The sequence below is a fragment of the Argopecten irradians genome, chromosome 16, assembly GCF_041381155.1.
Source record: "Argopecten irradians isolate NY chromosome 16, Ai_NY, whole genome shotgun sequence".
Taxonomy (NCBI): domain Eukaryota; kingdom Metazoa; phylum Mollusca; class Bivalvia; order Pectinida; family Pectinidae; genus Argopecten; species Argopecten irradians.
The window spans coordinates 21,622,247-21,694,335 of record NC_091149.1 but is presented as its reverse complement, the minus strand read 5'-3'; the positions used below and the strand labels follow the sequence as shown (position 1 = coordinate 21,694,335).

At 33.6% G+C, this 72,089-nt stretch overlaps 2 protein-coding genes across 3 annotated transcripts; one reads left to right on the top strand and one right to left on the bottom strand.

Annotated features, from left to right (window-relative positions):
- Positions 1 to 5,918: 5,918 nt before the first annotated feature.
- Positions 5,919 to 20,177, top strand: LOC138310270 (fatty acid desaturase 2-like). Its single transcript, XM_069251402.1, has 10 exons — positions 5,919 to 6,224; positions 7,661 to 7,750; positions 8,327 to 8,524; positions 9,321 to 9,422; positions 9,910 to 10,096; positions 12,650 to 12,726; positions 13,173 to 13,270; positions 14,072 to 14,248; positions 15,039 to 15,164; positions 15,423 to 20,177. Exons 1-10 carry the CDS (start codon positions 6,021 to 6,023, stop codon positions 15,472 to 15,474), a joined length of 1,311 nt encoding a protein of 436 aa, XP_069107503.1. The 5' UTR covers positions 5,919 to 6,020; the 3' UTR covers positions 15,475 to 20,177.
- Positions 20,178 to 34,215: 14,038 nt separating this feature from the next.
- On the bottom strand, positions 34,216 to 58,632 carry LOC138310317 (probable nuclear hormone receptor HR38). 2 transcript variants are annotated; one of them, XM_069251481.1, is made up of 9 exons: positions 58,415 to 58,632; positions 42,338 to 42,516; positions 40,143 to 40,963; positions 39,511 to 39,694; positions 38,244 to 38,373; positions 37,849 to 38,009; positions 37,221 to 37,423; positions 36,851 to 37,029; positions 34,216 to 36,358 (listed from the first exon to the last, which is right to left on the bottom strand). In XM_069251481.1, the coding sequence occupies exons 2-9, from the start codon at positions 42,356 to 42,358 to the stop codon at positions 36,099 to 36,101; spliced, it is 1,959 nt and encodes a 652-aa protein (XP_069107582.1). In that variant the 5' UTR covers positions 42,359 to 42,516; positions 58,415 to 58,632; the 3' UTR covers positions 34,216 to 36,098. The 2 variants fall into 2 exon arrangements, with proteins under 2 accessions (XP_069107582.1, XP_069107583.1); XM_069251482.1 differs by lacking the exon at positions 58,415 to 58,632 and adding an exon at positions 52,101 to 53,024.
- Between the last annotated feature and the right edge of the window lie 13,457 nt (positions 58,633 to 72,089).

The following is a 72,089-nucleotide window of genomic DNA, read 5'->3' as shown; positions in this document are numbered from 1 at the left end:
TTCACTTCTGTATTAAATAAACGTATTTTAGATGTATGTATCAAATATGACATTTTAACTGATGCGCAATTTGGTTTTCGACCAGAAGTTAGTACTATAGACGCAATTTTTGCTTTGCACTCAATTATATCTAAAACTTTGTCATCAAAGAAACGCCTATATTGTTGTTTTGTAGATTTTCGGAAAGCGTTTGACTTTGTTGATAGATTAAGCTTATGGCGTAAGCTGACTAAATTAGGCATTAGAGGGAAAATGTTATCTGTTATTAAGTCACTATATAAATCGGTTAAATCTTGTGTTTTGGTAAATGGTAAATGTTCTAATTATTTTGAGAACAATATTGGATTAATGCAAGGTGAAATATTATCACCGATTCTATTTTCACTTTTTGTTAATGATTTTGAAACTTCATTTATTGAAAATGGAAATTCTGGCTATGATTTCGGCGAATTGAGTCTATTTCTCCTAATGTACGCGGATGACCTGGTAATGTTCTCTGAAACTGTTGAAGGGCTGCAGTGCCTCTTAGATAGTCTTTATAGTTACTCAACTAAGTGGAAATTGTCTGTTAATACTGATAAAACGAAAATAGTCGTATTTAGAAATGGAGGACGTATACTTGAAAAGGAATCGTGGAGATATAATGGCAATGAAGTTGAAATAGTAAACGATTTTTGCTATCTTGGTGTAAAGCTGAAGTATAATAATAAATTTAATCAAATTCAAAAACATTTATCTGACCAAGGTCGTAAAGCCATGTTTGCACTTTTTTCTATGTGTTCTAATTTATATTTAAATTTTGAAACCTTGTTACGTTTATTTGACACGTATGTTTCTAGCATCTTGCATTATGCTTGCGAGGTGTGGGGATCATCGAAAGGGTGTGATATAGAAAAAATTCACTTGTCATTTTGTAAGAAGATCCTAAAAGTTAAGAGATCAACGTGTAACGCCATGGTATATTTTGAATTAGGCCGGTATCCATTAGAATGTTTAAGGAAGTACAGAATGATAAAGTATTGGCTTAAATTAATGGTCTCAAATAACTGTATTTTGAATTCCGCTCTTTTATATTTAAGTAATAGCAACACTGGTAATTGTTTCAATTGGATAAACCATGTTAAACATTGTCTTTTTTTTTCTATTGGTTTTGGTAATGTATGGAATCATCACTATCTGTATAACCATAAACATATATTATGTTTGATAAAGCAACGACTATTTGACCAAAGTCAGCAACATTTGAGAGGCTTATTGGATTCCTCATCAAAATGTATATTATATAAGCATATTGTGAATCATTTTACTATACAAATACTATTTGACCAAATATATACCTCCGAAATACCGAATTGTCTTATCTAAATTTCGTCTATCTGCTCATAATTTGGCCATCGAAACAGGCAGATATACCAATACTGCTAGAGAACAAAGATTGTGCCCTGGTTGCAATTTAGATGTGGAAGACGAATATCATTTTATTTTAATATGTATTAATTATCATGATTTAAGAAAGAAATATGTAAAACCTTTTTATTGGCGTAAACCATCTATGTACAAGTTGATACAATTATTATGTTGCGAAAATATAAGTGATATACGTAAATTAGCAAAATTTATATTTGAGGCCATGAAAATACGATCCCGCCTCCAATAATTTCAGTACAGTTATTTTAATGTTGTATACTTAACCTGTAATTTATGTAGCCTTTATATAATACACATTTTGATTTCAATGTATAGTACATTTGTAACTTGTCTATGATATTGTACTAATTACTATGTGATTGTATACATATATGTATATGTGCGTATTTTGCACAATTCCAATAAGTTGTAAACTTAAGGAAAAAAATAAAGAATGACGTAGCTATAGTCTACCTACAAGTACCCAAAAAAAAAAAAAATCAGCTGAAAATCCGATCGACAGCGCTTGCGGTCACCTTTTGTTTGTGTTCAGCGAAGCGTATCGCGCGATCGCTAATTATCGGGTGCTTCATGGTAGTGGAGCGGCTAAGGTCGATTTTTTGACAAAATCGTTCAAAATTTGAAGAAAACATGAAACTTTGCATATGACCTCTTTAGGACATGAGGATTCAGGAAAAAAATGGACCCCAAAAAATCACGGCCCCTGGTGGCCGCCATATTGGTTTTCAAAATGGCTGTCAAAAACCACCTTCTGCGACCCATATCTCGCGTTCTATACCAGCTAGGCCCAATTTTAAAAGTCTACACCCATATTATTGCTACCATCCAAGGATGGTAGTATTATAATCGGTCGCTTTGCCTGCCATGCTGTTTGGATTTCACATGGTTATAAATAGTTTGTTCACTTTGATTGGCTGGCCAAAACGATTTAGGCGTGTTGATTGATTGCTTGATGTTGAAGATTTCATGTGTGTAAGGGGTACCAGTGGGGAAATTATAGCAAACAAATTATCATTTGATAAACCCAGAGAAGTCCGAATGTTTTTTTCTGGTTGTCGGACATTATTCTCAGAAATCACACAAGGCGGCGCTACAAGTACTATATATATATATATATATATAATATATATATATATATATATATATATATAGAATATGAGTTCGCAATCGGATCCCCTCGGAGAAATTCGGTGATTTGCCGAGTTTTGTCTAAATTGTCGAGAGCGCGTGGAGCATATATATCCTAACTAGATGATCATGAACTACTTAACACTGTCCGTACATGCCTATGAGAGATGCTGAAACAAAGTTAGGTTTCACTTAAAGGATATTTGTGGAATTGTATGCGCTACAATAAATTACAGTTTTAACCGAAATGTTATGCTTGTTTCTATGCGTATGAGTTCTCAACTTCGCTAGCCAAGGGTATTAGTCCGATTCTCTTTCTATTACCCTTGGCATATCTCACTTCAGAACAGGTGTTTTTGCTTTCAAATTGTGATTGGATGCGGCTAGGTTCAGGCGACCAATGAAAACGCAGCTTTGATTTGTCAACAAAACTGAACTGAAGCGGTAGTATATATAGTGACCTACATTTGTATAATGAGTCGTGCCCCGAAACGTTATATTTAGCGTCACGGTACGTAAAACTCTTCATTCATTCGCTGTATAATGAGGCATCAGGCATGTCTGTCAACATCAACTCTTAGCGAAGTTATATTATTATCTATTTAATCAATTAGATGTTTTATACCAGCTAAATGAACGTCTTGAAGACGTTGCTCTCCAAACAGATTGGAAAGTACGTGCATGGTTTATGTTTCACAAATTAAACAATTAAAAGATATACTACGATCTCGTTACAAAATTGGACACTGCAGAACTTCTGCATGAAACGCAAAAACTGGTGTCCGAACTCACTAATAAACAAATGACTCACACACATGTTCATCTTTGGTATTTTGAATCTGTCGCAAACAACACGCGTGTTTCATAGGGCGCTGCCATTTTTTCAACCATACAACAATGATACAAGCTTTTTAATTGGTTGCTTATTACGTAAATGGAAGGGGTGCAACTGCGGTGATCCAGCAGGTGGCGCAGTGCGGGACCACCCGTTCTGAAGTCAGATAAGCCAAGTGTAATAGAAAGAGAATCGGACTAATACCCTTGGCTAGCGAAGTTGATGAGTTCTATGCGTATGAGTACATGTACAAAATGTACATATATCAGTACAGTAAAGACTATATTAGACGGAAAACTTGTAAGCATTATGTAAAGGCCCCTAGCTGCACCTTCTGAACAACAAAACGTTAATTTTCATAACGCAGGTCGTATTATGTTTCCCGACGTCTTCATAATATTACAACGCGTTAGTTAACTATTTCTGCGGCAGACGGCAAACCTTCAACTTGTTTGGTGTTGTAACCTCATCTTTGGCCATTATATTGTGTTATAGATTGTTTAAAAAAAACTTCGGAAAGGTAGCATAGTGGCCCTTTCATGAATATCATGAAGTTGATTATCTTTTACATTGAATGCGAAAGCATTTGAATTATCATTCTTCACAAATGAAATGTCATAAGAACTACAGTGTATGTCAGCTACATGTAACTGAAAAGAACAATGCGTCAAGATTTCCTATTATTGCTTCAGGAGATAATGTTGTATGGTAGCCTTCTTAGCTTTTTGGGAGGCTAATACTTGTTTGATACTTAGGAACATTCTGAGAGTATTAAACTTCATGAAGAAGTACCGCCATTTTGTATTTCAAGATGGCCGCCAACTTTGCGAGCTATATCTGTATGTAATACATCTAATGGCTAAGCTTACTTTAAGCAAATAAACACATGCGTGAGAGTATTTAGTTTCTGTAGTGTTTGATACATAAATAATTTTATTCTTATTTTAACTTCAAAATGACCGCCATCTTAATTAAATTCCAAGATGGCTGTTTGAATTAAAGTTGTCTCCGTATTTCACTCTGTAAGAGAAGTAAAAAGTTAAAATGTTGATACTTATGAGATGCCTTGAATGATCTTGGAAGAAATTCCTGAATTGAAACTCTACAGATGATCATCTTTCATGTGCTTCATCGAGTCCTCAATTGGAAGATCTTCAAAGTCGCAAGTCAACAGTGATTGGTCAAATCTCTCTCCATTTGTGGATAACACCCAGCTCTTACCTTGTCGCTTCTACTGCGATCAGTCGGACGCCTTCTCTCCAGTTTTGAGAGTACATCTACAGCTGATTTCTTCTCACTACCTGAAATATCTCACACTCTATCTGAAAGATAAATATTCTATATATCTTCCTTCCGGATGTGCTTCATATCAACTGTATGTCCAATCTGGTATCAGTAAATTGCTTAAATGACAGACCGTGGAATGGCACATACATCCAAGTTTATATTCGAGTAAAAAATCCATTTTCATAGCTTCAAATTTTTAGAATTTTTAAACGCAGAGTGAAAACACATTATAGAATAATGGTTTAGTATACAATTTCTTTATCCTAAATATTTTTTTCTTTCAAAGTTATATGCACATTTGTATGTATTCGTGTTCAATAAACTACATTGTATTTTGGTTAAAATGTCTAAACTTGGTCTCATATCCATTTATATTCTAAAATACAAAAAAGAATCAGCAAAAATACAAATCAATGAAATATATTTATAACATTCATGAATAACTAGGCAAAAGACATGCCGTGCAACTGCAGGTCTTTTTAAATTCTCATATATAATATACATGAGATCAATGCACCCGGGACATATGTACAATATCTGTGATGCACACAGTAATTACATGTACAGTTGAGTGTAAGCTAACCTTTGCACCTAGTGCACGTACATTATATGTACTACGTTTAAACTACAGGTACATGTAGAATCTTAATTACCAGCGTGCTAAATACCAATATATATATATAAGCTTACATGTATGATTCAGCGTAGATCTACATGATCTACAGTAAAATTAAGTGATACATTAATATTGTATCCTATATACAATGTATGCTCAAAAGTGAGAAAAATGTTATTGATGAAATATTTTTTTCTGTCACATTCCAATAAAATATGAAAATGAAAGTGTTTTTTGTTGGTTTTTTTTGAAAATCATGATGCAGGCCTAACATTTTTTAATGATCAATAATCGCTATTTTGTCGAACAATTTTAAGTGTTTTAGGGTTAACTGTTAGGGGCCTATCACCTTTAAGATACCTAATGTGTTGAGCTACATTTAAATAAAGCTAATTTTGTTTGTCGCAGTGTCAGTAATTCACTGGTTACTTAACAATTAAGGGGGTAGATAGGTCATGTTTTCCTACACATACAGACTCGTTTCATAACTTTACATTTGAATAGGACCGTAGACAACATATGTTGTGGTTACCAACAGACCACCCTCTATCAACAAAACTGCTTCAAAATCTGTGTGTGTAAAACGTTTGATTTGCGTATTGGCATGACTTAGATTAATTAAGCGTCTGATCAACATCGACTCTTCGTTGCGAAGTGTGTTGTGTAAGTCGGCACGTAGGAAAGTTTACTGTGCCGTTTCGTAACTTGTTCGTGCACTTCGCCAGGATGGGGAAAGGAGGAAAAGCTTCCGAAAATGGATCTGCATTTATGCCTCCTAAGTACGTCTCCATGGATGATGTACGAGAGCACAACCGGAAGGGGGATAGCTGGTTGATGATTGAAGGAAAAGTTTATGATACTAGCCGATGGGGAAGCAAACATCCCGGAGGGGCGAAAATCCTGGGTCATTATGCAGGGGAAGACGCTACGGTGAGATTGTCGTGCATACATGCATGACTTATGGGGATAACATATGATTGATCTATATTAATTGCCGTGTTCAATCACATTTGATTTGTGCAATTCAACCGTTTTACTGTACAGGGAGAGGAAACTAATAGGCTAGCCTAATTAATGGGGAAGATTTGTAGCCAGGACAGGAGAAAATGTAGCGGTCAGACCGGGATTCGAACGAGGGACCTCCGAACACTAGCCGAATGCTCTACCGCTGAACTACATTGTTTCCTATGATGGACTTGTTATAGAATATAACGCAAACTGTTCAATTTTAGTTCAACTATTCAGAAAAAATAGCTAGGCTACTGGTAGTTCGCTAAAACAGACCATAATCGCTGGCTCAAAATTCAGACTGATCGCCTGTAAGCAGAATTTTAAGCCTGCAAGGCTGCAATACATATAATTATGCATGAAGCCTATTGGCAGGCGACCAATTCTCACCATATCACATTCGTTGAATCATGTGTTTTTGAATGGTTACACACAAATTTTCACACTGCTGGTGACCAAAAAATCACTTTGTTATAAACATAGTTTGTTATACAGATAATACAAATATGGGAACCTTGACAGAGAATGCAAATTACTACTATTAATTCTATTATGGCCCTTTCCAGAGGGAAGTGTTCTGGCCAGGCTTAAAATATTGTTGGTTTGCACTTTTCCGACCCAGAATTTTAACAGTGGGTCGGTAGGTAGGTAAAATATTGTATTTTGTCCTGAATTTATTGTGTTCACCAGTGATGTTTCACATTCTAGATGTATGTACCAGAATTTACACATACAGTTTCATTGTGATAATTTTGAAGCCTGGACAAGCAATTGTTCAAAGATAATTATGAAAGTTTTTGTTTTTCTAGACGCTCAGATATCATTGTACAAAATTAAATAAATATTGTCAGAATTTCCCAATAAAAGTTTTTGAGTAGGGCCGTTTCATAGGGGTAGGTCGGGGGAGTGCAAACAATCTTAATTTTAATTTAGGCCTCTCCTATAGTGTTGTCTGGCGAGGTATAGTCCCAGAGTCAAACACGAGGGGACTATACCTAGCCAGACAACACTATAGGAGAACTGTTCACGAGGGAAAGGGCCATAATTAATAGATTTAGCACGTCACATGACATTCATTATGACGTCATATATTTGGTCGTGTGCTCATTCCAGGGGGACTATACTTTAGTATAGTTCCCGTAGTAGTCCGGTATAGTCTCCAGTAGTCAAGAAGGACAGGGAACTGTTGCAAAGTAGACCATGGCTGTTATCCAATAGCATTCCCAGTAATGATCATGTGATGTACTAAATTATAACATTTGTTGTTAGCATGCTCGTTATAAACATGTTTACTGTATATAGTTGCTTTACTTGTAATTATATTATATCATTAATTTATGATGTTATTTTTTCTCTAGGATGCGTGGAAGGCATTTCACAATGACAAAGATTTTGTTAAGAAGTTCATGAAGCCTCTATATGTTGGAGATGTGAAGGATAAAGAAGAGGTATTTAAATTATTCTGGTTCTCTGCATGTCTAACACATGCACAATACTCAATGTTATATAACCTCCAAAAATCCAATTTGAGACAAATGTTTCTGATAATTTCGTATACAATTGAAAGTGTACATACAATTGTTAATTTACAGAAAAAATCATTATTTTAAAAACGTATGTGCTAAAGAAGACATTTACAAAATGAATATCATTTTGATGCAGCTGGCATATATTTTTGGTAAAAGAACTGTTCATTGAATCCTTCTTTTATTGTAAGTAATTAGTGATAAGTGCACCCCGCCCCCCTACAAGTGCTATTTATCCCTTGTGAAGGAGTTGAAGTTATATAAATGATTAAATGCCCCCTCCTATCCTATTAATTAAACATTGGTTTACAACTGTGATATCGATGCTTACCATTTAAGATGTAAATCACGATGTAATAATGCATTTTAATTCTATAGATGAAACAGAAATTTACTTTTTATCCAAAGTATTTGTATCTTAAGTATCTGTACAATGCTCTACAATTATACACAACTGAAAAACACAAATATATACATATTCTCATTTTTTTTTTATAGTCTGACATTCAAGCTGACTTCCGTGCACTAAGAAAACATGTGGAGGAGAACGAGCTATTGAAGACCAAACCTTTGTTCTATGTTCTACATTTAGGACACATTATTCTCCTGGAGATCATGGCTTATTGTCTCATATCCTACATGGGAGGTTCTACAGCCTCGTTTGTTCTTGGTGCCATGATCCTGGCTGTTGGTCAGGTTCGTATGTATTTTCTCTCATACATTTATTTGTATCTACTGGTGTAATACTGGTTTATGCCATATATGCAATACACTTGTGTCGTCTGAGGCTGTATTGCATGCATGGCTAACCATGCACATGCAATACAACTTGACAATGTCACTGTATCAACACAATTACTATTTTCTCAATGAATGTGAACGCTTATATATTTTAATTTTTTTTTTCAAAAACTATTTCTATTATGAATGTAAACAACAGGATTTGCATTAAAAACATTTTCCTGTATCAGTATCAGGAAATTGACTTGTAGTTTTCTTTGAACATATTTCTCAAAATGACATGCTATCGTAATTTCAAAAAATTGTCACAAAGCATAGGGGACGAGAGAAAAATACTCTTTCATTTGCGAAAAAGAGCCTCATATTTAACAACATTTTGTGACCCTATGGTAGAATATCCCTATCCTTTATGTCCACAAATAAAAAAGTAATATTGAACGGCATGTAAACCGGTTTATTTTCATGGTTTCTAACTTTCATGTCTATATGATAATTTTAGAACAATGTAATTTCGTGATTTAGATTACGACGTTTCTATTGTACCTAACTGTACTTACTACTGTAACTTTTGTTAATTTCCCACAGTCTAATCTGACTACCCTGGAAAACACACATTAAAATTTAATTCTATGCAAAGTATGTGGTTTCTTTGTTGTTTGATTAAGATAAGTTATACAACATGTATGGTACATCGTATCTTGTCCTAAATTGTTGAATATTTTTAATTATCGTTTTTTGGCTTTCTTTTCAGGCTCAAGCTGGATGGTCCCAACACGATTATGGCCATATGTCTGTGTTCCCTAGTCACAAAATAAACCACATTTTTCATCATCTAGTAATAGGTCATCTGAAAGTAAGTTGTTGGTCAACATGTTAAACCAATGTGATAAATTCTGTTCAGGGGAAGGGAGATAACTCATTTTCAATATCAAGCTTAAGCTTTTATTTACTTTTGAAGAAAAAACTTGTATGAAGCTAGATTTTAATGATATATTTAAAACAAAACAACAGAACATGGACACTTGTTTTTGATATTTTTTTAAGGTTAAATATATTTGTGAATTTTGAAAATTTTAAAATTAAATTTTATGCTGGTAACAAAAACTTGTACCACTATTGAATTTTAAAATCCTGTTAGGTCACGTATGATGCCATATTTGTAATCTGAAAACCAAAGATTTATTTTTTGTATAACTGTGAAAATGCTGTATTAAACTAATATTAACTGCAAAATTTCTGAGAAGTAGCCTGCTACATGTCTCAGAGTGTCAGTGCTCATTGTTACACAAGTACAAAATTATACTATCTATTATATGACATCTGGATTGATTTTGTCACAGGCAGCGTCTTCCCATTGGTGGAATTTCCGACATTTCCAACATCATGCCAAGCCTAATGTACTGAAGAAGGACCCGGACGTAGATGTAGCCTATCTATTCCTATTGGGTGACTATGTACCTAAATCATGGGCCGAGAAAAAGAAGGGATTCATGCCATATCAGCTTCAGAGTAACTACTGGTTTCTAAGTAAGTGAAAAAGTGATGATTTTAATGTTAGGATGCGTGGACAATCGGTTTATCTTGTGTACATATATAAAATATACAATATTTGACGTGAATAAGCACCCACAGTGAAACTGAGATGTACTTATATCAAATTTTGTGTCTGTCTTTCACAAAAGTATTGCACAAAGAAAATTCTTTATCAATTTTCCAAAGAAATCAAATAGTGACATTTACACAATTCTCACAATAGTGAAATTGTTATCTTAAAAAACGGGGAGGGATACTAAGACCAAAAAAATAATTTGTCTGTTTAGGGTTACATTGGGGAAAAAAATACGGTCGGTAGGTGGGGAGGTTTTTTTTTTAAGTGTCTGTCACTCTAAAATAATGGCCGGAGATAAAAATCCCAACATTTTAATCTTTTTTTTTTTTCCCGTAAAATAGTGGGAACAAAAAGGTTGGGGGTAAAAAGATAGGGTCGGTCTTGTAACCCTAAACAGACATATATTTTTTGATGCTGTGAAACAGCATTCTTAGGTACATTCGGCGAGCCTGTGCTCATCAAAACAATGAAACCACTCAGCGATGAAAATTAAAAGTTGTTTTGTTCATTTCACTTAATACTTGATGGTATGAAAAATAAAACCCCAATATTCAAAACCACAGACATTGAATTTGTACATACATATACACCCTGGATGGAGTGTTTTAAGTGTTCAGTTGGGACTCTATGATATTGGTATTACTCCGAGATAGTAGTCTCCCGAAAATCACGAACAACGCCTTCTTCGCTGTCTTCCTCCGCGGCAGACTGTTTATGGATCTTCCTCCGCGGCAGACTGTTTATTCAAATTTTACGTAATTCATGCTACTGATCGATTATTGTAATCAAATGATAGGAAGGTTACTACAAAAGAAAGTTCTTATAACGCTTATGAAGTTTTTTGTGTTGGTTACATTGATGAACTATATATATATATATATCCGATGATATTATTGCGCAGTAAAAGTTCATAGTTTTGAGTACATTTATGTGTCTGTCACTGGGAGTCGTGTCTTCTTTTTATCGACAACTGCGTTATATTGAAAGGGGAAAGGTACAAAATTTATCAACATAAACATACAAAATATAATGATGATATATATCTATATATGTACGAGAATTTTAAAGCGACAAATAAACTTATATTGCCGTGTAATGTATGGTAGCCTTATGAAGACTTGCTTAAGTCTGATGTATTGCATGAAGTTTTCTTGATGTTAGTGTTCTTATGAATTCAAAATAAATTTGGGTGTTATAAATAACCAAATAATGTACCTTTTACTTGGCAAAAGTATATGGTCATGTTTAATTATGAGTCAAAAGTCGGCAAAGCACAACTCACGGTCTAATGTTCTGCACGATAATATCTCGCCAACCAGTTACTGTTAGGCTTACGAAGACTTGCTAAAGTCCGGTACATTACATGAAGTTTTCTTGATGTTAACGGCTAGCGTTCTTGTGAATTTAAAAGAAATCAGAGTGATATACGCAACGAAATAATGTACCTTTTATTTGGCAAAAGTATCTGGTCATGATTTATTAGTCAAAAGTCGTCAAAGCAACCCATGTAAGTTTTCTAAAAAGGAAACCAAAACATGTCCAGAAATGATAATATTTCTAATGTTATATTTTTCCGAAAATATTCTTCAATGTTAGGTGGATATTAAGATACGGATATGTTTACTTATTATTTTTTGTCTGTGAAGAGACATTGATGAAATTGCTAATTTAGTAATTAAAAAAGAATTATAAAAAATGATACTCAGATTCTGAACGGTTTCATTGGTGTCAAAATCGTTAGAAATAATTTAAATGTAAAATTGATTTCAGTTATTTCAGGAAAATGAGTTATTCAACTTATTATTCTTGAAAAACCTTAAAATATCATAAAATAAATAATACGGTATACTGTAAATATATTTTGTTAAGCTCCCAAATTCAACACTGCACACTTAAAGTATACTTAATTCAATATTTAAATGAAAAACCAATTTCTTTCTTATTTGGTTTGGATCCTTCAATCACAGCATCTATGAGTGGCCTTGGCACTTTGATTTTGGCCTTATTCTGTATTTGCATATTATAGAGTTGTCTGCCTTTGTGGGCAGTGACATCATTTGTTTCTGAGCGTAACATCATACTTTTCAGAGAAAACAATGTGAATTTTGCTATTCAAAAGGGAAACCTAACTGCAAGGGGAGATAACTCTGTAATAAGCAAGGGCGGAAAAGGGATGATAGCATTTATTAAGTTGAATACTAGTTATTTTTTTGTTTTTTTGTTTTTTGTTTTTCCCATTTACCCATTAGGATTCAAGTTTGTGAACATGTGAGTGACTTTTCAGGCATTAGCTACTTATTTTGGGAATTTGGTAAAAAAATAAAAAATATATATATAATTGATTTCTACCTTTATATATAATATGTTCTCTGATGCCGAATAGTTATTTTATATCATATGTACAATGTATTTCATTAGCAATTCTGACCAAACCTATAGTACATTATATAGCTTTTTTTTTTTTTTTTCAGTTGGACCACCATTGCTTCTGCCTATATATTTCCACATAGAGAACCTGATGTTTGTTTTCAAACGACGAGATTGGGTGGTAAGTTGTTTCTTTGACACGAAGTCTTTAACCACATAATTGGCCTGTTCAGTCATATCTTACTGCCATATTATAAATATCTTCTGAGTGAAAAATATGACAAATTATAAATGCCTGCAAAGACATGACGTCACAATCAAAAGGTCACAATGAGAACGTACCTGCAAGGGCAGATATCACTTTAGTATGTGATGATGGAATAATGTGTTTTTTTATGAATGGCTGGAAAAATATTATTTAAAACATATCTCGTTTTTCTTCTATATCCCATGCTTTGGATCAGATTTGTAACATTGATAATGATGAAGTAGAATATATAATATACAATGTGCAGTTAAATACTATGTCAACAGTCACAATATTTTTTTTCACAACTGATTAACTTATTATCTATTATCATAGAGTAACATATGTTGATATTTTCTTTTTTCTTATCACTGCCACAGGACTTGGGTATGACGATAACTTTCTTCTTCCGTTGGTTCTACCTTTACACCCCATTTTTCGGTGGATGGGGAGTGTTTTGGCTCTACATGTTTACAAGGTAAGTGTCATATTCTACAAACTGATTAAAATACAGAGTATGTCGTCATCTGGTCCAAAGAGCACAACTAAGAACATAAGTGGGCCAAAGTGGTGTTTTCAATTAATGTAGCAATGTATAGAAAATTATACATTTGATCTGGAGTAGAGTTGGTTCATTTTTTTTTTGTATAAAGGTCATCAAAAATGAGCCCATATGGGATGTTGTCAGATCCTCTATTGAACAGAGTCATGGTTTAAAATCCCATGTGGAGCAATGCCAGGTCTAGTTGCTGGTGGGTGGTTTTTCTTCGGATACTCTGACCTTTTTCCACCAACAAACTTTGCACATTCTTTAACGACACTGGCTGTAATAGGATGTTATACCAACCAAATGTTAACCCATTTACTTACCATTTGAAGCATCCTTGATACTCCAGGGGTTATTATCACTGTTGTTATATCCATCCCTGGAATATGTCATAAGATTGATGACAGTTCAAATTCAGGAGAAAATAATTGACCAATCACAGACCTGTAGAGTCTTTCTTTGAAGATAACAGAGATAGTGACATCTGACTTTAAAGTCACACAGTCATGATCAACTGATGTACATCAAAGAACCAATTTACCTGTCTCATTCATAGTCACACACAGATTCTTCAGTTTTGCTAGGACATAATATAGGAGTTGATGTAATTATACAGTGATAGATACATATGAAGGGATGACTGCGTAAGATCTTTATCCCATTCATATAGATATTATTCCTTTGATATTATAAAAAGTTGGTCACACTTGTTTTAACTTTGTGGTTGTATAGATTCCTGGAAAGTCACTGGTTTACTTGGGTCACCCAGATGAGCCACATCCCCATGAAGATTGAGCACGACAAACAGATGGACTGGTTCTCCATGCAGCTAGCCACGACATGTAATGTGGAGCCAGGATATTTTAATGACTGGTTTACGGGACACCTCAACTACCAAGTCGAGCACCAGTAAGTCATAATTCACAACATGTAGTTATCTGCCCTTGTTTCTCTTTATATAAGAAATTTTACAGAAATGTCTAAAATGGAATTATCTGCCCTTGTTTCTCTTTATTGATATGAGAAATTCAACAGAAATGTCTATAACAGGGAATTATCTGCCCTTGTTTCTCTTTATTTATATGAGAAATTCTACAGAAATGTCTATAACATGGAATAATCTGCCCTTGTTTCTCTTTATTTATATGAGAAATTTTACAGAAATGTCTATAACATGGAATTATCTGCCCTTGTTTCTCTTTATTTATATGAGAAATTCTACAGAAATGTCTACAACACAATCTAATTAAAATTAGAACTTCTATGTCGCTCTCCGTACCGAGCGGACGGTACGGAGAGCGACATAGAAGTTCTAATTTTATAATTAGATTGGTCTACAACATGGAATAATCTGCCCTTGTTTCTCTTTATATGATATGAGAAATTTTACAGAAATGTCTATAACATGGAATTATCTGTCCTTGTTTCTCTTTATTTATAAGATATTTTTTCACAGTTATTGGCTGTTGTAGGGAAAGGTGTGTCAGAAACGTTTTCTCTCTCCATGCAAAATGATATAAAAGATACTTGTACAATAAAATGATACATTGGAAAATAAAATCATCAGAGATCATGGTCAAATATGATAAATCATTGATCATGAAAATTAAATAAAGCATGTAGAACTGATTATTATATGATATCTCATTTCCAACTAAAAGTATCAAATTGTTTTAATTCATTACTGTTCTTTCTTCAGTCTGTTCCCAACTATGCCACGACACAACTTGCACAAGATCGTGCCTCAGGTGCGAGCTATCTGCAAGAAACACAACATACCATACCGATGCAAATCTCTTTACGGAGCATTCGCAGACATTGTGCAGTAAGTACCTTCATACCATCCAAAAGTTGTACTGTTTTGATAACTTAAACATTTTTTTGTTTTTGAAATATGGTAATTATATAACCACAACCAGGTAAAACACCATTTTAATAGTCAAAACTGTTCTTTTCTATTTACATAATAAATCTATGATTTTCAGTTTTATTTTTTTTTAATTATGAATTTTAAGAATGAAAGAAATGCTTGTAATATGTACATTAAAGATTTTATGTTTAACTTTGCATTCTTGTTTTTCAGCTCTCTAAAGAGGTCAGGTGATATCTGGTATGAAGCTCGCTACGAAGGGTAGACTTGTATGATTTCTTGTACACTGTGATAATATTCAAGCATTACAATCAGACTTTTAATGTGATTTAAAATCTATTTTCTATGGTGATAATTCTTACGTAAATATTTCTGTAACATTGAACAATTTGTAAATGTCTGAAGTGAATTGCTGCGATCATATGAATTTCCTTCAACTATTTTTAATTGTATTTGATCAATTCAAAATTCAAATCACTTTATAAATATTTATGTTTTTTTTTCTTTGTAACAACATTTTTGTTTTTTAAATAGATAAGTTTTCATATTTAATATGCTGAAGCTAACAGCTTATTATTTAGCAAAACTTGTAACAGTAAATAGTTTGGATCCCTTTGATCTCCTGCACACCTTGGCGACGATCAATTTGCAAAACATTTTTGATCGGCTGACCAATCAGGGACCAGTATCAGTGTGAATGTAACAGTGATATCGCTGTAAGTTTATTCCATAATTGATTAAATGCTGAAGAAATACTGAAAATAAAAATCAAATAGATTTTGTTATCAATAATTCAAGCCGTCCAATAATTTTTGAGTCTTTTTCTAATTTTGAAATTGAACAGCAAAATTTAGTATTTATGATGCTCTTCCCTTGAACATGAGGTTTGGTTAAATCAGGAAATAATAAAAGTTTGTTTTATCTGTTCCTGTTATTGTTAGATATTCTTTATAAAAGTATATGTCTCTATAACACACTGTATTATTTCCTTTACACAATACAATCTAATTCTATTTCATGGTATTTCTCAAAAATATGCAAGAAATCTGTATGGTATTTTTTGTTGGTTTTTTTTTGTTTTTTTTGGGTTTTTTTTTTTTTTGTGCAAATCAGTTTATTGATTTGTTATGAAGAAATAAATACTGTTGATATTTTTTATTTTAAAGGAATTAAAAGTTTGACTAATATCATGTTATTTTAAAATGTGGTCAACAGGTATTAATTAAAAATAATAACATGCAATTCCCTTCTTCCGTAGGTCACAAAATAATAGTGTCTTACCATATACATGCAATGGTCATGACTTCAAAGTTTTGAGATTTTGTTTATTGATTTTATAAAATGTTTTCAATCTTTGCACAAAGTTTTACCTGAAAATATGTCTTTTAAGTGTTTATTTTCAAGAACTTAAATTGTGAGATGAACAAATGTGTCAAAATGGTTCATATTGTAATTAAGGGTTCTATTCATATTTCAATTATATGTTTATGCTAGTAAAAATATATATAATTATTCAATATATTTTTTAGCGAAATAATCACACCAGAAGTTGCCTATTTCCTATTGTTTCTAGTCTTTGCTGAAATCTACAGTATTACTATACGTACGACCTAAACCTATTTTTCTATTATATTTTAACCTATATTACATCTTTGCACATAAAACATCATCTGTCCTTGTTGTAGGTACATGCATTGTATTGACTGATGTCCTGTGGTGTTTTTGCAAATGTAGCGTTATATTTTTAGAGAAAACAACAAGAATTACTGATTTCACAATTTATACCTTCCCTCAAGGGCAATAACTCTGTAACATGCAAAGACACAATATTGTTTACTATGCAAGTATGTAAGTATCTAGCTACAATGTAATAGAATTGTACATAGAAGTATATACTGGTATGAATATTAAATATCTAGAAAAGTATGAAATAGTGTCAAAAACATTGAATGAACTTACAGTTTTTTTAAAAAGAATCATCTTAATGGTTATCTTGTCAATTATATCTGTGACGATAGAGTTATGTCCCTTTACTAAATTATTTTTAATATTAAACAAGTCATGTCCCAAAAATTCTAATGGCATTCTCTATTCTATCATGAATTGTTGAAGATTGTGTTCATTAAGGTAGATTTTTGCCAAAAAGTGTTTATGGTTTTGTTTGTAAATATTTTTTTAAATTTATTGATAATTTTTTTTTATTGAAAATGTACATGAATACATGTGCCTCTTTATCAGACTAATATTTCCTGTAAGTTTTCTTTTGTCGAGACACAACATCCATGCATAATTGTTGTAAGTGTGAATCAGAAAGATCTTGACATTGATAGTATTAGTGTTACATTATATGAAAGACATGAAAGTGCCATTATGGAACAGTTATACAAGTACAATAAGGCTTTCTCTATGTATTTTGTTTGTGATTTGATGTTTTCTGTGTGAATATATTGTGCTATGACCAACATTTTTATAAAACCAAACTTTGCCTTATTATTCAATAAGAAAAATGAGAAGCAGTTTTGTTTACAACAAGATTTTAGAAGTATTTTCTATAAGTGCTTTAAAACTTAAGTTTAAACAAATAATATCTTTGATTGTTAGAGGATCTGATTTCAATAATGACATGTAACAGCTGATAAAAAGGTAATTGAATTGTATTATTTACTTATTTTATAAATAATGCTATGAATTATATAAACCTGTATGATACGACATTGTTGAAAAAAAAGATATGGATATAAAGTCTGTTTAATCATTGTATTTCTTTATTATTTTATTTATTTCACACATGCATTTAATGATACTGATGTGACATTTTGTTCACGTATGTAGTAATGTATCGTTTGTGTTTTGAGTTATTTTATAATTTATAATTCTTGAAATTAATTTCCTATCATATGAAAATTAGTTTGCACCATTGGTATCTGTATATAACAATTGATCATCCTCGAGATACAGGGTCTTACTTTTGTTTTTTTTAAGTTTGATGAATTATTCTCTTTTAAAAACAATATTATAAGAAGTAATATCACGAAAAAAGGATAAAGCCTTTATGAAATGTGAATTTCTGAATACCATTTTGTTATTAGAAATTTAGATTTAGTGAAAACTGATATTGTTTAGATTAGATAATATTGAACAAAACCAGCATTTTAGATTAGTAATAATTATTGGTTATAATGGTCTTAAAAGAGAAAAAGTGTTACCAAATTATAGACACGACGATATTTGGCTTCTGATTTGTGAGCAAATTAAGGTCTTATGACCATGATTTGTTGCCTATTTAGTAGAGTGTCCAATTCATTGATGTTTATTTCCTAAAATGATAATTTTGCTGCTGAAGAATTGTTTACCAGTAATTGTAGTTTGTTTATTTTTCATCATTATTCAGATTGTAAAGCCTTAAGTGTGCTTAAACATTAATTCAGCATTAGTACTGACCTTTAGCATTATTTAATTGTGCTACATATATCAAATATATTATTATATGTATGTTTAATTACTGAACAATAGAGACTATCTTATTTCTTGTAATGTCCACAATTATCAAAAATTGACGAACAGAAGAAGACTTGATTTTAGATTCTGATTAACATAAATGGTATAGAGTACACACTCTGCAAATAGTAGCAGTATAAACTGGCTTTAGATATTTCAACACTCACAAACAATTTTTTTTCCTTGGCAGCGAGCGGGAGGTGGGTGGAGGGGTATAATGAAAGATGAGAAAAGTGATTTATTCAAATACAATTTCTCTGCTTGATTAAGTCCGTTGGAAATATTTATGCAACAACCTTTTCAAGGAACTTCTTTCTGAGTCAATATCATATATGCATAAATTATTATTTATACATATTTGATCAATGTTATTAGGAGGGAACTCATTCTAAGGGAGGTAAGTCTAAGAAAGGGTGGGAGTGGGTTGTGGTTATAGGGGGTAGACAAACATAGTTAGAGGGCCACAATGGTTAATATTTCATCTGTGAAATATCAGCTATATATCATTTAAACCTTATACTTGTATCTGATATATGTTTTTAACTTCTTCTATGTAGTAGAATATTCTACAGATCATTTTTAATTTGGTCATTCCTAACAAATTGGTAGTCCTTCCTCAGTAAAGATGTTACTGGTTAGTAGGATAGGAAAGGCATTGAAAAGTTGAGAATTGTTTTAGAATTCCGATCAACATACTCATATACAGGTATTGATTTGAATATCACAACAGAAGCATAATATAAGTCAATCAAACAGCTGAAATAAATTCACTGGCGTACTGATTTAGCAGTCAATTAATCAAATTAAGTTCTATATCATAACTAACAGGTAATAATAAAAGCAGAAAATTTATTACTGCAAAAATATCTTTATTAAATCTAGATTGCAAAATCTTTTGGGAAAGTTGTTTAGGCATGAACATGTGAATTCAACATAAAAATTGGGTTAAATTATGTACTTCAATCAATACAGTACTTGTATTGTCATTGAATCTGTTATCATTGTGCCTGAATGATCTAATTTCTACAAGCTCAAGACAAAATACTGTTAACGTACATACTTTAGTGGTAGTCATGTTTTAGCCTTTTTTTTACACCAGAAAAAATGTACGAATCTTGGTATACTGATGTGCTAATTGTATGAGAAACACATATTTACTATGTATAGTATATTTGTTTCTGATTTTATCAATAACAACACCCACATCATTGACAGGTGGATCATTGCATAAACTTTTTTAAATCAATTACACATAGATGCTAAAATGTGATTTCCAGAGAATATGAACGTCTCCAGTATTTTATGATGAACAGTTTGATGTTGCATGCATCTATATATAATATATTATAATTTCTTATTAATTAAGTATAATATCTATTTTCTCATTTGAACTGACTTTGAAGAACATTTACAATATATGTGTTTTGTATTTTCAAGTTAACTATTTTGCAATACATTTTAACAATTGGACCATTCTTTGTTTGTTTTTATTTATTTTAATTATGCAGATTTCCACTTACATGTATAGAAGACCAGGAAAAAACACACGTTATTCCTGTCGAGTGCCCCGACCAGGAATATTGAACCGGGGTCTCCTTTGTAAAAAATTACGGCCCTACCGACTGAGACAAAGAAGTATGCTCCTTTAACACTATGTACATGTACGAAGTGACAATACCGACCCGCTCCTTTTACACTACCTACTCCCTTTGTTTCGTAGATTTCCTTAATCCCAACCCGAGACTAATTACTTAGCCTTACGTGGGTTATTTAGCTGTGCTTCAATGTAGAAAACCAGGTACAATACACACACGATTCCTGTCGAGTGCCCCGACCAGGAATCGAACCCGGGTCTCCGGCGTGGAAATCTACGGCTCTACCGACTGAGACAAAGAAGCGGGTCTCCGGCGTGGAAATCTACGGCTCTACCAACTGAGACAAAGAAGCATGTTCCGTCGGCTGAGTGACAGACAGCGTATTTAACATGTACGAATACAAACCACACCGACCCGCTCCTTTCACATAGATGTATGAATGTGTGTCATGAAGCTATTGTCACCCAAGACAAAATATTACTTCACATAATAGAGAAAAGAAACGTCTAGTGGTTTAAGATTTGTGAGGATACATAATTTTATTCTCGATTTGTTATATCGCATCCGATGGTGGCCAACTTTGAAGTATGGCGAGACTAAGCAAATGAGCCAATCAATAACACAACACAATAAGAAGTATTTTGCAATTGGCTTACCATCATCAGATGTAAGCTATTCATCGACTTTCTTCTGTGGTCCGTCGTCCGTCCATCTATTCTTCCATCTTTTCTCATTCCCCCCTTTGGAACTTTTTAATTGACACAAAGTCTACCTAGCAGCAACACACTTCAATGGCTAGAATTTAAACGGATGATTGCAATGTGTCTGGAATTTATCCCAAACGAACACACAACTTAAAGTCCATGGCCTATCAATTTATATTGAGAAAAAAACCCATGTCTTCTGCCAACCATAACTTCAAAATCCAAACTAAAGATTGTTAATGTGCTGTTTTCTTGCATTATGTATAGTTATAGAGATCAATATTTCAGCCTCAAACTAAAATGTCAGCGATATCCGGTCAGATACAACGGTTTAGTCTATTATACTTAAATAAATCAGAGATGGCCGTCTGTAGCGTAACATGCTTTCCGATTATGTCCAAAATGGAATTGGAACAAAATATGCAATTTGTATTAAGAGAAATGTAAAAACAGGAAATGTATATACGAGAAAAATATTCGGTTAGTAACCGGTACAGTGTACATTGTGAAGAAAAACCCAAAATCCAAAGCTAACCAAAACATCCAATTTACTAAAGATTCTTTCAGTGGTCTATGAGATATAAAATTTTAGTCATATTGATTTTTGATCGACACAATAATGCATTTTGCTTTAACGAGCAATGTAAATCAAGATGGGCCTACACATGGAATAAGAAATATTCATTTATTATCTACCAATTACCCACCCTCGATATTCTAGGGGATACTATCACTGACGTTATAGCCACTCCATCTCATATAGTGAACTGGAGGAAATGCCTCTCTTTACTTCTTTCCCTCAGATGTATTTTGTGTTTCATTGTCTCTCTTTACTCCTTTTCGCAGATGTGTTTTGTGTTTCAATGTCTCTCTTTACTCCTTTTCGCAGATGTGTTTTGTGTTTCAATGTCTCTCTTTACTCCTTTTCCTCAGATGTATTTTGTGTTTCAATGTCTCTCTTTACTTCCTTTCCTCAGATGTATTTTGTGTTTCAATGTCTCTCTTTACTCCTTTCCTCAGATATATTTTGTGTTCATTGTCTCTCTTTACTCTTTCGATTAGATTTTTGTGTTTCATTGTTCTCTTTACTCATTTCCTCAGATGTATTTTGTGTTTCATTGTCTCTCTTTACTCCTTTCCTAGATGTTTTTGTGTTCATTGTCTCTCTTTCCTTTCTCAGATGTATTTTGTGTTCATTGTCTCTCTTTACTCCTTTCCTAGATGTATTTTGTGTTTCATTGTCTCTCTTACTCTTTCACATGTTCTCTTACTTTCCTCAGATGTATTTTGTGTTTATTGTCTCTCTTTACTCCTTTCCTCAGATGTATTTTGTGTTTCATTGTCTCTCTTTACTCCTTTCCTCAGATGTATTTTGTGTTTCATTGTCTCTCTTTACTCCTTTTCCTCAGATGTATTTTGTGTTTCAATGTCTCTCTTTACTCCTTTCCTCAGATGTATTTTGTGTTTCAATGTCTCTCTTTACTCCTTTCCTCAGATGTATTTTGTGGTTCATTGTCTCTCTTTACTCCTTTCCTCAGATGTATTTTGTGTTTCAATGTCTCTCTTTACTCCTTTCCTGAGATGTTTTTGTGGTTTCATTGTCTCTCTTTACTCCTTTCCTCAGATGTATTTTGTGTTTCAATGTCTCTCTTTACTCCTTTCCTTAGATGTATTTTGTGTTTCAATGTCTCTCTTTACTCCTTTCCTCAGATGTATTTTGTGTTTCAATGTCTCTCTTTACTCCTTTCCTTAGATGTATTTTGTGTTTCAATGTCTCTCTTTACTCCTTTCCTTAGATGTATTTTGTGTTTCAATGTCTCTCTTTACTCCTTTCCTTAGATGTATTTTGTGTTTTCATTGTCTCTCTTTACTCCTTTCCGCAGATGTATTTTGTGTTTCAATGTCTCTCTTTACTCCTTTCCGCAGATGTATTTTGTGTTTCAATGTCTCTCTTTACTCCTTTCCTGAGATGTATTTTGTGGTTCATTGTCTCTCTTTACTTCTTTCCTCAGATGTATTTTGTGTTTCATTGTCTCTCTTTACTCCTTTCCGCAGATGTATTTTGTGTTTCAATGTCTCTCTTTACTCCTTTCCTCAGATGTATTTTGTGTTTCATTGTATCTCTTTACTTCTTTCCTCAGATGTATTTTGTGTTTCAATGTCTCTCTTTACTCCTTTCCTTAGATGTATTTTGTGTTTCAATGTCTCTCTTTACTATCCTTTCCTTAGATATATTTTGTGTTTCAATCAATGTCTCTCTTTACTCCTTTCCTCAGATGTATTTTGTGTTTCATTGTCTCTCTTTACTCCATTCCTCAGATGTATTTTGTGTTTCATTGCCTCTCTTAGCTCTTTTCCTCAGATGTATTTTACAGTGTCTCTCTTTACTTCTTTCCTCAGATGTATTTTGTGTGTATTCTTTACTCTCCTTTTCGCAGATGTATTTTGTGGGGTTCATTGTCTCTCTTTACTTCTTTCCTCAGATGTATTTTGTGTTCTTCATTGTCTCATATTACTCCTTTCCTCTGAGTTGTATTTTGTGTTTCAATGTCTCTCTTTACTCCTTTTCGCAGATGTGTTTGTGTTTCAATGTTTCTCTTTACTCATTTCCTCAGATGTATATTGTGTTTCAATGTTTCTCTATTATAACTCTTTTCGCGAGATGTATTTTGTGGTTCATGTGTCTTTCTGGTAAATTCCTTTCCTCAGATGTATTTTGTGTTCCATTGTCTTATTTACTCCTTTCCTCAGATGTATTTTGTGGTTCATTGTCTCTCTTTACTCCTTTTTTCCTCAGATGTATTTTGTGTTTCAATGTCTCTCTTTACTTCCTTTTAGTCGCATGTATTTAGGTGTTTCCAATTCAGTTATTCTTCATTCACTCCTTTTCATTTTCGCAGATGTAATTTTGTGTTCAATGTCCTCTCTTTTACTCCTTTTCTCAGATGTGTTTTGTGTTTCAATGTCCTCTATTTACTCCTTTTCGCAGATGTTTTTTGTGGTTCATTGTCCTCTCTTTTACTCCTTTTATCCGAGGATGTATTTTGTGTTTCATTGTCTCCTTTTAATCCTTTCCTTCTCCTCAGATGTATTTTGTGTTTCAATGTCTCTCTTTACTCTCTTTTCGCAGATGTGTTTTGTGTTTTCAATGTCTCATCTCTTTACTCCTTTTCGCAGATGTGTTTTGTGTTCTCAAATGTCTCTCTTTACTTCTTTTCCTTTTTCCTATTGTACTTATTTACTCCTAATCCTCATGTATTTTGTGTTTCATTGTCTCTCATTTACTTATTTCCTCAGATAGTATTTTGTGTTCCATTGTTAACTCTATTTACTCCTTTCCTCAGATGTATTTGTGTGTTCACAATGTCTCTCTTTACTCCAATTTCGCAGATGGTTTTGTTTGTTTCAATGTTCCTCTCTTTACTCCTTTTGCAGATGTATTTGTGGTTCATTGTCTCTCTTTACTTCTTTTCCTCAGATGTAGTTTACCGTTCCATTGTCTCTATTTACTCCATTTCCTCAGATGTATTTTGTGTTTCAATGTCTCTCTTTACTCCTTTTCGCAGATTGTGTTTTGTGTTTCTAATGTCTCTTCTTTACTCCTTTTTCGCAGATGTGTTTTGTGTTTCATTGTCTCTCTTTACTCTACTTTCGCAGATGTGTTTTGTGTTTCAATGTCCCTTTCCTCAGATTTTTTGTGTTTCTTTCCTAGATGTATTTTGTGTTCAATCTGTCTCTAATTTACTCCTTTTCCTCAGATGTTTTTGTGTTTCAATGTCTCTCTTTACTTCCTTTTTCGCAGATGTGTTTTTGTGTTTCAATGTCTCTCTTTACTCCTTTCCTCAGAGTATTTTGTTTTTGTCTCTAATTACTCCTCTTCCCTCTCAGATATATTTTTGTGGTCATTGTCCTCTTTACTCCCTTTTCGCATGATGTTGTTTTGTGTTTCAATGTCTCTCTCTTTTACTCCTTTCTCTCTTTACTCCTTTTCGCAGATGTGTTTTGTGTTTCAAATGTTTCTCTTACTTCATTTCGCTCAGATGTATTTTGTGTTTCAATTTTCTCTATTTATCCTTTCCTCAGATGTATTTTGTGGTTTCATTGTCTCTGTTAAATTCCTTTCCTCAGATGTATTTTGTGTTTTCAATTGTCTCTCTTTACTCCTTTTCTGCAGATGTATTTTGTGTTCATTGTCTCTCTTTTTTTGGTTGCTGCTTCTTTCCATCAGATGTATTTTGTGTTCAATGTCTCTCTTACTCTTCGTCATCTCTGTTACTTCTTTCCTCAGATGTATTTTGTGTTCCATCTATTTACTCCTTTCCTCAGATGTATTTTGTGTGTTTCAATGTCTCTCTTTACTCCTTTCGCAGATGTGTTTTGTGTTTCAATGTTTCTCTTTACTCATTTCCTCAGATGTATATTGTGTTTTCGTTTTCTCTATTTACTCCTTTCCTCAGATGTATTTTGTGGTTCATTGTCTCTGTTAAATCCTTTCCTCAGATGTATTTTGTGTTTCATTGTCTCTATTTACTCCTTTCCTCAGATATATTTTGTGGTTCATTGTCTCCTCTTTACTTCTTTCCTCAGATGTATTTTGTGTTTCAATGTCTCTCTTTACTCCTTTTCGCAGATGTGTTTTGTGTTTCAATGTCTCTCTCTTACTCCTTTTCGCAGATGTGTTTTGTGTTTCAATGTTTCTCTTTACTCCTTTTCGCAGATGTGTTTTGTGTTTCAATGTCTCTCTTTACTCCTTTTCGCTAGATGTATTTTGTGGTTCATTGTCTCTCTTTACTTCTTTCCTCAGATGTATTTTGTGTTCCATTGTCTCTATTTACTCCTTTCCTCAGATGTATTTTGTGTTTCAATGTCTCTCTTTACTCCTTTTCGCAGATGTGTTTTGTGTTTCAATGTTTCTCTTTACTCCTTTTCGCAGATGTATTTTGTGGTTCATTGTCTCTCTTTACTTCTTTCCTCAGATGTATTTTGTGTTCCATTGTCTCTATTTACTCCTTTTCCTCAGATGTATTTTGTGTTTCAATGTCTCTCTTTACTCCTTTTCGCAGATGTGTTTTGTGTTTCAATGTCTCTCTTTACTCCTTTTCGCAGATGTGTTTTGTGTTTCAATGTCTCTCTTTACTCCTTTTCGCAGATGTGTTTTGTGTTTCAATGTCTCTCTTTACTTCTTTCCTCAATGTATTTTGTGTTCCATTGTCTCTATTTACTCCTTTCCTCAGATATATTTTTGTGGTTCATTGTCTCTCTTTACTCCTTTTCGCAGATGTGTTTTGTGTTTCAATGTCTCTCTTTTTACTCCTTTCCTCAGATGTATTTTGTGTTTCAATGTCTCTCCTTTACTCCTTTTCGCAGATGTGTTTTGTGTTTCAATGTCTCTCTTTCCTCACCTTTTCGCAGATGTGTTTTGTGTTTCAATGTCTCTCTTTACTCCTTTTCGCAGATGTATTTTGTGGTTCATTGTCTCTCTTTACTTCTTTCCTCAGATGTATTTTGTGTTCCATTGTCTCTATTTACTCCTTTCCTCAGATGTATTTTGTGTTTCAATGTCTCTCTTTACTCCTTTCGCAGATGTGTTTTGTGTTTCAATGTTTCTCTTTACTCATTTCCTCAGATGTATATTGTGTTTCGTTTTCTCTATTTACTCCTTTCCTCAGATGTATTTTGTGGTTCATTGTCTCTGTTAAATCCTTTCCTCAGATGTATTTTGTGTTCCATTGTCTCTATTTACTCCTTTCCTCAGATATATTTTGTGGTTCATTGTCTCTCTTTACTTCTTTCCTCAGATGTATTTTGTGTTTCAATGTCTCTCTTTACTCCTTTTCGCAGATGTGTTTTGTGTTTCAATGTCTCTCTTTACTCCTTTTCGCAGATGTGTTTTGTGTTTCAATGTTTCTCTTTACTCCTTTTCGCAGATGTGTTTTGTGTTTCAATGTCTCTCTTTACTCCTTTCCTCAGATGTATTTTGTGGTTCATTGTCTCTCTTTACTTCTTTCCTCAGATGTATTTTGTGTTTCATTGTCTCTCTTTACTCCTTTCCTCAGATGTATTTTGTGTTTCAATGTCTCTCTTTACTCCTTTTCGCAGATGTGTTTTGTGTTTCAATGTTTCTCTTTACTCCTTTTCGCAGATGTATTTTGTGGTTCATTGTCTCTCTTTACTTCTTTCCTCAGATGTATTTTGTGTTCCATTGTCTCTATTTACTCCTTTCCTCAATGTATTTTGTGTTTCAAATGTCTCTCTTTACTCCTTTCGCAGATGTGTTTTGTGTTTCAATGTCTCTCTTTACTCCTTTTCGCAGATGTGTTTTGTGTTTCAATGGTCTCTCTTTACTCCTTTTCGCAGATGTGTTTTTGTGTTTCATGTCTCTCTTTACTTCTTTTCCTCAGATGTATTTTGTGTTCCATTGTCTCTATTTACTCCTTTCCTCAGATATATTTTGTGTGTTTCAATGTCTCTCTTTACTCCTTTCCTTAGATGTATTTTGTGTTTCAATGTCTCTCTTTACTCCTTTCCTTAGATGTATTTTGTGTTTCATTGTCTCTCTTTACTCCTTTCCTTAGATGTATTTTGTGTTACAGTGTCTCTCTTTACTCCTTTTAGCAGATGTGTTTTGTGTTTCAATGTTTCTCTTTACTCATTTCCTCAGATGGATATTGTGTTTCGTTTTCTCTATTTACTCCTTTCCTCAGATGTATTTTGTGGTTCATTGTCTCTCTTTACTTCTTTCCTCAGATGTATTTTGTGTTTCATTGGCTCTCTTTACTCCTTTCCTCAGATGTATTTTGTGGTTCATTGTCTCTCTTTACTTCTTTCCTCAGATGTATTTTGTGTTTCAATGTCTCTCTTTACTCCTTTTCGCAGATGTGTTTTGTGTTTCAATGTCTCTCTTTACTCCTTTTCGCAGATGTGTTTTGTGTTTCAATGTTTTCTCTTTACTCATTTCCTCAGATGTATATTGGTGTTTCGTTTTCTCTATTTACTCCTTTCCTCAGATGTATTTGTTTAGTGGTTCATTGTCTCTGTTAAATCCTTTCCTCAGATGTATTTGTGTTCCATTGTCTCTATTTTACTCCTTTCCTCAGATATATTTTGTGGTTCATTGTCTCTCTTTACTTCTTTCCTCAGATATATTTTGGTGGTTCATTGTCTCTCTTTACTTCTTTCCTCAGATGTATTTTGTGTTTCAATGTCTCTCTTTACTCCTTTCCTTAGATGTATTTTGTTGTTTCAATGTCTCTCTTTTACTCCTTTCCTCAGATGAATTTTGTGTTTCATTGTATCTCTTTACTCCTTTCCGCAGATGTATTTTGTGTTTCAATGTCTCTCTTTACTCCTTCCTGAGATGTTTTTTGTGGTTCATTGTCTCTCTTTACTTCTTTCCTCAGATGTATTTTGTGTTTCAATGTCTCTCTTTACTCCTTTCCCTGAGATGTTTTTTGTGGTTCATTGTCTCTCTTTACTCCTTTTCGCAGATGTGTTTTGTGTTTCAATGTCTCTCTTTACCTCCTTTCCTCAGATGTATTTTGTGTTTCAATGTCTCTCTTTACTCCTTTTCGCAGATGTGTTTTGTGTTTCAATGTCTCTCTTTACTCCTTTTCGCAGATGTGTTTTGTGTTTCAATGTTTCTCTTTACTCATTTCCTCAGATGTATATTGTGTTTCGTTTTCTCTATTTACTCCTTTCCTCAGATGTATTTTGTGGTTCATTGTCTCTGTTAAAATCCTTTCCTCAGATTTATTTTGTGTGGTCAATTGTCTCTATTTACTCCTTTCCTCAGATATATTTTGTGGTTCATTGTCTCTCTTTACTTCTTTCCTCAGATGTATTTTGTGTTTCAATGTCTCTCTTTACTCCTTTTCGCAGATGTGTTTTGTGTTTCAATGTCTCTCTTTACTCCTTTTCGCAGATGTGTTTTGTGTTTCAATGTTTCTCTTTACTCATTTCCTCAGATGGATATTGTGTTTCGTTTTCTCTATTTACTCCTTTCCTCAGATGTATTTTGTGGTTTCATTGTCTCTGTTAAATCCTTTCCTCAGATGTATTTTGTGTTCCATTGTCTCTATTTACTCCTTTCCTCAGATATATTTTGTGGTTCATTGTCTCTCTTTACTTCTTTCCTCAGATATATTTTGTGGTTCATTGTCTCTCTTTACTTCTTTCCTCAGATGTATTTTGTGTTTCAATGTCTCTCTTTACTCCTTTCCTTAGATGTATTTTGTGTTTCAATGTCTCTCTTTACTCCTTTCCTCAGATGTATTTTGTGTTTCATTGTCTCTCTTTACTCCTTTCCTCAGATGTATTTTGTGTTTCAATGTCTCTCTTTACTCCTTTCCTAAGATGTTTTTTGTGGTTCATTGTCTCTCTTTACTTCTTTCCTCATGATGTATTTTGTGTTTCAATGTCTCTCTTTACTCCTTTCCTTAGATGTATTTTGTGTTTCAATGTCTCTCTTTACTCCTTTCCTTAGATGTATTTTGTGTTTCAATGTCTCTCTTTACCTCTCTTTCCTTAGATGTATTTTGTGTTTTCAATGTCTTCTTTACTCCTCTCAGATTTAAGGTCTCTCTTTACTCCTTTCCTCAGATGTATTTTGTGTTCCATTGTCTCTCTTTACTCCTTTCCTCAGATGTGTATTTTGTGTTTCAATGTCTCTCTTTACTCCTTTCCTCAGATGTATTTTGTGTTCTTGTCTCTTTTACTCCTTTCCTAGATGTATCTTGTGTTTTATTGTCTTTCTTTACTCCTTTCCTCAGATGTATTTTGTGGTTCATTGTCTCTCTTTACTTCTTTCCTCAGATGTATTTTGTGTTTCATGTCTCTCTTTACTCCTTTCCTCAGATATATTTTGTGGTTCATTGTCTCTCTTTACTTCTTTCCTTAGATGTATTTTGTGTTTCATTGTCTCTCTTTACTCCTTTCCTCAGATGTATTTTGTGTTTCATTGTCTCTCTTTACTCCTTTCCTCAGATGTATTTTGTGTTTCATTGTCTCTCTTTACTCCTTTCCTCAGATGTATTTTGTGTTTCATTGTCTCTCTTTACTTCTTTCCTCAGATGTATTTTGTGTTTCATTGTCTCTCTTTACTCCTTTCCTCAGATGTATTTTGTGTTTCATTGTCTCTCTTTACTCCTTTCCTCAGATGTATTTTGTGTTTCATTGTCTCTCTTTACTCCTTTCCTCAGATGTATTTTGTGGTTCATTGTCTCTCTTTACTTCTTTCCTCAGATGTATTTTGTGTTTCAATGTCTCTCTTTACTCCTTTCCTCAGATGTATTTTGTGTTTCAATGTCTCTCTTTACTCCTTTCCTCAATGTATTTTGTGTTTCATTGTCTCTCTTTATTTTTCAATTTATCTTGTTTTTGTTTCATTGTCTCTCTTTACTCCTTTCCGCAAATGTATTTTGTGTTCCAATGTCTCTCTTTACTCCTTTCCTCAGATGTTTTTTGTGGTTCAATGTCTCTCTTTACTCCTTTCCTCAGATGTATTTTGTGGTTCATTGTCTCTCTTTACTCCTTTCCTCAGATGTATTTTGTGTTTCATTGTCTCTCTTTACTCCTTTCCTCAGATGTATTTTGTGTTTCAATGTCTCTCTTTACTCCTTTCCTCAGATGTATTTTGTGTTTCATTGTATCTCTTTACTCCTTTCCTTAGATGTATTTTGTGTTTCAATGTCTCTCTTTACTCCTTTCCTTAGATGTATTTTGTGTTTCAATGTCTCTCTTTACTCCTTTCCTCAGATGTATTTTGTGTTTCATTGTCTCTCTTTACTCCTTTCCTCAGATGTATTTTGTGTTTCATTGTCTCTCTTTACTTCTTTCCTCAGATGTATTTCACAGTGTCTCTCTTTACTTCTTTCCTCAGATGTATTTTGTGACCTAGTGTCTCTATGGAGTTACTTAATCAGATGAGATTCTGTCCAAGTGTTCCGTCAAAATGCTTTTACCTGTACTTTATCAGATGTGTTTCCGGCCAAGTGTCTCCATTTAGTTACTTAATCAGATGTGATTCTGTCCAGGTGTCTCCCTATTCTCCCTTCCCCAGCTCAACCTGGTGTCCCACTATTACTTCTTTCCATTGATGATGTAGTGTTATTCTTTGCTACACTTTTGCATTCCTGAAAAACTACACTTTCTAAGTGAATAGTTGTTGATGCTTTAATACGTTTGACTCCATTAATATCTATTACGCATGCATAGCATTTTTTTCTTATCTCTTTTCTTGTATATGTTTATCTACATGTAGAGACCTTGCTATTTTTATCTCAATATTTCGAGTTTGAAAGTTACGTGAGTAATTGCCAGGTTCTGATCATAGGTTGTCGTTTATTTCCTCTCTGGACGCCCGGCGCGTCCTTAAATGACCGTGATCGCCATGTAAAAATAGTTGCATAGATGACATGAGTATATAATGTGTTTGTACATATTTTAGCAGTAGTTGTTTTAGTGTCTTTTACATTGCCTTTGAGTCGCTAATTCATGTACACGTTAAATTTTGTAACAAGGTATACTGGTATCGAACCAATTAATTGCGCTAATTCATAACTGCATTAATACATGACATTTTACAGTTTATCATATCAAATTTGACTACACTAACAATAGATACGTTTATACTACTCAAGACATCACATTAGTTACCCCTGGTACAGTATATCGAGAATGTTTGGTAACACACTTCCGCGAAACCATTAAACAGATTTTGGAAATAAACATGTTGTCCTTAATGTCTTTAGAAACATTTTTTTTTGCATTTAGTTTGATATATATCTTTTTTTCTTTACTTCATTTCACATAGTGTGTTTTATTCTCTCCCTTTAGTCGATTCTGCAGATGTTCTTGTGTCCAAGTCTCATCCTTCACTCCTTTCGCAGATGTTATGTTTTGTGTGTGTTAGTGTCTCCCAGTATAACGTTCAGAAGAAAATAATTGATCAGTCAAAGTCCTGCAGAGAGTTCCTTTGAATATTTTATAGAGAGTGACGTCCATCGTCATATAATTCTTTGGTGTCTCCATTTCCTATAAGAATTCATAAAATATATAAAAAATAAAGGATATAACGTTTTGTACACTTTATTTCATATTCAAAACTGATGAGCAGACGACACAGGTGGTCACTTGACATTGTTTAAGCTTGGCTTAAACCGCTGGGAACATCTAACAAGATGGAAAACGAGTGAACTCTACTATCAAAAAGTGCGAAATAATATCTCCATCAATACGCGTACAATATGAACAATGTTTCTCCAACAAGTATTTACAGGATTTCGGAAATTGACCTCAGTTACAAAATACCGGACACGTAATGGCGCTACGTCATAACATGTTACATCATAGACTACTTCATAAACAATCAATAGATACAATACAACTATCACAGGTATCAAACGCGTTGGAACATTTGAAATAATAAAATACGTTCTAACGGAAAACATCCAAATAAGAGAGAATATTATTTACTAACGTATTGTAGAAATATTGAATGCCAATTCTCATATTTTGGTAACCTCATCGATTTTACCAAAAAATATATAAAATAGAAATCGATCGTTTATCAAATCGAATGGAATAAAAATATATATCATAATCTTCCACTTTAATGCATTATATTTCATTATCAATTTGCCAATTAAACGGAAAGTAATAAATTAATTAACATCAAGTATAGATTATTGTTGCTGTGATTGGAATGTTTCAGTTGTGTTATTTTGTGTTAACCAACTTATTTTCGTGCGCGGTAAAACATCGCGTACTTCGCATGTGACTGCAATTCACGAGAATTTGTTTCCAGAATGTTTTTTAAAAGTTACAAGCACAAAATAATGAATTTTACATACAATTTTTTAACCTAAATGTGACTTTCTGATTGGTCGATGTTTCATCTTTCAAAAAAGAAAGGAAATAGACCCGAGAATGTCGCGAACAATCGACGTTATCGTAATCTCGAAAATAGAGCACCGGTAAAATTTCAGACACGAAAACGCGAAATCAAGCATCATGAAAATAAGTCGGTTAACAGTAATTTAATATCTATGTTTATACGTATTGAAAATTTTTAAATTGTTGATAAAAATAGACAATCTGTGAAAGTCAAAGGCAGTCGTATTACTGTCATGTAATTTTTTTTCACTTTAACAAATAATTCCAGTGTCCATCGTCTAGGAAAGTAAATATCATTGGAAAATTAATATTAAAATATTTAATAAATATTAAAATGTTAAATCAATATTAAAATACTTGTAAGTATCAAACAAAAATCAGCAGCAAACGGAAGCTGATATTCTAATAAGATTTAAATTCATAAATAAATATACATGTATACTAGTTTTGTATTTCATCTGTCGACATCTTGGTAATATCAGCTTGCTACTAAATGAAATAATTTACTTAAACACTATTCAACATGCATTTGTAGTTGAATTAGTATTGGCGATTTTTTTCATGTCAGTTAGTTGAAAATCATATTTAAAAATAAGATTTGTTATCGAAACCCTGTGGTATATTAAATGATAATTGCTACATTTGGTCATACAAGACATATTACTGCGATCAATGAAAAGGAAAAAAACTTAATGCATTTACCGAAATATGATACCAATATCTTAGAACTTAGAAACTACATGTATAAAGAATTTGACGGTACTAGAAATCCTCAACAATAAAAACATTTGAAGCACTAAAGCACTAGAAGCAAAAAACGTGTCTTTATCAACGATAGGGGTTAGGTAGGCACAGTGTTCTTTTTTTTATCAAAACTTCAAAATAAATGTAATAAAAATACTTTGACAATAGCACTATTTGGGTCTATTTACGTATACTCCTCACTCACACAACATCAAAGTATTCACACATAAGATGACCTCCTTCTCTCACACATCCTTTTTCAACATTTTAAAAAATGTTTTGAAGTATTTTAGACACAATACTTTAAGGTCACCGGTAATATAACGCATTATAAAAACACCTGAACACTAGGGCATACACATTCTCATTCAGGTTTATGTATTGTACTGCAAATCAACTTGTTTTTGCGCGAGAATAATTTTCGCGGCTGATTGGAAACAGGGAAAATACGTCTCCACAAAAACGATTCAACTACATGCAAAACAACTCTGATTTCTCGAAACAAAAATACAGACTGAAGTCAAAACTTTTTTCTTCTTTTGTAATTATATGAAATATTTGATTCGGAACTCGGTAATTATATGAAATATTTGATTCGGAACTCGGGACCAGAGCGTATGAATTATACCCCCTGAAGTTAAGTCGTCGTGAAAAATGTTAACTGATATGAGAACGCGGAATTAACTCGCAACAAAAACAAGTTGGTTAACGGTATTATATATCATAATGCCCTGTCGAAAAGTAGGTAAGAAACAATCTTATATAGATATTTTGACTAGGGTTGTACATGCTGCAGGTCAGGTCATAGTTGTAATGCCCTTTTCATAATCTGAATAAATTAAATCATTTCTACTAGAAAATAAATATATCAGCCTCATATAACTAAATTTAGAACCTTTGTACATATGGTATTTTTGTATCATTTTGTAATCAATTTGGAAGATAATGAAAACATTTTTTTTTGCAATTCAAAATGTAAAAAAAGATATGGATACTATTAATTTCAAAGTATCATTATTTGTTTTAAACATACGCAGATACTAGTACTAATGAAAACATAAATGGTGTTTCATAATCTCTTCAGACATCAAAATAATAAGAAATACTAGACATTCAGAGGATATTCAAAATAAATGAATACATTGTATCTATGATAAGGCAGTGTTGGTCGAAGGGGAAGTGAAATATTAAATCAGCCCCAATAACAAAGGACAAATTCACAACATCTGTTTTGTAAAAATAGTCAACAAAATTAAATAAAATGGTCGCATTCAACGTGTTTAGCACTAATATAATGCATAATGTCTTTTAGCTTTGAAATCTTCAAAATTGATAAACATAGCCATTTTCCAAAACATTTCGATTTAATACAATGTAATCAATACATGTTTTGAACCAGGTTCGAATGCACTTCGAACTATGTATTTCTTTTTATGGTGTATACCATTATTCGGCGAACTTATCAACATGACTTTAATATACATGTACCTTTAAAGTATTTAGTAATCTTTTTGTGAAGCTATTGCATTTTACTTATTTAATGTAAACAATGTACATCTTATCATTATAATAATTATTAACATGCTTTGGCAATATCTGATTTGAATTGTACTTAAAATGTTTAAATACCAAAAAGGCAACTTATTGATTAACTATGTTCCTAATAAATCATGTTCTGTGATGTCCAAGAAGCATGGTATCCATAATTTACAAATGAATAAGAATAGTTTATTAAAAGTACATATAATATTCTGCGGTAAAACCTGCAGGTATTATTACATCAACGAACAGTTAATAGCACTGTAACTATTTGTTGATCCGAAGTATTTTACATTTCACAACAAGTAAAATTATTCAATACAGTCATTTATGCATTAAATAAATTATCTGCAAAGAAATAAATCAACAAAATTTGACTATTTGAAAACTTTCTGACGCTTACAACATGTAAAGGAATGATGTAACATCTGACCATATTCTAACACGAGGAACCGACAGCGATCATTTTTAACTTTTGCGGTCCTTTATTTTAGCCACAAAATCTCAGTGAATTATTTCAAATGCTATGTTTACGCGGATCAAAATTCTCGCGATTTTAGTAAAAAGCGAGACAATTTTATTTTTAACGCTGTTTATTTTGGCGATATGGTGTATTGTGATTCAATCACTTCTTAGAATTCCGTGGATGAAAAAAAAAATCAAAACTTATAAAGCAAATCTATGGTATAAAAGCTTAACAATAACAACTGGTTTCCATTTGAGATTCAGTCTTCGTACATGATACAACGTTCATACATCTACATACTAGGTAATATGTATACCTCTTGTGTCCTACATGGCAATGTGAAACGATGGCGGTGTGTTTACAACACATGGAGAGACTGGTAGTACAAAAATAATCTAATTCATATTCATGAAGGATGATCACGTGATGAGACAGGGCGATGTCAAAACGTCTAGAAAGGGAGAGAACCTGAAAGATATAGTGATTCGATCTGCGCCGGCGCTTGGAACACTTTGTCTAGTTTGAAATGAAACATCCGTTGCAGTCCTTCCCTACTGAGAGAACGAAGTTCGGCCACCTTGCCCAGGATGAGCGAGAAGAAGTGTGGTTTCCTTTGCGCTTCGCTATTATAGGTACAGTGATCTCTGAGACAGTCGATAATCTTCATTTGCAGTTCCTCCATCTTTTGTGGATCCTGCAGACCGTGCCGTACTGTATACCAAAAATAAAGAATAACAATACATATTAATGAACATTAGCATAGATGTGGATAGAGGAAAATATGATCCCATTTTTCCATTATTGAAGAAACAGAAAACGTTATTAACTGATAATATTATTTTTATTGTAATTTTTAGAATTTATTTTTATATTCTTTTACTGTAATCTTTAGAATTGATTTTTATATTCTTTATTATTGTAATCTTTAAAATATATTCCTATCTACAGGTGTACACAAACTGCATTTTGTTACTTTGGTAATACCAGGTATCAATTAATTTCGTGATGTCAAGCATAACGGATTTTCCATAATTTCCGCGATCGAGACTCCTTAGTTCTTCTTTACCTATATTTGAAACATTTTCGCTGAGACTTTTCACGATGTGTAATCACCTGCGGAAATCCGCTAAATTTAATCGCTCACGAAACTAATTTGGCTTGCAGTAATATAACGATAACTACATTATAGTGTATGATACTTACATGTTACCAAGGCTAATGCTGACATGCATGCTAATGATGATATATCGAGGGTGTTTCGGTGAAGAGAGAGACCAAAATCGATGATAGAATCAATCCAGTCACCGAACATTGAGGAACATTGTAATCTGTGTAACACCAGACCATTGTCAAATATTATCTTATCATCGTTGGGTTGAACTCTGTAATCAAAACAAGATAACATTGATGATAGTTTTTTGTTGATTTTTTTTCTTCATTCTTTACAAACCAATGGATTGTTTATGTTTGTCTGTAATTAACATTGTAAATGTGGATTTACTGTCAATTTGTGAAGGTCCAGTTAGAATTTCGTCGATATGACATGAAGTTACAAATAATGTAAACCAATTACCTGTATGCAATGCGTAAGACGAAGAGTTCAAGTGACGCAGATTGAAATAGAAGTTCCTGGTCCTCTTTAGAAAGATCACCAAAACCGGGTATACGTTCTGCCCAGCTTCTGATGACGTCAATACACGAGAGGAGAATATCATAAAAGAGGCGAATACATTCATCTGTGGTTCGGGGACTATCCTCAGGAGAAGGCACTTTGAACTGAAAGAGAACGAAAGATATTGAATAAAAACTTTTCCGCTAGAAATACTACTTAATTCAAGGAAGAATCGAAAGGCCTGTGATTGATCAGGTTTTTCCCCCTTTTTACTGAAATCCTTCAAAGGGGATACGACAAAAGTGATAATAACCCCTGGAATATCGAGAAAGTTACATTATATAGTTACTGTAATATCGCGGCAGTGATAGTAACTCATGGAATATTTAGACAGTGATAGCAACCCCTGTATTATCGCGATAGTGATAGTAGCCTATATAGTATCGATATAGTAATAGTAACCGCTGGAATATTGAGAGAATGGTAATAACCCCTGGAATATCGAGATAATGACAGTTACACCTATAACATCGAAATAGTGATAGTAACCCTGTAATATTAAGGAGATCATCAACATAAAGCCACCTACTCGTGAGTAATCCAAGTTGGGAATATCAGGACTGGTGTCTACATGCGCGCGGACTAAAGATGTGATGAGGCTGACGGGTGGTGATGGGGGAGATTCCTGGGGACTCTTTGGCTTTGATGGTAATCTTCCGCGGCGCCCCTTTAGATTATCGGTTCTAACAACTGAAAAGAGAAACAAATGCACATTGTGTAATTTAAGCAAAATGAATTGTTAGAAAAATATGTGTTAACGTAAAATCACTGTAACTATCTTCTGTATTTATACAAATATTATATCTCCTGTACACACATCAAATGATTGATAACTGAGTTAAAGCCTTTATGTTGTTTACTGTTATATCCGCAAACATTTACATATGTAATGATTACAATTCTAGAAACCATTTGAATTATTACCTTCTTTGACCATGCCGACTGCTAAACACTTCTGAAACCGACAGAACTGACACCTGTTCCGGCGACGCTTATCCACAGGACAACTTTTATCAGCCAAGCAAACATACTTTGCATTCTTTTGTACTGTTCTCTGAAAATGGTAATTACAACATTAATGCCTTGTAATTGTATTTTGAGTTGACAACACAATGAGTCTAGTATTCCCGTTTTCGACTAGATTTTGCAGGCCCCACTGAATATAGCGCATAATAGGTATTTTGTTACAATAACATCCGTATTAATCAATCTCGAAATACATAAGTAAAAAAACGTTATTCGAATTAGGCTGTTCCTGAACGCAAGTAAAAAAAAATCATACAACATCTTTATGTTTTATAATTGTCGTTATACCATATGGTATGCCGTATTCAACCCAATAAGTGCCCTCATCCCGATAAGCGTCCCTCCCCTTTTAGGCTTCAAATCTATTTACATCGAATTAAATGCAGACTGAAATTATGATTTCCTTACTGATTTCTTTGGCAAATTGAATTATAGATTATAGTACTTTGTAGAATATACTTTTATAAAAGGCTAGTCCAAACTTATTTCTATTGAGCGTCCCATTTGTATTGAAGCATCTTTATTCACCATGGGCGCTCATTGGGTCGCATACGGTAATTATGAGATTTAGAATTTTTTTATAATAGTATTACTGCAAAGCTCAGCATTTGCCGATATAAAAAATTAAGCGAAAACGTATGAAAATCTTTCTATTGAAAATAATTAGCGATCTGGAGGTGTTAATAGAGCCTGGTGGACATCTACATAAATTAATTAACCACGGAACGGCATAACCGTGAACAACTTGAGACTGATGAAGTCTTCATGTTATAAATATAGCTAAAGCAAAATTTCAATGAAAAGTTCCTCGAGTGACACAGAAAAAGCATGGCATTGGCAGGAAAATAATTTTGATACAGAAGGTGAAATCGTGGTGAAAATCCCAGGAGGCTTAAGGAAGTCGACTCCATCGTAGCCGATCCCAAACGATACAAAAGGATGACGGAAGGGTATATAGAAGAGATTGTAACAAATATTTCCTTCATACAGTCAAACAACTAGATGTTATCATTCTGTATGCGGGTATCCACCAATTGTAACATCGAGTCAAACGTCATATGTTTTGAGGAAACGACGGAATATTTACTCACAACGTAATGACGTAATATTCAATACATACCTACAAGGGAGAGAACTCAGTAATATGCACAGGCAGAATGCCTACCTTGAAGAAACCCTTGCATCCTTCGCAAGTTCTAACACCGTAATGTTGACACACGGCATTATCCCCACATACAGCACACATGAGGGCCTCTTTCTGGGGCTGCTCCCTCCCCGGGGACGACCTTGTCGAGCTGGGGGTAGAAGGAGTTGTAGGAGACTGTATATGATACTTCTGTATCTCTCCGCTGAAATGTAGGTCAACGATTATGATTAATGTCCTGAGAAAATGAATTCAAATAACGCGCAAATGTAACGTGGAGTATGTTGTCATGCTACGGTATAGCATTTGAATATAGGAATTAATATATCAAAAGAGTAAGATAAAGCACTATCTTATTTGAACAAAGCATATATATGGTTGTCAAAATGATTGCAAACATTTGTAAAACTACATATCGTTATTTTTATTTTTATTATAACAAGACTGTATTTGTTGATAATATGGACATTTGTGATTCGAAGGAACTGCATGAGCTTAATGAAATACGGAAAATAATAATACTGTACATTGTTTCTAATTAATAAAAACTTTGATGATGAACAAGAACGCGAGGCAATAATATGAAAACTGTATAACCTAAACGTTTGAGAAACTTTTCACAACACTACGATTTATCATTGGCTTTAACTTACCTTTCTGCAACTCGCGATGGCATCGCAATGGTCAAGGCTGGTCTTCGTGAGAACTGGGACCGTCCGGAATGTATATTTATTTCTCCTTGGTATGCTGGTCCACCGACAGGGGGCCTTTCACTAATATTATAGCAACTTTCCGAATGAGGTAATGATCGGGAGCTGTAAAAGTTTGGATGACTGTAACCTTGGAAGCCACTACTGTCCCTTGCGTATGATCCTGAGTTTTCACTAAATGTTTGGGGCGATGAAAAGGTAGACTGCTTTTGATCCATATCTGTGAACCCCGTTGATTGGGGCGCCAAATACAAATCATGGGGTGGGGTATAACTGCAATGCTTTTGGAAAGGTTTTTGACTTTCGCTGCTAAGTCGCTGTTGGAAAAAGCCACAATCTGGCGCGGGGAAAGTTTGAAAGCTTCCCTCATACGTCATTATAGGCTCCGTGTACTTCTGATGCGGTTGTTGACCCTCTACTGCACTCGAAGTCGGTGTAGAATCAGGAAACACATTGAACTGTTTCCCCAGTCCGCTGTCTTTCTCGAACATAAATGTACCTTCGTAACTGTAGGATTCAGGGTAGGTCTGACTGTGACTCGTTGTTGCGAAACTCTGCGGCTGCGCTTCGAACCCCCCGTGGAATCCCGTGTCAACCCCGCTGTCGGCCAGGGAGAACCCCCCATCCGCAGAGTAGTCTGCCATGGGAAAGTTCGACGTCGGGAATATTCCGATTTCAGCAGACATGGCAGGTTGTGTACTACATGTTGTGAAGGTTGATCCCAGGTCACTTGAAAACCCAGATGTAGCCGTGCTGTAGGACGCCTAAAAGAACAATACAATTTGTACCTGTAAGGCTCAATCTCAACGCATGCACTCATTAATAGATATTCACACTACTTAACAGTTTTAAAATTTGTATTTAAACCAAAATAAATAGTGTTAAATGTTATATTCAACAAACGACACTTTGGTTCGAGGACATGCATGATGCATAAATCAAAGATATTAATCGGAAGCAGATATGAATATTACTGTAAAGCTTGAAAAAACAGTTGCAAAATTAAAGGTTAAATAGGTTAACCATTTAGCACTTTTTAATTGTTTATCAACAAATGATAAATGCTACACATTTCTCATTAATATTTATTATTGTAACATGCATGAAGGTTTGCATGATAACAATTATCCACTTTCTCTTCTGTCTTTCTGTTGCGTCCCTTTATCTAAATGAATACACTTTTTTGCATATAACATAAAACAATGAATCCAAGCATAGTTCTAACCCTGGTTTTTGTTCCCGTACTTCCACTGTGATTACACATAAGTGAGCACTTGTTAGCCATTTTAAAATGATAAAACACTTAATTAACTACTTGGTCTAATATCAGTGTGCAGTGCGAATATTCAAGTTTACATGGTACACGTACTTAACCCAGGGCATGTTTTACAAGATAAATGTACATGTATGATCGTCGATTGTTCACAAAGGTGCTTAGAACATGATTAACAATTTAACAATATGGAAATTATCTCAGTAGTAATTCACCCTGTCATTAAATGATACTCTACACGGTAAACGGTCTAAAATGATTTCAGCAGCCAGGTCACGTGACTGAGACTTGGCTATCTGAAACCATTAATGAACGATACGCCCAAGAGAGCGCCCTAGATATGACACGCTGTGTCAACGGAAAGGGTGGCATATGTACGGGACGTCAGTTTACCAATAACATCCACGTGTCGGCATTTGTAAGGACAGCTAATAATAATACCAAAATTTCTCGCTTTATCTTCTGCTATTAGGACAATTAACGGACTCTGCACATACGTAGCTCACGCGCACGGCATGCCATCTAAAATGTCACCACCACAAAACCAGATGGTTTCCACCTTATCGTCGCCTTATAGTGCCGTATTTCAAATTGTTTAATATTGATATGGGGGAATTTAATCGGCGGATAATTTATCTAAATTTCTTATTGTTTTTTCTGCCTTCAGTGTGAAATTTTCCTCTCTACTCGCTTGAATGATGGTTATATCATTTTAAGTTGTCAATTTCTAATACACTAACCAAAGGTTCCACTGTCATCACTGAAACCGGCGAACATCAATGTGTTCAATACAAAACTATAAAACACTGATTAAATCAAAACTTAAGACGAGATAAAAATAACATAGATTTAAAGTCAAACATACCTGGGGTTGAAGTAAAAGCATTGAGCTATCGATGTTTCGGCCCGGAATGGGATGAGTTATGTCCCCTTGCGTGCGAGGAGAAAGAGGTATGACGTTGGGTGATGAAACAGTTGCCACTACCGGTCGGAATCTGTCGATTCGTGCCGAGGTACTGTCACGTGATTCTTCCGATGACAAACCTGAAATGATAAGCATTGTTACAATATCCTCCATTATCCACTTTAGTTTGCCTGAGGACTATATTGTATAGAGAACACAATTATAGTTTCCATTGTGTAGGAAATTAAATCACGTTGTGGTTTTTTGGAGGGAGGGGGTTCATATGTGCGTCAACAAATTCTACTACAGTAGTTGTGTGATAATGCACAGGAGTCTGCATCTGGTTTTGGAAAAATAAAATATCCTAACACATATAGTAGGGTTAGGATGTATTATTTTTCCAAAACCAGATGCAGATGCCTGTGGATAATGGTACCTCGTGAGCAAATTATCCTCGATACTGTTTCTCATGAAGGTTTCTATTCATTCGTACGATCGTCCTAGAGTCCATCATTATAGCCTTCTAATGTAACATATCAATATTGTATTGAAGACATATCGAGGTTTACTCCAGCACATTTTAAATTTTGCGACTTGGTTTAATTTTAATGGATGGATATGAGGTTAGAAGTCCCCTGAAGTCCCCAAGATGAATTGTGCTGTGCGAGCTTGAATGGATTCCTAAAGAAATGGGTGACATTTGATTACGTTATAGCATATATTTGAATGATAATTATAATATTTTAGATTCTTGGTATTTGCCGGATACCAACAAACAGATAATATCTAAAGAAATTAATCATGACTTAAATTTGAAAAGTCTTTAAACATAATGAAATTTTATCATGCTTAATTAGTTTGATTCATAGAAATAAATTGATTGCATTATTGAGATGGGCATTTCATTAAAAAACCACAACATATAAAACATTCAGAAACAATTAGTGATATTTTTATCAGATCTCTAACAACTGTTTTTGTTAAACAACCATTTGTGTTTTTATTAATTGTATTTGACTTGTGGTTATTTTGTCTAAAATACAGAAAATATGTTACTATGTTGTGCTTGATGACGAATATGAGAATAATTTATTCATGTCTTCTAATAAAGCGTGCCCGTCTAAGTTCATTGCAAGCATGTATGTTGCTGAAGGTCCCAAACCAGTTATAATGATTCACAGCGGCCTGCCCAAACGCTGCCCAAAATAATATTTTTTGCGACATTAAATATGGTTACGACACACTTTTCATTGATATCCTTGTTATTAACACCGGGGACGTTTTTTTTCACAGACCACAGGACTGAGAGATGAAATGCTGTGTACGATAAAGGGAAGCACGAATTTGAAGGGTAATTATCTAACATGGAATAGGGCGCGCGCTGAGCATGCGTAATACAGATGGTTTATTTCAATACGAGAGAGTAAAAGTGTGTCGTTATTTTAGAGCGTTATGGATTACTTAGAGAAGTACTTTCACAAACAGACCATGAAGTCTTAGCATTTCCCAATGGCATGGCATATGCATTTTGCATATCTATTATGTTTTGAGATTTTTTTTCTTGAAACAAACAGGAAAAATTAAAGGCATTTAAAAGAAAATTCTATCTATCAAGCACATAATTCGAACATTTTTCGACGTAATGGGTCTATTTTGATTGGCAGATAATAGACTTTCTTGAATTTAGTAACGATTTAATAGAATATATTGTTTCCATTGATGAATGGCTATCACACTCTATATATTCAAATACAATCTTGGTCGTTACTTTAACGGATTTTTTACTCAATAAAAAGGTTCTGCAGACGTCATGAAGACAAAATACTCAAATACGCGTTATTCTTCATTTCTGCTATAGAATAAGTACGAATTACGTATTGTTCCCATGATTGATTGACATTCAAACATTACACAAGTTACAGTGCAGTATTCGAACCTATCTTATTTCTTTTCTTTTGTCTTTAAAACATCGATACTTATCTACTTAAAATAGGGTAAATTAATTGATACCGCACTGACGATTGAATTTAAATGCTTAGTTGTCTTCTAAAATCTTAAGTATAGTAAATCACTTTTATTTTGCGAGATACGAATTTTTGGGTAATTTTGCGAGACAAATCGAACGAGAATTCAAATGTAATTATTCATGTAAAACATAATATATAAATACACCATTGTCAGCAAAAGCAAAATTTATGTATGAAGACAAACATATTGTACATGCGAAAATAGGTAGTGGTTGTCATAAAAAAGTTATACTATTATTAATAAAGTATAGTTTGAAATACACCACCACAGCAAAAATATTTTATTATAAACTATGACACTTATTTGATAAAACAGCATTCATATTTCCACTAAACACTTTCTCATTATTTACAATGTACATCATCAATAATCTCACTATTTACAATTTTAATCAACAATAATATTGATATTTAAAAAATACAATAACATTATTACAAGTAATTGTTTAAAAAATACTTAACGGGCGCCAAAATGGATTTTTTTCACGAAAAATGTAAATACTGGTCTGGTCAAAATACAGACCAATTTATCTGTCTTACTTTATGTATTCTGCTTAAAGATGCTCCACCGCTGACAAATGGTATTTTTCACTTACCAAAAACAGGAGCAGACTAATTAGTATTTTTCTTCTGTTATAAAAGTTACTTATTTAACACCATTACCACCATTGAAAAGTTTGAGTTTCTAATTTTATTTCAAGTTAAAAATATGAAAAATAATTGATTGCATCCCGAAAAAATTCCGTGGCACTATATTCTATATGAAATGAAGTACTGATTTGCGCATGCACCAAAGGCGAAATAAATTATTTTATATTATTTTTTGTGTTAATTAGTCATATATATACACGATTAAACACGAATTATTGTTCGAATGATAAACATCATTTATGCTCTGTCGGCGGTGGAGCATCTTTAACAAAATTGTATTCAATTGCACAATGACACACACTGATACAGTAAAGTGTTGGATACTCGCTATGTTAGCCACAATATTTTTTCATTTTAAAAATGATATTGTCTTCTTAAAGTATATTCAAAGCATTAAAGTTTTGTGCATTACATATCAACATTATCAAAGATTTACAGAAGAATATTTATACCGTATATTATCTTTCCCACTGAAATATGAAAACAATAATAAAACATTAAAAGAAAATTACACATTGAACACAACCACACTCCACATTAAAACAAATGTAATATTGTGATCATTATCCTTCCAAAACCTAGCAAAAATCAAAGACAACAAAATAAACCTCTACTCACGTTAACACAGCGTGGAAAGTGACTGACTCAACCATTTCCATAGCACACCGATATAGTTCTATATAGAGCGACATATCTCACACGAGCCAATGAGGAGTGACAAATATCGCTAATTAGCTATCGATAATTTTATTGGCTACCCATTGCGGGGACTCTACCCTGCGTAAGTCTAAGTGTAATCGACACACTGCCAGACAGACATGCTAACGTGTAGACGTCAGAGATGTCTGGCACATTTAAGTGAAACTGTTTACAAAGACCACCCAAAGAACAATAGGAAGGTACCATCTTCATACATAGGTCAAGTTTTTTAAAGTAGCATTTCGGGACCCTAGTATCACTTTCTTATTAAGCAAATAAGCCTTATACAAATTGCTAATGCAGATTCAAAGTGCATATGAAGTTTGAAAAATCTAGGATTACCAATGAGGATGATCAAAGTTCGAATTTGAATAAAAAAAGAAAATATATAATATGAAAGCCATAGAACCGTGGTATTTGATTTGCAATAACTGTATGTAGATTGCTGTTTTCCATTTATTTATGATAACACATTTTTCTGATTTTTTTTAGTTTTTCCACAAAGTACAGACTTAAACAAGAACCTAGTTTTTTTCAATGTAGCTTATGCGAAAAAATGACATAAGTCATACTTTTTTCGAGATATTGGGGTCTGATTGGATATGGCATATTTAATATATTTTTCTACATATGTTATAATCATCGATACAATAATGTAGTTTTAAATACTGATGTGGGTACCGGTGAATAGTCAATACTCTGAATTTATATTAGCAAAACCCGTACACAAATTTATGCAATTTATATGATTATTATATTATATGTGTTTAAATTTGATATGGAAATGAAGGTATTACCAAGTTAAATGATGTTAATTGGTGAATTTCAATTTGGATACTGAGTATAATTATTTATTACCAGATTTAGTGTTCCATAGTCAAGTATCGTTTATCAACCCGATAGCTTGGCAAGAATGATTGTCATAAGGGTGTTCCCGTTTACAATGAGTTAAACAACTGCGGTTTATGCTTCACAACCACCGTGTGCAGCCCGTGTGTCTTATCGAGTAATTTGTTCTGATGTGCAGACAAGCCACGAGTAAGCGTTATTAATTTCACTAACAATTGAGACACTGTAATCAATTCCACTAATGAGAAAACCGCTAATTATAATGACGATAAAAAATTTACGACAATCAATTTATGATATTTCTACACAAGAGGACAGTTATAAACTCTCATTTTATGTCTTCTCAAGTTTACATCGACTAAGCTTAAACGAAGTCATGAAGGTGATAAACAGGAAACTGGTTAACGTAACTATGTTCATTGACTATTAAAACAAAGAAATAAAATAAAATAAAAAATGCAAACATACGTACATACATTTTTGATGAATAAATAGTAAAAAATCAAACATATTTGTGTTCTTTGACAATGCTATACTTAATGGTCTTATCCCCCCACTTATTAAAATACAATGAATACAAAACTGCGAGAGGAAAAAACATAATTTTACAATACAAATTAAAGGAATAAAATGAAGTTGTTCATATTGTAAACGAATCAGTTAAAACTTTTAAGTATTTAAAAAAATGAACTATTTCTAAGTATGAAGGTGTTAATCAGTATCGATATTATAGTTCATGGGTTGACGCAGTGTACGACAAACACATTACCCAACCGCTGATGTGACCTACATAAAAGACTCACAGCCCCCACATGATACATTAGCACATTAGTCAAAGTATCCAGTGAGGGATGTTTTTCACACTTTTCACACGATTTTCATAAATAGGACTAAAACGACCTACATTTTTTATTCGATTAACTTTAAATGGTTGCATATGCACCACGCATCAGCATTTTTAACAAGTTAAACGGTTAAAACAAATACAAGTCATTCATTCTGGATGTGGAATGAAGAATTCATAAACGATAATAATGAAAACATAATACGATGTTGAGTCTCTCCTAATCCACAAGTGATTAAAACACAGATCAGTACTGTAAACCAGCTGAATTTCGCGCACAAATACATTTCGCGCACAAATAAATTTCGAGAGTGATAATAAGGGTAAACCACCCTAAAAATGTTCATCAGTAAATTAGAACTATATATGGCTCTAACTCGCGAAATTAAATATCCGCATAAAAATCATTAAATATGAAAACAAAAACCGCGAAAATCAGTTGGTTATTCATTGTAATAACATAAGACGATACCTCTTCCAAATAATAATGTATTAAGGATTAAAACACAAGATGATAGCCGGAACGGCTCTTAATTGGAAATAACAAATGCATGGGAAAATTTTGCAAGGTTGATATAATTATGCATAATAATAGTAATAATATGCTTATATTGTTCCCTATCTATCGGAAATGTTGGCACAATGAAAGTGAATAGATATTTTTAAAGATTATTTTCAATTCTTGCGTTTTGTTGTCAATGTCAACTACGCCTCAACAGCAATGTCGCAGAACAAAATAGAAAAAAAGAGAAGAAAACAAGAAAATTGTTGAACAAAGTAAAAATATCGTGCAAGTGTGGACAGAGTTGTTGTAACAAATCATCCATTAACAAGAAACGACAGAAAAGGGTCATTTAAACCTCATACAAGCTGTCGGATTTGAATTATTACACTTAGAATTGTGAAGTATTTCAATTACGCGAACGACGTGCCAACTGGCCTCATTTAACCCCAACAAAGAGAACTCCATTATTCTGTAATAAACCTATCGTCAATAGGTATCATTAAGATGAAATTTAACTCGCAATCATTGTTTGCATAAGAAAAGAAAACCGTGCTAATTAATGCATGTACACGACTTTCTTGTTGATGTTTTGGATGTTCAAAATGAGTCAAAATTGTGTTATGCAAAATATTCTTAGGAGTTTCCTCCCTTTACATGCAAGCAGTAAAATCGAAGAAACACTCCAGCCAGTTGTTGTAAAGTACATGTAACGTACACGACTTTGATCAAAACTACCGCTGCGTTTCTTACTTTCTAAAAGTATTAACGCTTGCTACATTACAAGGTAAAATAATATTGTTTTAAAAAGTATGGTTTTCTAAATTGCAAAATTAAATAGGCATGAAAATATCCCTAGCTCTAATACGCGACATGCAGCCGTCGTGAAACAGTAGTAGTATCCTAATAACTGCATTAGAGACATGATTTCATAAAAAGGAAATAGTTTTACTCAAGGAATCATTAATAATAATCTCATATGAAATTGAAATATAATGATAGTACTTATCTGGTAAGCATTTTCATGTAACGGTTGAGTAATGTTAATACATTACTAAGGTTGCATTCCATGAAATTGATTTATAAATGTTAATAAATAAAAAAATAGCATACTAAACAAAGGTATCGGTAACCTAATTAAATCATCATTTATCTTACTATCTGACCATTTCAAGTTTACAGAGAAAACCTAGATTTGTTACAAATGTGTCACACTGTAGTCTAGGCAGGTCTCAAATCAGGGATTTTGTTACATGTTTTCACAGCGTATTTTGGCCTTGGGTTTTCATTACAGGCTTGAATTATTACCATAGGTATTTATCAGACAGAACAACGGTAAAAAATCACAACGTAGGTCGGTATGGACAGGTTTAAGTCACACAAGACGCTACGTGTCGTATTTTCGTCTAGACTACATATACTTTAAGATCAATTTAGTAGATTTTGTTTATAGCACAAAGAAATTTAGACATCCCGTATGATATGTAGATATACTGATTGAAAGAAAATTGATTTAAATTGAAGTGCTGGTATTGATGATGATGATGATGATGATGATGATGATGATGATGCTGGTGCGATGATAATGATGATGATGATGATGATAGTATTATCATGCTTATTTTATCAATTTATGTAAAGTTTAATATTAAAATATATCCTAAATATACACATTGTGCATGTTATTTAACTTAATTCTTATTTAACATTCAATTTGATATACATTATTGTATCAGATTTATTAAACCGCCTGCCTTGGATCATATACCATCTAATCAGATATATCACTGGACATGTTAAACGAATGTGGAACATGTACCACGTACTTTGTGATTTATGCATTCACACTAAAAGTTATTTTCATCCAACTTAACGCTATGAGGGAGAGGATCTGTATACCAATGAAACTCACTGACAAGTGATATGCCGGCCGGTGATTCGGTTTTGTCAAATGATTTATGCGCCCTGTCAAACAGATTGACAGGTGTTGAAAATCTAGAGATGAAAATTAATTTCATGTTTCACTGACTGGAATTTAAATTTCCACATATGGTGAAGTAATTCATAAACAGTTATTTATGATAGTGAATTAATCTACACCAGTACGGTTTATGTGAGTGAGGAAGCGATACCGAAGAGAGGAGAAGGGACAGTTGAGTGTGATTGTATGTAACAAATATATCATCCGCAAAGACTAGATCGAATTTTGTAAAACTATCATGTACAACTTGTTATTTCAATAATAACAGTAGAGACGTAGCTTGTTTAACAAAGATCAGTTCTCAATATACATCAAAATACTACATTGCGAGTTTTCGAATTACAACAATGTCACTGAAGGATGGTAAAACAAAATTGTAACTTGATCAACGTGAATTGCATATTAAGGAATAACCGCACCAAAGTGCTACAAAATGAATAGCAGATATGGATCATCCATACCAAACTGCTATCGACATATCAGGAAATTAACCGCACCGAACTGCTATCGACAGATTAGAATGACGCAACGAAGTGTTATGACAAAAAGGTTAACCGATATTGTGCGGGGCATTCATTAGTAGTAGATCTACAGTTACAAAGGACGAAATGGAAGAATCACAGTACAAGAATGTCTAAACAGAATTGTTTTTGAGAATAACACAGTTTATTGAATACGTTATAACCATAGTAAACGACACAATTCCTAATAAAAAAAATCTGTAAAATTTTAACTTCAGATCTCTAAAATGATAACACTTATTTGGAAAATATATGTGAGCAACATAACAGAATGTACGTTTAGCTTCATATGGGCTTGGTTCTTAATAGCTACACATAAAATAAAAAATAAAAATAAAAGGAATAAATTTGGAGTTACTCCATTTTAAGCATGGTAACAATGTTGTCTTTAAGATTATTAAGATCCTCTTATGGCAGAAATAAAATTTTATTATTGAATTTATGCTTTCCCATTGGTACAATCACCGGCTATAGTAACCGTATATCTCGACGACAACAGATAATAATAGGCATATGTATAAGATTGTCATATTTTCTAAACATTTAAGTGTATGCGGTGCCATTTATGAGGTTCATTCTTTGGTTGTATATTAATCATTTGAAAAAAACCTTTGAAGTCAAACATGATATACGCATATATAGGGATATATGAAGTATACTAATATATCAACCCTTATTGGTTGAACAAAATGAAATTTAAGATGCTACTGAACCAGGATAAAATAAATACATGCACTTCATACACGTATTATTACATATCCTCAGAAATCTGCATTTGAATATCCATTTATTTGAACATAATGTGGCAAATACCATTGGTAAACAACTTTGAATTGACAAAAACCCTTTTTTTCTTTAAGTTTGTTGATGAATTTATGTTGACATCGTACTAACCATTGAAACATTATACTTTACTTTTTACATTTACTCCTAATGTATCAAATATCATTAATTAAACCTTCATATGACTTGTGATATCTGAGATAAATATTTACATTGCTTTCTTATAATCACACTTTTCCATATTGAACTGAATGATGAATGATGAAATTCGTCATTAAAATACTTCATTCATTTAAAACATCTCTTTAAAACTGTATGGAAGCAGGGATAATTTGAATAGTACTAACAAAACGTGTGATTTTATGTATAAAACAAAAAGATGAATAACAGAAAAAATGTACCACATGGCAATCAAATCATGTGTCATAAAAAGACAAGGATTATGGTAGTATACCACTTTAACATATCATGCACATAAGACATATGAAATCAGGAAAAGTGAAACTGAAAAAAGACATTATTTTCGAACCATACTTTGCTAGACTATAAGGTAATACATCAAATTTGATAGCAATGGTTTAAATTTCTGTGATAAGAGTTTACTATATCTCACTTGATATGATGTACAACAGATGATACGTACGCTGAATATGTACAGAATACATAACATAGTATGGGCTATCAAAATTCACCACTAACAATGGATATCCTTAATTATATATCAATAGGATTAATGTGTTCACACCAATATAAATTATTTTCATAACAATTTCAGATTACTAGAAAAATAAAAATGTCTAGGCCGCCATGAACGACTGCAGTGGTAGAGTACACTACAAAGTACAATAGCAGTGATAATCTACTTACCTGTGACCGAGCTAGTGTGTCTCTGGCACTTCCTCGTTAGGGAAGCTACATAATCCACGATGAAATCTCAATGCACTGACCAATGGTCAAGCGTGTCCGGAGAACAAAAAAAGTTAATTATAACTCAAGACCTTCAAAACGCATAAGTCCATATCCAGAAATGTTCATTTGAATTTTTTCTTTTCTGTTTTAAAACTGTTGTTCGTTTTTCCTCCTTTAAGTCCGAATGGAATCTCCAAAAGAAAGTTGAAGTTTCAACAGTTCAGTCCACACATGTGTGACAACAATTGTTTACACGCACACATGAAGTAAGTTTTCAAAACATCACATTGTTTCGGAACTTGACAAATTGTCCGATGCACTTTGAAGGAGATGAAATCACGAATCCAATATTTCTTCAAAGATCCTTGAATACGATTTTGTTTTGAAAAAAGTAGTTTCAGATGAGTTTATCTGAAAGCAAATAGCACGGCAGGTGACATGTATGTGAAGGTATGCTATTGCGAATTAGTTTCCGCTAATCATCTACTCGCTGTGATTTCCACCGTTACTTCTGACCACGCAATCCTAATTCTTCTGTATATATACTTTCCTCAGCGCGTACATCTCTCACTCCTACCCGTTAGAACATGTGTTAAAATTAGACGACCGTAAACCCGTGCGTACGTATATATATACACACACAGTGTGTGTACAATTGCAGGGGAAAGCCCTGTTTGTATGGCTTGGCGTAATTGAGCTCTATTGCTAACCTCCTACTCGTGTATACGTCACGGAGTCGCGAATGTCGACAGCATCCGCTGCCGTCTATCCACGATCAATACATGGATTGCGGCGCGAGCGTACGATACTACGTAAGAGAGTCTAAATATAGAGCAGATACGGGCTATACATGGAATACACAGCCGAATCGCTGGCGTAGTCTTCCCAACCTAATACGTTACCACTCAGGTTAAGGTATTTGTGAAGACAAAACGTTAGACAAGTGCTTTTTCTCTCGCTCAAAAGGTAGAAAATTATAAGTTGTTATGAAAAATGGCAATGCTTTTACGTACAATGTCATTAAATAATTATCTATAACCGAATTAGATAGTTACGTTTGTACCATAATTGGGTACAAATATTTTTATCTAAATAAGTAAACATGAACGACTATAGACGGATGCGGCTTTGGGGATAAGAAGGACACGTACTTCACAAGCATAGAAATTCGACACAGGTGTGCGGAATTAACATACTGCGTGTGTTACATTGTACACATTGAAATGAACTTTGTCCAACCTCAATTTTAAACAATCAATGTCTTCCATCAAAGAAAAGGAAGCCATAATTATCACTTGTCTTTCAACAAGGAAAACAGATATAGCGTGGTGAATTTATAAAATAGCGTCGGAAAATGTCATAGCATATTGGACGCCGAGGTACATATCTCTATTTCAGAATTTTGGTTTCGGATTATATTGATTTACCTAATAGTAAGACAAATCATAAAATTATTTCACAGAAAACCAGTGCTTTGTAAGTCGATGGTTGCGTTGTCATGTATATCTTTCGTTTTTAACAACTTATCTAAACATATTGAATATTAGGCCCTGTCGACAGATTCCGCAATAAATGCATTCAAACCAATGCGATGAACAGAAATAAACTATAAATTGCACCTTTCATAAACAAACTGCTTGTGTCACATTATTATTCAAGGGCACGACAATAAAAACCATGTGCTCGTTTCAATTGAACAGAAGCTTTAACTTTCGTTCAGCCAAACATTCAGACAACATTTTAATAGTCCATTGCATGATATGCAATCTGATTTCACGTCTGGACCAGGTAAGTATCGATTCACTTCAATATTGCATTCCCGACAAAGGGACAGATATTCGTAAACCTACATATCTGAATTGATATATTGAATTTGTCGCCGACCCGGTGTAATGATATGGGATTTTCCTTTGTGGGTCCTTTGCGGTAACATTACAAATTCTCCCCGAGATCCTGTCTGTTGTATATCTAGTGGACACTGGTATGGTACATGTGTATTATCTTCTATTTGTAGTCAGATTATTTAAGCTTAACGCTGAGATATATATAGATAACGCAAAATGTTCTAAAGAAGAAACAAATCAGTGAAAGAAACAAAAATAAAATAAAACGACAAGAGAAAAAACATCTCAACTATATGATACATTAAGACCAGTGCTTCTAAATTGCTTCTACATTTGAAATGTACTTTTCATTTCCCTGATTGGATTCCAGTGCTGGACACAGAAGGGAATTAGCGGCGCGTACTTGATGGGGAAATTCGGATTTAGATGCCTGTACTTTAAATGCATTTACTGGTGAATTAAAGCCAGGACACGCCCCATGGGCTAAGAGAATGTTAGTGAATGAAGATCTGTTGCCGTTTATACAAATTTGTACTTCGTGTTTTTGTAGTGTCTAACCGCGAGAATCTCAGAAGTCCTGAAAAAATGATGGGATGAATTGACGAATTGTGTGTATATTACCATTTCCAACTTGCTTTTTGCATATTGTTAAAAGTTCATATTATGTGTGATGCAAGCAAATCTTGAAAATCTATAAAACTACGCTTTGTAGAATATGGTTACATTTCAAATCTAGATCACGAGGCGTAAATTACTTAAAAGAAGGATCTTTTTACTATTTCAGTTTCAGCTAAAATTCTTTATGACGTAAATGTTTTGTTCATATTTATGACTGAGGAAAAAACGCATGAAAATTTGGTACGGTGTAATAATAGTTACTTATTAGGTTAATTAGTATCCTCTTTAAATTATTTTAATATCTCAAAGTATTCAAATGTTACACTACCGAAACATTTACTTTTTTATTATGTGATACGAAAATTCAAGACCCGAAATTGGCGAAAACGCTTGGCAATACAAGTGTGGTTATATAGTAGATAGCACCAACATCTATTTCTTAATATCACACATGTTGAAAAGTATGATGAATGTAAGAGAATGCCTTTCCTATGAACAGTAGATTATGGAATATACAAGTTATATTGAATTCCCAGCGTCTAAAACTATTTTATTTCTATTGAAGTCAAATAGTAATCGATCGATGGGGTTATCTAGACAATACGTAGACATATCAGTTATATAGTAATTATGAACGTTATGGTCGTGTTAATAGGGCTATTTGTGATTGTCGTTAATATGTATCTTTGATGTATTACTTTGTGTCCTGATATAGGGACAGATCTCCTGAAAAAATGTCAATATTTCTGCCCATACTATTAGAATGACTATGTCCTATCTTTATTTCTTCAAATTATTTGTATCCTACAGATATATTTTTGGAAGTCTCCAATGGTGTCTGGAATATAAAAGCCGGTATTACCTTCTGATCCATGCATTACCGTAACGTTACACTGACCAAGTGGTCCAGGTGAATAACCAACGTCAGTAATATTGACACATAAAACTAATATGGATTTAATGTATTTATGGATATAAGTCAGTATGTGGTTTTACGTTTATGATACCATGGTAGCTGTGGCTACATCTGTATTGACATCATGACCTTGATGGTTGATGCTGAGGTCATTAAAGATAAACCATGCTTGGTCTATTACAGATTATTTTAGAGATACATAGAACTTACTAGCTTATAAATATAGTATAGAACTTACAACTTTTAAAAGTCAAACTGATGCGAATGTGATGCGAAAACTAAAATATAAATCAATCCTTATTTAATTATCATTTATACGTGATTCCATTACATCCCTGATTTCCGGACATTTGCTTCTTTAATATACCTTAGTGGATTTTTTGATAAGTACTTATTGTAACGATTATGCGTAAAATATTATGCATGCTAATATGTAATTTGTATAGGTAATGTTATTACTAGTACAAGGCGTTGATAAGTGCATAATCCGTGGTTGCTTGTATTTCCAACATTTAAGAAAAAATATAATCTATAACACTTTAAAAATGGTTAAAGAGCAAACGAATCGTGATACAATAGTTTCAAAACAAACAGATCTATTGAAGATAATCATTATTTAGTTCATCTTTTATACACCATATCATTGCATTCCTGCTTTTATTTCATCAGTCAATAAGAAAGAAGATTCCTGCTAACGCGATTTAGTTAACTAAAATAATAATTTCGATTCTTGGACATTTGTTTTATTAAGTGATGATTACATAGTGACCAAATAGGATCACGTACAAAATGAATTTGAATTAATTTAGTCAGAAATAGCTCCTGGCAATTGTGGTCGCTTGATTACAGCTTTCATCACAAGAAAGATTAAGTGAACTCAAGCAGTTAATGATGTTAACAAACGAAAAAAGGTAAATTATATATTTGAAATAAACATAAAGACAGGGATATTTGTCAAGATGTTCCGTATTTTAATGCACAGTCTGTCAATCAGACATCGATCGGATCGTATATTATCGTATGATGTCTAGATAGGATGTAATGCTAATTATAGTTATAATGATAACGAATTTTTAATACAAATGTCCACATGTATTACGTATCATTAAAGTTGAGGACAAGGATATTATAGTAAACGTCTTACAAGTAATTTTTTACCAGATGACTATATGAGCGATACAATATTAAAAGACTTAATAAAAAAACACTAAAGATACAGGTAGCGTAGATCATTAGAACCAACAATGAGTTTCACTCATATCGATATATATATATATTGTTTGTACGATTCATCTTTTATTTTAAGTAGACTAATCGGATCTTAAATTGGCACAAGTATAGTTAAAACCTTAACGTTTTTTGAAGTATTTGTACACGTTAATGAGAATCATAACTTGTCATTCCTTCTTGGTGGTTATTTGATTCTTGGTAATAATAAGAGCAAAACTAGTATATCGACTACAACAACTTAATTATCCATAAGATCTTATGACAAATGATTCTCAAAAATTGCAAACTAACCTTTAAAAAGCAAACAAATCCATTTCGTTACAAAATCAAACACAAATGTTTAACCTTATTACATAGATATCATTTAACTGTTGTGTGTTATATGTATATCAGATAATACTATTGTTATAGTAAGCCTATACCCTTATGCTTGTCATTGACTGTGGATGACGGAGTTGTTTCATACTATATAGTTACAGTAGCGTTTGGTATAAAACAAAGGATTAGTAGCTCTTTGTATATCAATGCTGTTTTTAATTTAGCCTAAGATTAAAAGTGAAATTTAATCAGAGACCCGATGCTGCTGAAACATTTTGAAGCATATTAGTATATGATTATAGATTATTAGCTATAAGTAATTAATGGCATACTACACATTAGTTAGCAATGTCTAAAAACCACGATTATAATGTACATTTCCGAAGATGTCAATGTCACCGGCTATGTAACTCATAAGTTTGTCACATCGTAAATGATTGTAAATAAACTTCATGTCGAAATGCCCCTATAAAAATCACATGTTATAAATCAAATTATCATTTGAATAGAAAAAACATAGTTTAAAGATGTCTAAGAATACTACGCCGCTGAAGAAAATTAGCTGGTAATTAGAGTGCAAAAAACTATCGGTGATGCTAAGAAAAACAAATGCTAATCCTTTTACGAAAAAATCGATATATCTAAGATGAATGGAAAGCAAACCCACAGACGAGTGTTATTACATAGGTATTACCTGTGTAAGCGAACGTCTATATAAAGCAGAGTAAGTTTCGGAAAACATCTGAGGTTTTATTTCATTGATGTTGTTAGACATACTCGATAGTAATACCGCAACCCAGTAACAGTGAAAAACATAACAGTGAGCCACAGAGCGCTATAGTAACCAGCCACTGGGCACAGAATCCCATCGTGTGACTTAGGTCAGATATAAACTGATTTATCAATATCCCTAAGTCGCGATAAAAGTTAATTACATAAGCGTTTTACACATCTAAATGCGAACGTATAAAACACGAAGACTAAGTAAGAATAACGAGATATAAAATCATGGGATTTCAATAAAAAACAATTAAGTAAAAATAAAATGAAATAAAAATATTGTATTATAATCTGTGCACAGTAGCGTTAATATGTTAAGTTGCATAATGTCTATGGAATACAAATAAACGAAAAGTAATTTTAAAAATCTTAAATATAAAACAAAGTTGAAAAAAAACAATAACAGAAAATAAAAGTTTTGATTAAGAATAATCCGTAATAAATAAACAAATAAAAAAATACTAGTAGATACTACAAGCATGTTGAGCGAGTATTATCACACCTGTGTATCGTGAGGTAAGGTAAACAACACTACCACTTGTGTACTATACACTTCAATCTCTCACCTTCTGTGGGGGGTAATGATGATATATCTGTTTGATGTATCGGTTCAGTAACCAGTCCGGGCGAATCGACCCAGTCCTTCGGAAACGCCAGGTTGTATGGGCAAGGATGCACTCACATGAAGAATGCACTGCTCCCATATATCCATTCGGCACGGTGGCGAACTGTAGGATTCTGACAGAGTGTGCCACCATGTGTATATATTTCCCCATCATTGTAACGAGGTCTCCGAGAACATGTAGTGACGTCACGAACCAGAGACTCGCACGTCACTACATTTCAATGCACATTCCTAGTAATTGGGGTCTATGTAACGGCGTGTCTGATTGGCCAATACGTAATGCTGTGCATGGCTGGTTAGGCTTTCCTGTCGTCAGTGGTGAAGATAGCACAAGTCCGAGACCTGGGGTTGACGCAGTTGTGCTAAATTTAGCTCGGGATACATATATATATAACCATCATATTCCGCCAATAGCAGACGGCTTAGCATACTTCGATTAGCAATTAACATAATTTGTCGATTGAAAGAGAGCTGGGTGGCTTGCGTCTACTGCTATCTAGCCTTCGTAAAACCTTATGCTATTTTAAGAACGTTTGTATAATTATAGAAATGAGGGAATCTTATATAGAGGCTCTGGTTGTGATCGATTCGTACACTTAGGTCTGCCTTATAAGGAAATGGAATATTATAAAACGGTAAGATACGTTGACAGTAAGCTGTCTATTTATAGATAAAAAGGAGATTTCTCTACATAAAAGGCTGAGATCGTGTATGAATACAATAATATGAGAATATGGGTCATTGGTACAAGAGCTAGGTCGATAATCCTACCTCGGCCTTACGTGATACACACACGTCAGAGAGGGTGCGAATATGTGGGGGATAAGCGGGGGGCCAGAAACAACAGCAGCAGTCAAATACAATGACAGTGTTAAGGCCGATAACGTCACTAATCGATCGGCGAGGTAAGCGGAAGTCGAAGACGCGCGAGGAAACCATGAATGATTTAAGAACGGAGCCTAAATCTATATATTATCCTGAACGTATGACAGTCAGATACAGTCGGTTAATAAAAATATACGTAGGTAGTAAAAAATAAAATAAAATAGCTCAACAGTAACATTTTAGTGCGCTCAAGGGGATATTTATCACACACAAAAAACCGGTAATCCTATGTGTTCTTCATGATATATATAGGTAGGATATAAATGTTGAGCACCATAACGCAATAAGGATTACAGTTCATGAACGGGAATGCTGCATGAACATTACGACAACACAATATCTAACAGCAGGTATGGAATTATCATTTGACGACGATGAAGCGCGATACGAAGTTTATAATGATAGAAAAAAGAATATTTGAATTGTTTGCATTTTAATAGAGACTTTAATTAAATGAATTGAGTCGGTAGCACTGAACATAAAAAATGAGGATGGTGTTTTCTACATTAATTTTCTATATAGGATCATAATACATTAAAACATCCCTGAATTTTCATACGTTTTTTAAGAATCACGTTCTTTCAACTTATGTAATAATTTGAAGGTATGCTATGTTCTGGTATAGTTTATTTTTTTTCCTTAATTAACATCACATCTTATAATCGACAGTTATATCCAATTTAAGATGGCTTTGCCTGGCATGCAATACGGGTCGTTTGTAAATGTTTGTATGTTTTTGGGAGGTTGTGGTTTATTCGTTAGACATCTTGGCCTTTTTATAGTGTTGCGTTATCCAGATGTCTTAGTGAATCATTTGATTATCGGGAACGTTTAATTGGGGAGGTCTCATGATGCCCTAATGCATGTATTCTTTATTACTTACAACAAGAAAATGGATTGGTACTATCATGTACAAAACATATATAAATATATGTCAAATACGTATGACACAGTGATAATTTAAGCGTCCAATGAAAAAGTCAATATATCCGTGTTACATTTGCGCGAACACATCATTCAGGTACAGTTTCATTTTATGAAACTATTGTAGAAATATTCGCGATTGAGCTATATTGCGTTATCGTACACGAAAGTCTATATCTCGCAAAAAAATTTTTTTATGAAAAACTATTTAGACTGTTTACTGATTATGAAGGCGTCTTTCTTACTTTTACTTATATCATTTATTTGCATTAATTCGTCTATGTCAACATTTTTTTCAATAATAGAAGTCTAATACTTACATAGTTGCTAATATTTTTAGAGGTTTTAATTTGCTTATTTCGCGAATCCATCCAAATTCACGAAAGTTGATACTTCGCGAAATTAATCATATCCATAGCTTAGCCTGCCATAAATGATATAGATAATTGGCATACATAAACCCCTACCAGTAAGTTAATAACAGTAAATGTTACACCCGCAAAAATTGAACAACAATATAGTGTGTAATAATCAGTATCCCTTGTAAGCACAAGTATATGGTCAAGAAGTCAAAAGTGATTATTAAAAAATAAAAATGACATGAGCAAGTCTACATTCGCACAAGGAAGACTTGTGAGCCGATTTATCAACCTGTTATTTTTTTTATTACTTCACAAGATTTTATTGCATCTAAATCAATTAACACAAACATCTCATGGACTTAAAACGCTAGACATGAATCATAAGTTGTTGCAAACAATCATCCGAAATTAGAAAAGCTTATAATATATTGACGCGTTTGAAGTGTTGGAGCATTGTTAGCATAGTCCTTACAATTACAGATTTTTATTATATTATATTGAAAGAAAGTATCACCAAAACAAAAGAAGACATAATTTAGTGTAGCTATAGCACTGAAGAAGTAGCTCGTTGGCTGGTATATAAGGATAATATATAGCATATGTAAGTTGTCAACGTGGACAATTTTAGTGAAAAATTTAAACATAGTTAAGCTAACAAGCAAAACACTGTTGACCACAAAGGCTGCAGTTATAAACATGCGTGTTGATATACAATTTAAAATATGGATAATTCACTTGTCATACATACATCTTATTTATGCAGCGTAATGGTTAGGATCAAAGCGAAAGTCAAAAATGTATATAAATAAAATTCAATTTCGTGTTCAAACAAATGACGAACCAACAATGTCGGCCCATTCGATACGGAAACATGCTCGTCGTTAATTCATTACTGTCACCTTCATGTCGCTGGTAATCATTATATGTGGTTGGAGCAGTCGATCTCGTGGACGTTCATTGTTTTTTTAAACTAGCTATTGTAGTGCTATTTGAAATTTAAAATTGATATGTAATACATGTCTGTGGTATTTTTTATGTAGTCTGGCCAAATTTAAACTGAATGTGTAAGGCAATTTATTCTGGTATTTTAAACTCAGTAGACTAAATTGCAGAGAGATTTTGTTACATTTGACTATGATTATATATTAAGCTCGGTATCTGGATGTCCTGTCTAACTCTCTTATCTCGCTCCATGATCACACCAAATGATATGAACAAATTGAAGGACAATAGTTTTGTCCTGAATCTGCGAAATTATGAACATTTTAACAATGTATGGAAATATCGAGTGGTTAGATTCATATTTGAGTGGTTGTAGTATTAACGCACTCTTTACAGCCTGGGTCTTGTAAGGACCTTGTATGCTGTGTGTTTGTGTGAATGTCTCAACATTTATTTAGCATTTGCAAATGACATAAATGAATAGCAAATAAAGCCAATACAGTAAATTAAATGACTTACTACAGATGTAATAATACTAATGACTATAACATAAATGATTATTTAGAGTACTATTCAAGAATATGAAGTGTGAATTTGACAAAACCGCAAAAGAGAGCTAACATCCTATTAACAGATAGGGGCCACATGTATATATACTGTAGAACAACTACTTTTCGTGTGCTATTCAATTTCGCGTAATTCGATCTTTTTTATATGTCATTTCCGGGATTGATATTTCTCGTAGACAATGTATTACGTGAAATTTCCTCATCTATGAGATATTTCTTTAAGATGTGAACCAAGGTCATGTAATGACGACTTTCATTGAATGCTATGTAGTATGTGTGTGAAAGTATGCATGCGTTGTAAGATGTGGTATGTTTGTGTTGTGGTGTGTGAATGTATTATGTTTTGGGAGGCTGTGGTCTATTTGTTTATTATCGCGCATTGTCATCGAACGCTGTATGAAGATTTACAAAAGTTTATTTAAGTCGGATAATTACTACTAATATTACAAGAGATAGGATTGATATATCTAATTTCAACGTCTGAGACCGATTACATTGTACATTTATGTTGATTGTATAACTCGCGCTTCTTTTGCTGAACGTTGTATTAATGAAATAACTGCATCAGTCAATTCATATATTGTTCCCCTTTCTTTGGTATTATTACAACAGATGATTCAGTCTGGTTCAACTATTTAACGTATAATTTCTGCTGTTTGTTTTCCCCCAGTAGCTGGCTCTTTTAGCCATTATAGACGCATCTCATCTAAATTGGTATTACGCATTTATATCCATTTGCGTTTTAGTTTAACATTAAAACAATCATGAAATTGAAATTTATCAACATTATACATTCAGGTAAACGATATTTTCACCACCTTTAGACATTGTCAATAAATGAGCTCCTAAGCCCTGGATAATGATACAGACTAGTGAGAAAATGATGGGTCGTTTTGTTCTATTTTCACTATCCTCGATATTTCAGGGGTTACTATCACTATCCTTATATTCACCCATGGAGTATGCCATAGCGAAGTAGCAGGCATTTTTTCAGGCGAAAAATAATATTAGGAATCACTGACTGTACAGACAATCCTTTTGATGAGAGAGTGAAGCACAGCAGCTTCAAGGCCATATATTGTCCCTTCATTCGATGTTTTTTGATAAAGACAAGGGACCAAATTACCTGCCTCATACATAGTCACACACATATACTTCGGGTTTTCTACGACATGAAATACTATATGACGACAGTGATAGCAACTCATGGAATATGGAGAATGTTTTTTTATTCAATACGTCACTGAAGAACCATAAGTACTATTAAAATGGTGAGAGTAATTCAGTTGCAGAACACGGAAGTAATAACTTACTGGCAAAGTCATTATTTTGTCAACTTGTAAAGTACACAGTTCATTTCCCTGGGACTTGCTTGTTACTTAACAGCCAGATTTGTCTGACAGAATGCAAGAAATATTGTTGTTTTGACAAAATAAACGAAATGTATTACGTACGCTGGTATCATATATACCACAATAATCTGTCATACATTTTCGTCTCTACACGTCGCATACAAGGGAAACTCTAACTGTAGTAGATCGTCAGTAAAACCAACGAACAAATCGGCTAATATTCGAAGTCGATAAATTCCTACTTTCATTCTGACTCTATAAAATTGTCTTCATCGCATACATGGGAGACCCTAGTAATGATACGATTATAAGTAAATTGCAACGCACAAACCAGTTTACTTTCGCAGTAGAACATTCCCACAATTCCGGGTTCTGTAAAGTTTTCATCGCTTTTACCGTTTGAATGTGATTTTAAATGTATGAGCTTATCTATGTTATCTTCAGTTCGAGATGATAACTAGGGTAGACGATACGGTACCAACTGTCTTTCACGGCTACTAAATGTCGCGATTCCCATTTCAAACAAATGCCCGGAGACAAAGTTTCGCGGATTTAAAATTGAATTGAGATATGTTTTAATTCAATGGTCAAGAATAGTCTCAGATATTGATTCGCGGAGATGTACTTTTGCGAATTAACCTTGATCTCGAAGGTCGCGAAAATAAATCGCCCAGGGAAGAAAGTTTGTTTACAATATACTTAAGATCACTTAATGCGAAAGTAATTGTATGGTCTGGTTGACATTACAAGAGACAACGTGAAGTAATCAACTTTATAATAATCGTGTACTTAGGACAGGTCAGTTTTAAGTTGGTATATGCTATGTGTCTATAACTAACATATATACTGTTTATGATAAAATGAAGTAATGGACTTTATAATAATCGTGTGATAAGGGCAGGTCAGTATTAAGTTAGTATATGTTCTGTGTTTATTACCGTAACTAACATACATTATATTAGTTTATTATAACTATCTTAATTAGTGTGAATGGTAAAAGTATTCATTTCGATTTTTATTTCTTATTAATCTATTCTCCATCAACCGGTGTGTTTGAATAGCGCCTTGTCAAAGATTCAATAAATGACCTTATTTTCGGGGGCGATAAACATTTCGTGTCATATGCCGGGTCAATAACAAATTTTCTAAAAATTGTTTCAATAGCAGTTGTACTATATATTTGTTATTACTACGAGTAAGAAAATGAAATCTTTGCTTTCAAATTGGTTTATTCGATGTCATATCAATAACCAGGAACATTTTATAGTAATATCCAAATAAAACATATCGCCCAAGACACCTAAAAATGAAATCATCCACAATTGTCGCAGAAAAATGTGAAATTAACCGCTGCAAAACTAAATTTGTGTACAGTAAGGCCATGTTGTTTTGACGTGTTCATATACTGTGAGAATCGCTGTGGTGTTACAACACGAATGAGACGTTCATACGTGCTTTATAGTATTACAAATTCCGCAAGGAAGGAAACTGCTTCGAAAATCACCCAGCTTTGCATTCCAGCTGGTCACATTATTCTGGAAATGGGCGAACCAGTCGTCACATATCCGATTATATTCACGTTTGACATGAATAAAAACTATCCTTTTATAGACTTTGGTGTGTCCTGGCTCAGAAGGAGAACCCTCAGCATTAGTCATAAAGGAATCAACATGAAATCATTATGTGAGACAGAGCCATAAGAAGGACGACACACACTGATTGAGAGGAAGGTTGTGGTCATAAGAAGGACGGCACATGCTGATTGTGAGGAAGGTTGTGGTCATAAGAAGGACGGCACACACTGATTGTGAGGAAGGTTGTGGTCATAAGAAGGACGGCACACACTGATTGTGAGGAAGGTTGTGGTCATAAGAAGGACGGCACACACTGATTGTGAGGAAGGTTGTGGTCATAAGAAGGACGGCACATGCTGATTGTGAGGAAGGTTGTGGTCATAAGAAGGACGGCACATGCTGATTGTGAGGAAGGTTGTGGTCATAAGAAGGACGGCACACACTGATTGTGAGGAAGGTTGTGGTCATAAGAAGGACGGCACACACTGATTGTGAGGAAGGTTGTGGTCATAAGAAGGACGGCACACACTGATTGTGAGGAAGGTTGTGGTCATAAGAAGGACGGCACATGCTGATTGTGAGGAAGGTTGTGGTCATAAGAATGACGACACACACTGATTGTGAGGAAGGTTGTGGTCATAAGAAGGACGGCACATGCTGATTGTGAGGAAAGGATGTGGTCATAAGAAGACGGCACACACTGATTGTGAGGAAGGTTGTGGTCATAAGAAGAACGGACGGAGTAAGGCACACACTGATTGTGAGGAAGGTTGTGGTCATAAGAAGGACGGCACACACTGATTGTGAGGAAGGTTGTGGTCATAAGAAGGACGGCACACACTGATTGTGAGGAAGGTTGTGGTCATAAGAAGGACGGCACACACTGATTGTGAGGAAGGTTGTGGTCATAAGAAGGACGGCACACACTGATTGTGAGGAAGGTTGTGGTCATAAGACGGACGGCACACACTGATTGTGAGGAAGGTTGTGGTCATAAGAAGGACGGCACACACTGATTGTGAGGAAGGTTGTGGGTTTTACACTGGTTTGAGAAAATTCTTTAAAATATGAAATTTTGGATTTGTAGTTTCTTGATTTGTTTTTGTGGTTGCTATGAAATCAGAAATTAAAAAAAAACAACGCATAATGTTTTATATTTCAGAGTGACGAATGATTCGAAAGCTTTAAAGCACGAAAGAAACTATCCACGTATATTTCCCTTTATAGAGTAGTATTTTAAATTGGAAGTTTCGGTGTCTGTTTTAGTTCAGAATAACACGATTGAAATAATTAAAATTGGCAATATTATATGTCTAGGTATCTTATTTATTAAAGAACATCTGCAAGACTCAAGATATTAGGGCTGGGGTTAAATAATTTTTAATGCATTATTCTTCTACATTTAGATTTCTTCGTTGTTAATTTATTTTTTATAGCACGTGATAAAATGCAAAATGATTCGAGGTTGAGCGAACTCCAATACTTCCTTCTTCATAACCTTTACCTTCGCACATGTACTTCTGGGTAGATTATAAAATGTACCAGAAATGCACTTACAACTGTTACCCAGCACATACTTATTACCAACATGCCACACATCCCATAAACTCAAAGTCAAATCATATCATTTGATTGTTAATCGGCTTTGATTAAAATTTTAACATTTTTAATTCATTATACATAATTGTCATAACATGTAACGTCAGTTATCATTTTGTACATTACTTTTTGCTTTCTTAACATATTCCGTCTTTGCATATTAAAGAGTTAGCTCCCTTGTGGGAATGTATCCATTATGATGTTATAATTTTGTGAGCGAAATTCACGTCGTTTTCTCTGATAATAATATGACGTTATGCTCACAAAATATGGGTCATAAGCAAAACATACGCTTAAAAGCGGCAAATATGAAAATAGAGAATATCATATACTAGTTCCCTTTTTCTATTTACTTACTCTTGAACTTTTATCAAAACCAACTCCATTCGACAAACGTGATAAAAAGCACTTCTTCGGTTGTTCTCGAAAACATTATTTGTTTTTTTGTTGATGTGTCTTTTTGTCTTTACAAAACACGCCTTTGGACATGTAACTGCTCACTCTACAAGTGCTCATGGGGGATATTATTGTATTGAAGAAATTTGAATACCGCATCATGGCAAGGCGAAGACTTTAACGGTATTTAATGATCGAATACAGACTTCTAAGAGTTTGATAGCCCTAAAACAAAGTCTATTATAAGTACATGGTAAAGTGTACTTTTCTACTCTGGCGGTGATGATCCATTTCTTCAGGTTGCTTATACCACAGGCTTATTATAACCTATTTGTAGATTTCATCATACATGCTACATATAAACATTGTAGTGCGGTTGGAAATTAGCGCGGCCTGTTCCATTTAGAACAAGGTACAAATCGTGACTAAGGCAAACAAATGCAGATCAGATTCATTTCCCATTGTTCTAATTTTATATTTCATCTCAGGTCTGTGCTTCGATTAGTATTGGAAATCTAGTTTGCTTTCCTCGAAAGAAAAATACACCAACGTGGTTATTAAATTATAAATTACAAACTTTATTGCAGAATGCACACATAAATTGTTATATATCCAGGTGAAAACGTACTTTGATATCAAGATCGGGCGTTCTTTACTATTACAAGATCTCTCTAGGATTGAACGTTGTCTACTTCCCATGCGATATCTTAAAGATTATCCAACATTCAGGATACGATAAAACAACACATGTTACAACAGATCAGTGTTTGGTTATAGGTTTTAGGAGACTGTGGTATGTTGGTGCACTATCTTTGTAATAGGTTAAGAGTCCCACAGAACAGCGGAAAAACGACGACCACAAGACATCAGCAGACATGTAATTTTCCTTCTTTATAGACGATTAATAAAACATTTAACATCCGGAAACCTAGCAATACCGACCATATACATGTATACTGGCCCCAATGACATCCAGTTTTGAAAAGGTACACTGTAATTTATCTGTTTATAGAAGATATTTCATAGTATTTCAAAATCCAATTGGCACCAATGCAATTTTCTTCATTCACCTATCTCGAAATATGATTTTACATTTGCCATGTTTTGTTAATACTAAAACAAAACCGATTTCATTTTTAATATTTGAAGCCATTTTATGGCAATCCTTGCATTGTTACTGCTATATTATATTCATTCAAATAGATATGTGCACTTACCTGTTCGACTTCCTGCTAACACTGCTGACAGTGGAGGTCGGACACCTGTAATAGAAGAATCGCAGGGCGATGAAAGACAGCAGCCACAGCACCATTGTTTGGCAGTATGCATGCGATAAGCAATATCAGTAGTTTTGGTGAAAATAACGTAAAATGAACTAGATATTCTGCTCTTTATTGAGGAAGTAAATATGATATGTCGGCTTACTCGTCGTGAAATGGTTATTTGTCTAATGTTATCAAGAAGAGAGGGTGTATAGTGCAAGGTAAGTAATGAAATTTTAAATAAAATATCGATAACAATTTATCACGATTCGTTAGTAATGCGGTTCGGTTTAACTAGTTTAACGTCCTATTAACAGCCATGGTAACTAAGGAAGAGCTAGGTTAGATGGTAGAAGAAAACCGGAGTACATGAAGAAACGATCACTAACCAGCGGTCAGTGTCTTGCAACTGCCATACATGGAATCGTAACTTACGATCCAGGGCTTGTGATATTATGATGGGCCATTTTTTGTTTATCTTATCTATTCGGCCACCCAAACCCCAATAATATTCGCTGTGTTTTCAGATAATTTACATTATGCATAAGGTCATTTAAATATGGTTCATTTCTAACAATTTTACTTTCATAGAATGAGTATAATGCATAACATATAATTCAATTCTGAACACAATTCGCACAACATTTGAATGAATACAGTAGATTGATTTAAATGTGTTACCTATAATATAAACTTACAAAAACTTAAGAAACCTGTGGCATACAACGATTGTAACGTTCATTTACGGATTTATATCAAGTACTGATAAGCAAACCTTCAACATATAGTAAATATCTGTCTATATATCTAATGATATAGGTATACTAATGACGGCCATGCCTGTAGAATAATAAATGCACGAACAGTATGATCTAATGGGACCTGTGACCCCGAAATAGGTTAGTATTATATTTAGGCACACCAAAGCGTGTTCGGCATAGAGAACATAATATAAAGACAAATTATACAATTGTAACTGTAAGCCGATATTTAATATTAATATAACAGGTGAGAAATGCGATAATAGGCGACAATAAAAAACATCTAAAACGGAAGTGGTTCATCAGTGATAAATTAAGGTATTTTTTTAAGTTATGTGTTTAATTGGCATGCGATAAATTACATTTAGTACGACACATGCATGTTGATATATAAATAATGTATGAATATACGTGTATATATTTATTTTTAATTGATTTAAAGTGAATAGTCGGGCAAAGAAAACCAGTCAAAATGCGTTCATTGGCCTTCCAAAAGTTCTCACATATTAATACGACGGTCAAGTTCTGCTTAGTTTCCCAGTTCTGACCATTAAAGTAAAGAAAAGTCGAAAGCATTGAAAGCGAGGCTGCGTGGAAATGTAACCACGGACATAGTGAGCCGGGAGGACGTTTTAGAATTTCCATACTTTAAATCAATTTACGCAGACATATTTTGACGAGAGATTTTATTTTTCCATTTCATAGGAAATTATACTGGATACATTCACACCATTTTTACCGACTTTAGCTATCCTTGCCCGACTGTTCACTTTAAACAAAAAGTTTTGATACTGTATTTTTTTATTAAATAACGTCATGCATTACCTTCTATCGAAATCAAATGAAAGAAAATGAGCTTGTATAGGGATGTGGAAGCTTACTTGGTCTAATTCGGCTTAATAAAAAATGTATGAAAACGAAAAAATATTTTAATGAAAACATATCTACATTTCAGTGGCTGAGCGACTATCTTAATCATGTTATATATATCCACACTCCAAAAGACCAGCAAAGAAACACATCATTTTTTGCAAATTTACGTTTTGGAAATGTTCGAGAGTGGTACACCTTTATTTATTAGTGCTGGTTTAATGTACAGAGATATTTTCTATTAAAATGATTTTACACACCATCGTTTATAAAGGATTAGATAATGCACTTCGTTGACTGTCCAGTTTTAAAAGAAAATACGTTCCTATATAATGAAATATTCTCATATATAAATATTCGTTTCCATCGTATTATAGACCTGGGCTAATTTACCTCGTTAAGGACCATTAAGATTTGGACGAGTTCTATGAGTAACTACAGAACCAAGGCGTGCAATTTCAAAGCCTTTCATCCTTATATGAATGCATTTTCCATCATTTTTATCTAAACCAACATTATGAATATAGTCTTTGTATCTAAAGGAAAATTCAATCAACATAGAACTAACAGAATTTCACATGATAACGTTAAAATAACTTTCTAAAAACATCGCTGATTGCAGCACATTAATTCGGCCATTCGAGGATTCTGTGCATGTCAACACAACAACATTTCAACATGGAAAGCTGAAGTATTCCCAAACCTTTGCCGAGCTCAACAAGATGAACGGATTACAATGACGCTAACTTTTCTTTATTTTTGATGAAAACTAGTTGCATTAAAAGATGCAAAATAGAAATGAATACTTCATGTCGTAATTAAAGACTAAAACTAAACTGTTGTTCTATTGTTTCAAAGTGCTAAAATAACGTTTACAAATATTGACACAACAATCCGTTAACAATTCCAACATTTTCCAATGTTAATATAATATATGTTAATATAATATATCTCGCGTTTTTCAGAATAGACATGGTAAGAGAAAAGGATAATTCACCCCCTTAGGGTGAGACAGGAGATCTCAACCATCAGTATTATTTTCTTAACCAGCCAAACACTCGGAAAAGCCTTGTGTTTGTCAACTTAAGAATCTAACCCCTTTGGAGTCTCACCCCAAAGAGGGTGAAAGATTCTATTTATATCGCGGTTGCTAGAGAAAAAATATACTCTGCCTTTAACCGGGGTTAGAAAGACACTCGACATGTGACGTAATTGATACTTACTGAGACTATTGTAATTAATATTGACACATTGACACACGTTTATGTGAAGGCGACGATATGAAAACAATTCTGAACAACTGAAATTTCCCTTAAAGCTCAATTTGTCAGAAAAATAATCAAACATTTGTCTGCAAAGTGGATAGGGATATCTCCGCCCTCGGCATGGCTCGGGTTGGCCAGTCAAAATCTTTCACTCGGGTTGAAATATCCCTGTCCACCTGACTGACCCATATAATATTCTATTATTCTAGAATCACACAGTTATCACACAACTCTTTATTTCACCATCGATAACATGAAATTACACAATGGGTATTTATACAGTTGTATTTATATAGGGATTGGATTTCGCTTTACTCAATTGAACACCGAATGATGTCTCTTTACGTAAGGTAGAATTATTCATCCGCGACGACAAGTTCAATATTTTTGTGTAAAAAGCCATGACGAACAAAGTTAATTTCATAGATAATTTTATTTAACCAGATCAGAGCCTCGGTGACCGTTGTGCAGCGAGTCGAAGCTGACGCACGCTTACACACTGGAGTTTGCCGAAGTTGTCAAAACGCCAGTGTTCAAGTAGCTAAATGTGTTTGAGATTGTCGTCTGACTTGACGATATTATATCCTTGGGAGCCATGTAATTATACCCATCGCCATCGATAGATGGAATAACTTCACTTGTGTTCGATGGATACAATGTATTTTGGTGACGCGTAGCTGTCAAAACGTGGATTACTGGCGGTGCATGTTTTATAATACACATGATTAAATTCTCAAAGAAATGTTTATAACTAACCTCTGTCAGAAGGTCTCACGCCCGTCCATCCCAAAGACTCGATCGTAGGACGAACACCGAGACAGAGGTAATGTTTACATTTGACATCCATCATTTTTA

What these genes read in the sequence shown, in the direction of transcription:
- LOC138310270 (XM_069251402.1), top strand. Translation starts at nt 6,021, where the DNA reads ATGGGGAAAGGAGGAAAAGCTTCCGAAAATGGATCTGCATTTATGCCT. An exon ending in TGATCCTGGCTGTTGGTCAG is followed by an intron (nt 8,525 to 9,320) that starts GTTCGTATGTAT and finishes CTTTCTTTTCAG; the next exon opens with GCTCAAGCTGGATGGTCCCA. An exon ending in TCAAACGACGAGATTGGGTG is followed by an intron (nt 12,727 to 13,172) that starts GTAAGTTGTTTC and finishes TCACTGCCACAG; the next exon opens with GACTTGGGTATGACGATAAC.
- LOC138310317 (XM_069251481.1), bottom strand. Translation starts at nt 42,358, where the DNA reads ATGCTTTTACTTCAACCCCAG. An exon ending in CCATCGCGAGTTGCAGAAAG is followed by an intron (nt 39,695 to 40,142) that starts GTAAGTTAAAGC and finishes CCTACATTTCAG; the next exon opens with CGGAGAGATACAGAAGTATC. An exon ending in AGCATTAGCCTTGGTAACAT is followed by an intron (nt 36,359 to 36,850) that starts GTAAGTATCATA and finishes TTTGGTATACAG; the next exon opens with TACGGCACGGTCTGCAGGAT.